This window comes from Phalangium opilio, unplaced genomic scaffold, assembly GCF_054372755.1.
Source record: "Phalangium opilio isolate 3A_F unplaced genomic scaffold, DU_Popi_V2 ptg000032l_1, whole genome shotgun sequence".
Lineage (NCBI taxonomy): Eukaryota > Metazoa > Arthropoda > Arachnida > Opiliones > Phalangiidae > Phalangium > Phalangium opilio.
Window position 1 is genome coordinate 685,336 of NW_028324159.1, and position 72,089 is coordinate 757,424.

The 72,089-nt window shown below is 39.1% G+C and overlaps 2 protein-coding genes and 4 long non-coding RNA genes across 7 annotated transcripts; 4 read left to right on the plus strand and 2 right to left on the minus strand.

Annotated features, from left to right (window-relative positions):
* The first annotated feature begins 16,659 nt into the window (after window positions 1–16,659).
* On the plus strand, window positions 16,660–17,448 carry LOC149684715 (uncharacterized). The gene is made up of 4 exons (XM_089870896.1): window positions 16,660–16,775; window positions 16,840–16,988; window positions 17,033–17,175; window positions 17,377–17,448. The coding sequence occupies exons 1-4, from the start codon at window positions 16,765–16,767 to the stop codon at window positions 17,446–17,448; spliced, it is 375 nt and encodes a 124-aa protein (XP_089727022.1). The 5' UTR covers window positions 16,660–16,764.
* Window positions 17,449–31,592: 14,144 nt separating this feature from the next.
* On the minus strand, window positions 31,593–34,557 carry LOC149684716 (uncharacterized). Its single transcript, XR_016384053.1, has 3 exons — window positions 34,335–34,557; window positions 32,531–32,628; window positions 31,593–31,688 (listed from the first exon to the last, which is right to left on the minus strand). It is a non-coding gene; the product is annotated as an uncharacterized LOC149684716 (long non-coding RNA).
* An 11,715-nt stretch (window positions 34,558–46,272) lies between these two features.
* On the minus strand, window positions 46,273–50,396 carry LOC149684717 (uncharacterized). 2 transcript variants are annotated; one of them, XR_016383977.1, is made up of 4 exons: window positions 50,191–50,396; window positions 48,388–48,463; window positions 47,227–47,340; window positions 46,273–46,907 (listed from the first exon to the last, which is right to left on the minus strand). It is a non-coding gene; the product is annotated as an uncharacterized LOC149684717 (long non-coding RNA). The 2 variants fall into 2 exon arrangements; XR_016383978.1 differs by having other exon boundaries at window positions 48,671–50,396.
* Window positions 50,397–50,563: 167 nt separating this feature from the next.
* On the plus strand, window positions 50,564–52,790 carry LOC149684718 (uncharacterized). Its single transcript, XR_016384054.1, has 3 exons — window positions 50,564–50,782; window positions 50,891–50,998; window positions 52,388–52,790. It is a non-coding gene; the product is annotated as an uncharacterized LOC149684718 (long non-coding RNA).
* Window positions 52,791–55,298: 2,508 nt separating this feature from the next.
* LOC149684719 (uncharacterized) lies at window positions 55,299–56,013 on the plus strand. Its single transcript, XR_016383970.1, has 3 exons — window positions 55,299–55,375; window positions 55,592–55,714; window positions 55,898–56,013. It is a non-coding gene; the product is annotated as an uncharacterized LOC149684719 (long non-coding RNA).
* Window positions 56,014–66,658: 10,645 nt separating this feature from the next.
* On the plus strand, window positions 66,659–68,955 carry LOC149684720 (uncharacterized). The gene is made up of 6 exons (XM_089870897.1): window positions 66,659–66,726; window positions 66,846–67,334; window positions 67,405–67,678; window positions 67,979–68,308; window positions 68,366–68,564; window positions 68,660–68,955. Exons 1-6 carry the CDS (start codon window positions 66,659–66,661, stop codon window positions 68,953–68,955), a joined length of 1,656 nt encoding a protein of 551 aa, XP_089727023.1.
* Window positions 68,956–72,089: the final 3,134 nt, after the last annotated feature.

Here is a 72,089-nt window from a genome sequence, read left to right on the forward strand (position 1 = left end):
TTCATAATAACCCCCCTTCGGGGGGGAAGTACGAAACCGGTTAAAAAGCCCGTAATCTCAAAGTTTCGCCGTAAAGCTCAGCGGATTTATACACCGCTTAACTCCCAAAGAAATAGTTACTCCAATGTTTAGCACCCACGCACATTAACTTCCACACTTCTACTTAAGCACTATTTTTCTCTTGTGATTTTGGGAGCGAAAAGGGCTCGCGTCTGTCGGCGTGGTGGAAATTAAGCATTGGCTAAGAAGCTGGCTTTTCGATGGGTTCTAGTTTTCCACAAAAATTAAACGATGATCTTTAATGTTTTGTTGTGAAATGTGTGAGTGAGAATTCCGTGGTTAAATTAAAATGGTTTGGACAAATTCATTCCCAGTATCTTTAGTATAAGAATTCCATCGTGTTTGTACGTCCACCATAGTCATAATTTTTCTTAACGACGGAGATCCCAGCCAACGGAAGTTGGGGAACGAAAACCAAGGAGCATAGATACCACTACAATCTACTGTAAAGTTGTGTGTCCATCATCAGGCTAGTCCTTTCTATGTGCAACGACAAAATCTTGTTGTTAGCGATTTTTACCATTAGCTCTATGGTTAGTTTCGTACTTTCCCCCAAAGGGGGTTATTATGAACTCCTGGTTACACTTAAAAGACTAGGGTATCGGATGCTAGAAATGTGTGACATCACATTCTCCTTTTATTGAACCGTGTTATATTTATATTTTAACATCGTTTAAATTATTAAAGCTATCGTAATATACGTCATTTATAATACAATGTTGTAAAAAGCAATTTATTTGCTAATGCCAATACATTAGGAGCAAGAAATAGTGGAATACGCTATGATCCTGTTAAGAGAAACTAAAAAATATTTGGCCATGATGTATAATACCAGGTTAGTTTTTTTGTAGTTTTAAGTTGTAGTATTAAGTGCAAGCAAAAATATCATATTCTAATTATAGATTTTTTGTACAGCATTCATCTTGAACCCGTTAACTACGAGTTTTTCCAGAACATGAACCCTAAAACTCCAAACTCACATGTAAGTTTATCTAGTATATTATAATAAGGGACAGAGAACTTTATTTCCTAAAGTTCTCAAGGAAGTATCTGTTTGCGTTCATTGCTTCTCCGAGTCCTAAAGCGTTGGCGATAATCAGGAATAATTTGTACGGGATTTACATGCGCAAGTCGAGAGAGTAGTAGTAAATACCTCTAAATGCTCTAAGATCAGTTCAATTCTGTTCCATCAAATATCGCAGTACAGGCCTAATAAAGTTCTTTAAACAACACAAAAGGTTGATCTTGCTTGTTTTCTAGTTTACTCTTTATCATATAGTAAAATACGACTGAAACTAAGCCGTAAAATTAAGTTTGAATATAAACGGCATTTCTAGAGTTAAACCAAGAAACAGTTAATATAATGTGTTAAAACATTATTATATCCGGTTTTAAATGTGTTTAGATCATGTGGTTTCTTCTATTAAAGACACTAGCTAAGCAACGAACCGGGAAGAGTTTCCGGTCTATGTAGACAGTATATTTTAAATAGTGTTTGCACCTATTGACGTTTTTTATATTTAGGAAGAAGTTTTTTTAAATTATGAAAATCTCTAAAACAATTTTTAATTTGAAGTTAATCATAAACCTAAAATTTTAAGGGTCTAGGATATGACGTTTTGGCAGGTTTAATGACTAGGGGTTTGCGGAGCCAACGTTGAGAATAATTCAACCAAACGGTCACTTAGTGTTACCATAGGTTTATAACGTATATTCCATAAGTATGACACTACCTGTACTTTTTTGAGTTAGAGACTTACTGAGAGCTAGTTCGAAAGCGGCGCGAGAACCGACTATACTTGGTTTTGCAGTCCATCTTCCTAACCGACATCACTTCATTACAAGCTCTCAGTTAGCAGTGACAAACTTATGGGACATATCTTATGATCTTATGGTGTAACTGTTATCATTCAAATTCAGTAACGACTTGTGAGTGTGCATAAAGAATAAACATAAAAGCGAACGTACAAACATCTATATATAAGATGTTGTTGCTATTCATCCATTACAAATTATCCCTCCTTTACATCAAAAGCGTTAGGATAAGTATGGAGAGTCTGCTCGCCGGGTAAAATTTCCACCTAGATAAAATTGCTTATTTTGATGTTTAGGTCTTGAATAAATCAGTTATAGAATACTATCTCTTACAATTTAAAAAAAATATTTGAATTTCAGAAAGTGGACTTTTTTATAACGCCGTTTGAATTGTCACTATTGCCAAAATTGTACCCTTGGTGTCCCAGTCACGTATATGGCAGTAGCGACACCTACTTCTTTTCCAGAACACCAGAGAAGATTGTGAAAACTACATCTGAAGTCATCACTTTTCAAGCATCGGTAAAACACTTTATGCAGCATCTACCTTTACATAAAGTCGTTCAAAACATTTATAACACTTCATATAAGGCAAACAGAAATACTAGAAAGTGAGTCTGTAAGGAAAGGGTGGGCTACGTATGGCTCTCGTTGTCCCTCAGCCAAAGGAAAAAATATTTCTGGCCCCTGTGGTATACTAGGTGAAAACTAGCGGATGAATACCGAGTAGACAGGCCAACCGAAATAACTTTCCAAGGTTGGGACTACAAAAACTATCAATACAAACAATCAGAAATATTCTATCAATCAATATGCCTGAAAATTCCATCAGTTTTCGTCGAAGAGAGGAAAATTATAACGTAATATCAAAGTAGTGATCTGTTTGGTCGACCAAAAAAGACTAGGAAGAAAGACCTGTAGTACCTCCTAAAGGGTGGGTATCTTCCCATTGCGCAGAATTCCATTAGACCGAATTCCCATTAGACCGTATCCCGCCAACGTTTTTAATAAATTTAGCCCAACGGCGGGTTTGGTATTTACAATTCAAACGACCCTATTTGTCGAATTAAGCGACCCCAAAAATGCTATGTAGTTTAATTTTTATTAATGTCGTTTTTTAATGAAACGTTGTAAATACATTTTTACTGCCTTGGAAACGCCAATATTTGGTCTATTATAGTTTATATATATTATTTGTTCGGTGTGCTTAGTTCCCAGTTTGTTAAAATGGATCGTATAGCAAATAAAGGTTTATTTGTTTACGTGTATAACGGAAATTTATTTCGGCTTTATAAAAGCCTAGGCCAGCCCCGATTTTTTGTATGTAGAACCGGTGGTTGTAAAGTTAGAATGATTACTTTGGGTGAAGGTATAACTCAGTCAGCTCCATCCAACTCACGCTCCGGATACTAAGGGTATGTTACGGCTAAGAGCTAAAGAATCGATGATGAGAGCCATGCAGCAAGATGATACTAGAAAACGACCTCGGGAGGTTTTCAACACCGTGTGTTCTGAAGCTAGAAAACAGGCGCTGGAGGATGCATTGAGTGTAATGGAGGTTCTACCTGAGTTTAAATCCGTACGGTCAGCCCTTTACAGGGAACAGAATAAGCGCTTACCAAATAATCCAGCCCACCGCCGAGATATAATACTTACTGAAGAATGGACGCGTCTTGCCGTTGGGGAACAGAGTGAGAACTTTTTACTTGTTGACGATGGAATAGATGACCGAATAAGCGTTTTGCCACTGATACGTTTATGAAAATCTTATGCCAGTCGTCATGTGTTTTTATGGACGGGACCCATTATGCCTGCCCAAGTCAGTTCGCCCAATTATATGTCCTTCACGGTTATTATAACGGTATAATGTTGCCACTTGTATATGCGTTACTTCCTGGACATTCGGCTGTGGTCTACAAGCGGTTTTTAAGCCTGGTCAAAGAAGCAGCTTCAGTTCGAGGATTTTCGTTTTCGCCCCCCAGTTTCCAAATTGATTTCGAGGCATCCATGATATCTTCTCTCAAGGTCGTTTTTCCGGATGCGATCATTCGAGGATGCCTATTCCATTATAGCCAGGCTATTTGGCGTGCCGCAAGTACAAAGGGGCTGTCGGTGGATTATAAACAGGACGATGTCGTTTGAAAAATGATTCGTCGATTGATGGCTTTGGCTTTAGTTCCCGTTGAAGAACACACTGCACTTTGGATTGGAATAGAAAAGGATTGTCGTCATGAAAACCCTAATGTTGTTTTGTTTTTAAACTACTTTGTTGAGACTTGGATGGACAACTGCTTACACCCACCAGAAATGTGGAACCACTTCGGTAATTTTCAAATGCGAACGAATAACCACCTGGAAGGTTTTCATATCAAGTTAAATTTGAAATTCAACGCAAAGCCAGCACTATTTCTTTTTATCGAAGAAGTCCGAAAAATGCAAATTGAGTACACGAACCGCAAATTAGATAAAGACGCGGGAAAAAATGTGCACGAAGTTAGTTTAGCGTATAAAAATATCAACAAAAGATACAGCAATGCGGTTAATAATTATCATGAGAATGTTAAAAACCCATTGAAAAATAAAATAGAAATAGCCGTAAGGTTACTTGATTGTGTAGCTGGAAATTTCCACACTAAATGCTTATGTAAAAAGTAACATAATTAACATATGTAATTGTGCCAAATAAAATTGAATATAATAGCATACAGAAAAAGTGAAAATTGGACTTGACTATTTGGGCATGGGTTAAACGTTAGGTTAGGTTAGTAATAGTTTATAAATCACTTAACAATGTTACGCCTCTTCCAAAATATTGATGTTTATCTTCATTGACTTCTCGAATAATATGCCTTTTCCAAAAAATTACGGTTAGGTTAGTAATATTTTATAAATCACTTAACAATGTTACGCCTTTTCCAAAATATTGATGTTTATCTTCATTGACTTTTCGAATAATATGCCTTTTCCAAGAAATTACGGTTAGGTTAGGTTAGGTTTGGTTAGGTTTGTTTAGGACGTCTCTTCCTCTTAGGAGCGGTTATGCACTTAGAGTACAGTAAAACGGCTGGCTTAAAGTATTTTCGTGATAAATATAACATATAATAATAAATCAATATTAGCAATTGGTTTTATTATGTCATATTTTGCTGATTTATTACTATTTTGTTCTTATAATCCTTAGTTTTAAAATAATAATTTAGAAAATTTGTAGATCTTGTGTTCATTTTACGTAGGCCTTAAATTGTTTTAATTTAATTTAAATTTTATCGGGAAAACCCGAAGTGCGGGTTTTACGGTGCAATGGGATTGTCCCATTGGACAGAATCGTAAATCCGCCAAAGTGCGGGTTTTTCGGTCGAATGGTATTAGTTTCGGTTGATTGGGATTCGGCGCAATGGTAGTGAAGCTTAAAGGGTGTACTATGTAACAGGAGTTCCCGAAATAACAACCGCGATTCTAAAAAAAGAGCGGTTTTATGCAAAAATGCTAAATTGGAAATAGCGGCTGATGTTTGGTGAAACAGTAGTTGAAAAATTACTAGTCTTATAGTTTACCTTCTCTATTTTGTATATAAAAAACCATAACCTATCAAGTACAACCCAGCCTAACCTTTACTGTCAAGTACAAACGAACCTAAGCTTACCTATCAAGCACAACTAAAACTGGCCTAATTAACCTTACCAGACTTAATATTCCTTTAGTTCAAATAACTCAAATTACACCATCATAAACGACTATTGCTTTTTAGCCACATCGTAGTATACGATAGGCTCTTAGTTTGACCCGAGCCGTAGTAGTTGTAGTAGTGGTCGGGGTTGTCGCTTTCGTTACCGTTAGATTTTAGCTTAAAAGAAATTCGATAGTACCCCACTCATAGGGGGAGCTGAGCTCGGTTAGAGATTTTATTTTAATTGAAATTCTTTTTGGTTGCAGCCGGGATTCGAACCCGGGTCGCTCACGCAGTAGTAACACACCACTGTACCACGATGGCTAGACAGAAGCGGCTAGTTTTCTTCCTCTAATTTATCTCTAAAGGGTCAGGAATGAGGGAGGGCTCTATTTATAAGTGGGGTCGGATACTTTTGAAATTGTGTGTTTTGGTCTTTATATTTCTTTTCTTTTCATTTATGTGCTTATTAAATAGATAAGGATGTGGCTACTATTAAGACCCAGCCCTTGGGCCATCTTGTTAAATCCCGGTTTGGGGAACCACGGTAATGAGAACCACTATTATGGGGTTCGCTCATATGATTATTCCCCATCTTAAGTATTATGCTGCCCACCAGGGAAAGCCTTCATTCCCCTTAGTTCCCCACTTTCTTTAATTCAATTTCTCTTTCGCAAACTACATTTTTAAAGTCAATAATTAGCGCATGTCGATAAGGTAATGGATTAAATAGCGCTATTTTTTCTGAACTTCTTAAGGTTTCAATAATGATTCCATCTGTTTTGATTGTAACATCGTTAATCTGGATGATACCGAGCTACATCTATGAACCGAAGATGACTCATACCAATAACAGGAAGACATTCAAATCCTTCTCATACTCGATTTGCGACACTAGTTGGAGATTTTTGTGCTTCTTTTTCTCCGAACGTTAGTATTAGTTTCATGAAAGCCATAATCGCTAATGCAAAGCATTTTTGGAGCTTAAAATTTTTTTTTGGTTTTGCGATAATTAAAACAGTTTCTGAGATAATATCCTATAAGCTATTTTAGGCGTAAAAGTTCTTGTTTTGTAAGTCGCCCACGGATACTATAAACTCTCTAGAAAAATTGGACTCATTGTCGATGTAAAGTCAACAGCACTAGCTAGGGCATATTGGGATAATACTTTAAAATAATTCGTTAATTTCAAATTGTTAATGAAACAATAAACGAAATGCGTTTTCATAACGAAAAAGCTGTTTTAAATTTTCAGAGAGTGGTTACGTGAAAAATAGAAACTGTTAACTTTATTTTAATGCTCGTCTTTCGTTGTTACTCCAACAAAATTATTTTATGAAAGAAGCAAATTTAAAATGGTGTTAATTAATTCATAAGTTTACCAGAATGTTTACCGACCCTTGTTCAATATTTTCAGCTATGCTTGGAAATCCGATTTTGACATCGAGGCGAATAATTCTCGGTTTCTGGTCTACCTTCATACTTTTCTTCGTTATTGTGCTGGGAAGTACCATGAAATCTGAATTTTCGTCAATCGAATACATTAAAGTGGATACTTTAGACGACTTGATCGAACAAAAGGATCTTCATGGGCTTTTCGTTGAGAACTCACAGGGGATTCGCTATTTGAAAACCCAGGTAATAATACATATCCGAGGTACCAAATCTTTCATTTCTTAACAAACTCAAGTTTTGAAATTTCGATCGTAGATCCTAACCAAAGAAGCGCGAGAAATATAAGCTCCAAAGATTTTACCCTAATCCTAACCATAAGTAAAATAAAGTACAATGAAAATGAAACTCGTTAAGAGAGGTTAATCCAAAGCCGATAGGTATAAACAGTAACATCCTTTTAGAGTGGTTCACCAATTGTAAATGCCATTTTCACGCCACTACCCTTGTTTACGAATTTTGCGCTGCGAAAATACTTATTATTTTTATGTCACTTATGACCGAATGAAAAAGAAAAAGATCAAATATTCTATTATATATTGTTATGGAGTTAATATTTTCAGACAAATGAATTGCCATTAAGCACGTTTCCGACGTGGTTTAAGAAAATAGCTCTGAGTATTTTTTAATTATTTTAAAACTATAATTCATATTGATTAATAGGAACCATTTGATTCCCGTATAACGGGTCTGATTGATCGAAGTGAAAAAAAGGGAGGCTTTATTGGTGTCCCTGATTTTCTCGGACAAGACCTTTACTTGAACACCATACTTGAAGAGAAAGGAGTCTTGGCTTCAATCTACCAGTTAATCATGCTTTCATTGGGATACATGGTCAAGGGTAAGGTTTGGAGAAATTCGAAAGTTAGAGGAATTTCCGTCTAATTTATTTTTTTGAAAGAAATATTGAATAATGAATATTTTAAATAAGAACCATATGTATGTTTAAAAATTTAAAAAGGATAATAGAAATTATTCTACGATGACAACGACAGATGATCATAAACTACTAGTACCACCGGAAGTAAGATAAGGGACTAAGAGTAAAGTGCTCTAGCATAGACTAAACTAGTAGCGGTTGAGAGAGGCGTAGACTGTGTATCCATCCCTTCATCTGGGCGTGCTATAAGAGGAGATACTGCACGCGTCCAGTAGGGGGGTGTCACTGAGCAAAGAGATAGAAGGGTATGACGTTAGCATACGAAGTACTGCCATTACTCAATTGGTAATAGATCCTGGCACTAGGAAACAAATTTGAGGATTTTATGCCACTTACATTGCGCCTACACTAGAGAGAAAAAAAATTGGTTGAGTTGCAAAAATATTTCCTACCCCCTTCCCCTGAACCTGAAGCCGCGGAACACGGACGCCGGTGCTTGAATCTAGTTCGGCCGTCTACTGCCGCGAGCGTCTCACGTTTTGGGGGCAAAATTCAGACACTGCTACCATAGGGCCAGCCTGTGGTGTGTTATCAAGAATATTCACTTTCGCCTAGTGAAGAGTTTGTTTACCTCGTTACTTCTAGTTTCTTATTCTACTTCTGGTACCACCTAACTGTTTATAGTTTTATGGTCCTATCTTGTAATTTTTTGGACACAGGTCTAACACGTACGGTATTATAAGAGAATTTAATTGTTCGTATATTCGTAAATATTACAGATGATAATTTGATTTCAAATTTGAAAAATAAATAAATCTTTTATCTTTTACATATAAATTTGAAAAAGGTACTTTAGCACTTTCTTTTAGTTAAGTAGTCATATTCGTGTGTCCAATAACGAAAAAGCTCTTCGATCCTCATTACCGACGTTAACTTAGTGAGTTTAAATTAACATGGAGTAAAATTATTTATAAAGATGGAGAGATAGATCAAAAGAATTTTGGGAAGATCTACATGAGTGAAACCGCTTTAAACACAAATTCGTATGTGTTTGTTATGACCTATCCCTTCGCTGACGATCACGACTACAAACTTGGTGAAACGTTTAACATTATGTGAGTTGCAATATTTTTGTGACCTACTGGAAACTAATAATAACTTGTTTTCTCACTTCATTACTAATTTTCAATATCAGAAGTCTGAAATCGTAACTCAATAGTCAAAACTCTTAGATAATGACAATATCATTAGCTCTAGAGTGATTCGGTATTTCAAGATAAAGGGCTACGTTCAACAACCCTCAACGGTAAAAAGCAGTTTCATTCATTTTGGCAACACTACGTCATGAACTTCTGCAATGCATTTTTGGTGCGTTCTTGAGTTTCGATTCAAATGGCGTCTGTTGCATCATTTTCAAACAGCTCGCAAAGAACCAATGATTAACGAATTTCTTTAAAATTAAATTCGCTTTCGAAAGAATTTGGCGAAATATTTTTGAGAGCCAATTAGATTGATTTCTTTAATAAAATCTCTTTCAAAATTTGGAAAATTTTGGAAATACTTCATGAATTATCCTCCACAAAATTTTAGTCTCCATTGCAAATGACGTCATAAAACAGATGTGAAACAAAATAATGTAATCACAAAACCGTTTATGGCGTTGACGATCCGATTAGCACAGTGACGTCAAATCGGAAATGTAAATTATTTTTCTATAAAAAATACTTACACCGTTACGCTGAGTGCTGCGTCCGTTGTGAGTTGTTGAACGCAATAAAATAGTAACCCGGTATATGGATTAAGAATATCGTTTTAAATTTTAGATTTGTTTATTTTATCAATATAATTTAGGAATAATGCATACCACTTGATAATAACACAACTTCGATCATACAACTTGATGTCAGAAGGCTAAAGGCATTGGGTCAAATCAGAGAGACTTTATAATAGGGAGTGGAAACTGAGGAGTATTATCTAGCTCAGAAATCACGTGATCAACAAAACTGGCCAGTATAATTGTTTGTGACCCCTCCCTCTAGGGCGGTTCTAGAATGATGCGGGAGGGTCTCTAGGGGAGATGGACACTACCTTTTTAGGGAAAGGGAAACATCTTATTTAAAATAACTTGAAATGGCGCCAGTCGCACTCGAAATCGCACACCCTTATTAGGAAATTGTCCACGTACAACCAACAGTGATTGAGTACAAACTTAAAAATTAAAGGAGCGCCACATGACCGGAAATTTACCTGGCCAGTTTTAGCGTCGCATCCTACTTGTTTGAGCAACATAGTATTTAGCACTGTTAAGGACAAGAGCTTCTACTCCCTATTATAAATTTTCTCTGGTCGAATGTTTCATCTCAAATGATAATAAAACATTAAAAGCCTAAGGCAAGGCCGAATTTATTCTCTGTAGAGTGAGCAGATTTGAACACCTCAAACCTCTAACTCTGGGCTACCCATATACAATTTCCCCCTATTTCTTACTTTTTATTTATTTTATGTTTCGGTTACACGAAGAAATTTTTGTAGTAATATATATTAGATATGACCTGATTCGTACATGTCTCTATTTGCTGCTCTCCTGGGCTGAGTTAATTACATTTATTCTTCACCAAGATTATTGATAAAGCTGCGTTCTGGCTTGGAATTTTTTCTATTTATAATCTGTTGCGGATCTTCGAGATCTTTACGTTGCAGCTTTTTGAATTAGAGTTAATGACAAAAAGGTCGTATCGTCCCTTGGAGTTGTATTATTACCCTTTGAAAATTCATAAAACGAAATCTCCTCCACGGAGTTGCAAGTGTTCCACCTTGTGAAAACACCAGTTATTATAGTTTAAATAAATGTTTAACGTTTTATTAGGAGCGCTCATAACTTTGAAACTGTCCCACTCGGCTCCATGGATTTCGAATTCAATTACAAACTGCGACAGTTTTTCTGGAAAATGCCACCAGACGAAGTGAAAGGATTTAGCCTGAAAACCTTGGAGGCTGTATTCAAGATTCTGGTTTACGGAAATGCTTTGGCGTTTCTCGTATTGGTAGCGGAACTTTCATTTCAAGTTGCCACAGCCTCAAAAAAACGGAAGCGACCATATCCACTATTTTAGAAAAGAGTACGCAACTTATGGCGTGTATCCTTTACTGGTCGCGATTTACTCTATTGAATAATCTAATCCACCAGCAATCGTTCACAGACTGCTCTTGATATATAATATGCATCATTTCCGGAGCTGCTTAAAAGTTTGTTCTTTTTCACCTAAGCGTCTTTACAGATTTAGCGAGCGATCTGTCGCTCTATACAGACCAGTTGTGAGCGAATCTCGGGCCGAATGGACAGAAACTCGTTAATAGCTCACAAAAGATCACGATTAACCTACAGATCTTTTCGAACACTAATAACTATATCTTAGTAAAGCGGCCTATTTAATTTTCCGCTTCGCAATATTTCCGATTTTAAAACGTAAACATTTTAACTAATCAAGCTCAATTTTTTAGATATCCGGTTATTTGAAACCCCTAATAACAAATGTTAGTTTAAAATAGTACCTAGTATCAAAAACGGATTTATGTACTGAGAACGTCGGATCATAGCTTTAGCCTCTGTTACCATCCTCGCATACTTTATTGAGAAACTTCGTCTGATTATATTTTGACTCCATCGACAAATTTTGTATATAGCGACTTCTCGTCATTCTTATCTCTATTTTCGTGGTAAGATATTTTTTTCCGAAAGTGCGCCAGTGGTAAAAAAGTTAAGTGGACAACAATGCGATATAACTCCCGATTTAGTGGAATTCAGTTTCAAAGTTAAGAATATATATAATTGATGTCTCTTTAAATATTTTCTTTAAGTACTGGTTTTTATTTCTTTGTACTATAATTATTATTCTAGGACAATTAAAAATTATTATTATTATTTACTTGCCTTATGCAGTATCTATATTTAAAGCCTAAAATATAAGAGGGTTATGCCGATAGATGGAGAGCGCGAGTTAAATTAAAAGCCACTCCCATCAAAACTTACAAAGTAGTCGAGGATGGGTAGGGAATTTGCTACGTTCAACGTTCTTCTTGCATAAATCCGTTTTTGCTAGTATAAAACTTGTACTCCATAAAAATTCTTGAAGACGCCATTCAGAGCAAAATAAATGTTCAAACAATGTTGAGAAAATTAAATTATGGTGAATTTTTTCAAATACTTCACGGTTTATAATCATGTCTTCAAGCGTGAAAATTTGATTATCTGTACTTGACTTGACTATCAACGCCCAGTCAAACTCACTTTGCTTTCTCGTAGTTTTCATATGCAAATAAGAAATATTTCAACTACTCGTTTAATTACCTTAACAGCGCCTGTAAATCCACTACCCTTTAAACCTGCATTACACCTACGAGGTAGGAGGTTTTTGGCTAAGCTTTCCACCCTGTATGTTATATTTCTCATAATAAACACACATGTAAATAATATTTTAAATTTACCTGTATCTTAAATTTCTTTGTTCGTCTACATCGTTAATAATTTTATTGGACGCGATACGTAATTTCTAATTAATAGATTAAATTACCATAAGTAAGGTAATAAATATAAATCTGATAATTCACGTTTTCATAAAGAATGTTTGTATCCATGTTTTAAGTATTGTTTTTTTCGAAACTGGATTTTACCTGGAGACGCATCAACCTTAACAAATTTAATTAAGTGTCATACTTATTGTTTTATGTTACTTATGACATTGATTATATTTCATTGTTTTGAAAGAATAATTTATATATATATTTTTTTTTGCAGTGACCGCGCTAAACATTTTAACGGAAATTGATAAATAAATGTAAAATATATGTATGTATTTTCAAGGTTTAGATAATTCATACTGAACCTCGCAGATCCGGTCACTTTTGAAAAATAAAAACTAAACGTACTTAAAATTAATTGTTCCCAATGAAAATGAGATAAGGACTAAATCTAAAGTTCAAATTTTATTAAAAACCGTTTTCAAAACTAAAAACTTTTTTTTTCAAATTCCACTATTTGGCATTTTTTACTTACTTTGGCCTTTATCTTTACAATGTTTGGTAGATGGCGCCTACTACTCAGATTGATAGAAATTCAAAGAATCTATATTTCAATCAAAATTGGACGCGAACCCTCGATAGTCAGGTAGCAGTTGTATTTTACTTGCGAAAATTTGCCAAGTTTGATTTTTCACGTGGAATAGCTTAAATTTGTTTTTAAAAAATATTAAGCCTGTTTTATAAAAAATCTGAGACCAAGGTCAATTAGATTTATTAATTTAATTGAAGGAAATATTTAAACAAATGTTGCCGACATTATGTGTACATTAGGCAGATTTTTAGCGACCAATAAATTAGTTCTAATAAACACTACCTTTTAGCAACATTTTTTCTATATAATTGACTTAAAGATTTCAATTAAATTATTTAAGTTTATTACTAGGAAATGCAATCTGTATGATTTTGAAGATATTTACCTGTTACAATAATTATTTTAATTATATTTAACTGTAATAGTAATTATTTTTTATTCAAATTCCTTCGAAAATGGAAGAAATTACATTGATTACATGATTGTTTAATATGCAAGCTGAAACGGTCGTTTTAACATTATTAGTTTTAATTGAAGAATGACAAAACAGTAAAGTTCCTCCATCTTCTATAAAATCTAGTTCTTTTCTATTAAAGGGATAGAACCAACATTTGCACATTCATTAATTTCTCCGAAATTTACCTTATTTTGATGGAATAAGAAATGAGGATTCTGAATATATATATATTACTATATCCTTGGTGAATTAATAATTTAAAAACACTAATGAAAGTTTCAATTTTCGAGCCTTATGTTTGAATTTTTGATCTTTCTGACACCTGCTGGAGTTATACGGAAGCTCAGATTTGCGTCAAAATGACGTTTCTTTTTAATACAATCCCACCCTCTCCCAGACGTCTTGGGGTTTTTGCTACTAATAGTAGATATTATACCAATCGTAGTCAACTCTAAAAAATGGCTTCCTTAAATGAGAAGTGACGCGTATTAAAAGTTTTTCCGAAAGATTTCTCTATCATTTTTGTGCTTGGATACGTTTTGAGGGTGGTAAACATAATTTAAGACTATTCTACTCTTGCATTGACCGTGTGTTAGGTTATAGTTTATTTTAATTATAGTTAATTTGCTAAAAAACATCAATGGCTACTAAGCCTTTGCATGAAGCAACTACATCAAAACGCGTAGTGCCTGGGTGTTTTAATGATGACAGAGATAATTCGTTAACGTTTCACGGTTTCCCAAGTGATCCGAGCCTGAATGAAAAGTGGATAATTCAAATAAAGCGACATGCGCCAAGCTTTGTTTTCAAAAAGTATATGAGTATTTGTTCTACTCATTTCACTAATCAGTGTTTTGAGAGAGTACCGGAAGTTATGGAAAAGTTGAAAGCCTCGTGTAGCTCACTCCCAGATATGAGGTCCAATTTGTTATTAAAATTTAAAAGGATCGGTTCCATCAATTTTTCAAGCTTCTGATTCTGAATGCCAACAAATACCGCCTATGCGACATTTAAATCTTTCTTCTTCTTCTTCTTCTATTAAAGACCCAAGTTTAAACCCGGAAAGAAAACGCCGAACAGTGGTAAGGTAAATGTCATTTTACCTCATAATATATGTTTAATTGTTAAAAATCCTCTTAGGAAAGTGTTAGTGCTCGAAGCGCTTTCATTCAAACTTTACCCGCAAAAGTAATGGGTTTCGCTGTAGATGGCCAAACTCAAACTCCAATTAAAAGAACTGTCACTCTTGGTATATTAACATTTAAATTAGCATTAATTTACATTAAAATGTGCATATGGAACAATTTCCTCTTTTTTTGCAATTTACATTTTGTTTAGAGTGTCAAACTGAACCGCAGAGTAATCCAGTAGTATTACAAGATCAATCATGTCAGAAACATTTTCCAAGGCCTGAAACTGAGGAATTTGAAATGAGTCTAGATGAAAAGCGCTTCTTAGGTAGCGAACCAAATGAAGGTGAAACCCTCAATCCCTTAGACCAAAGTTACACGCCTTCTGAATTGCCAGAAGATGATATAGAGGAGTAAGTTACAGGGGTACTGATTTAATTATTAAATCTAATTGCAATAGGTTCATTTTGTATTATTTTAAGGGTTTTGAGGTTCAATCTGGATTCCAATATGGTTATGAAAGAGAAAATATTTATAGTGTTTGAAAGCGCGATTCTCCAGCTTTTTCACTTTTGTTTCCGGTGCTTATTGCCGTGCAAAGTGACTACCAGCACATGGGGCTCTTTGTTGACCATACAAGCCGTTTGTGAGAAAGGGCACAAATTCGCGTGGAAAAGTCAACCCATGTTAGGTCAAAAGCCTATGGGGAAACATTCTCATTGCCGCATCAATCTTATTTTCTGGCCTAAACCCCACACCAGCCCTACGAATGTTCAAATTTGCTGTCATTGAGTGCATCAGTCGTACTACATTTTTCCGAATCCAGCGAAGTTACTTACTTCAAACAATTCGAGAAGTAAAAAATAATTCTCTTAAATAAGTCGAGGCCGCATAGATTTCAAGATTTTCAACCGTCCACAACTTGGGTTCCGTTATACGCATCGAAGCTTATCTAGATTTGTTTTAAAAAATTTAGAATGACTTTGTTAGGGCGTCATGGAGTACCAACTGTGACAGCTATTTTATTTAATTTTCCCAAAGGATGTTTTCACTCCTGGCTTCGTGTTTAAAAGTAAATAAATGAGCTATAACAGTTGGAACTCCATGATGCCCAAGCAAAGTCATTCTAAATTATTAAAAACAAAACCAGATGAAGCTGTGATGCGCATAACCCGAGTTATGGACATTTGAAAATCTTGAAGTCTATGAGGCTTCACCTTAAAGCTTTCGGTATTTTGCTTAACGTTTTTAACGAAACTAGGTTTGGCAGGAGGAGCAAGTTCGATTATTTAACTTGCTAAAAAAAAACCTAAAGCTCGGTGGAGACGTGAGATCTGATTCGCCAGGTTTCAGTGCCAAATACGGAACCTACGTTTTTTTTCGAAAGCCAAATAAGAAAAGTTATTCACTTGGTTCTAATTCAAGTACGGCTCATGGGTAGTAAAACATACTGGTAAACAGGAAGTTAATTTCTTTCATAACTTAGAGCACTGAAGTAAAAAAACAGCGTGGCAATGGAACTCGAGGGTTTGAAGCGTGGAATAACATATATAATTGAATGTGGCTTGAAAATCGCTTCCATAGTTACTGATAGGCATGTTCAAGTCAGATCATACCCCAAGAAATTCCATCCCAACATAAAGCATTTCTTTGACTGTTGGCACATGGTGAAAATGACGAAGGCTTGTCTAAAGTGTATTATTCCAACTTGAGTAGCTTTGAAGAAGAAGATTAATGCCGCCGCCAAAATTAAGGAATGTTCACTTCTAAAGGACTGGAACAAAAGCATCCAGAATCATATGTATTGGAGCGCGACCTCTAGTAGCGGGAAACCCAACATAATTAAAGCAAATTCATGTCAGTGCTTCGTCACATTGCCAACATTCATCAAGGTCACGGAAAACCGTTTCTCAAATGTAAACATGGCGACTTCGCCTTGGACGGGAAAGAGAGAGAATGGCTGACCCCTGGTAATTAAAGGTTTTCGCATTGTACTATCAATAATGGAAGCAAATCAATAAATTTTCTATGTATAGGAACTCCAGTCTTCGAGAAATTAAAAAAAAAAATATTAGTGGGTATGAAAGGGATGTTCTACAAATCTCTCCTGAAACTCAAACGTCCAGCGTTGAAGCATATAATTCAGTACTTATACATTTTGCTCCGAAAAATACTCACTACTCATACAATGGCATGGAAGCGAGGTTTATTACTAATTAAGAAATGCTATAATAACGAATAAACAAATAAAAATTATATTATCTGTAGGATGTTTTTGGCAGCGCTTCACTTCAATGAAAATTCGGAGAAGATTCAAGCTAAGACCAAAGATGGGAAATTAAGATGGAATGTTTATTTCCCAAAAGCTAAAAAAGGAGAGTACTCGGTTAAACCCATAATGCAAGCATCGACATATGGTATACATCTTGCATGAAGAAAAATTAAAAACCAATTGGTATAGAATATGTGGGAACATTAATGCAAAACCTGGTGGAAAAATGCAAAAAATCGTACAATAAAGCTCTTGCTGACAGTAATAGAAGTAGGTCTACGACACCCATGCTGTTATCCGCTCAGTCTGAACATCCTGATAAGCAAGAAGCGGTAGAAAAATATAAAATTAAGAGGAGATTTTCGCATTGAAACGTTTTTTTTTTAAATATGATTTTAATATGATTAAATAAAAAATAAATATTATAACAAAATGCATACGAATGAAAATACATTTTTAATTTTATCTTGGGCCTGGTTCCGAGAACCCTCTTTAATCATCTGAGGGATATTCCCTTCTTATACGCAAAACAGCACAACTCGGAATTGGTCTTCTTACTCGTCTTCCCAAAACTCGGTGTATCCAACGAGTATAGAGTCGATTAATTAAATATCTATACACTCTAGAAATGAAAATTATCATAAGAAATAACTATATTTCTTGTTTAAAGAAAACAAAACCCCTTTATTTAGCAGGCATATTTTGTCCACTAGCGGTTTGTTTTGGGAGTCATCCATTTAATTTCTTCAACTAAATTATTGAAAGTTTTATTTTTACTGATTAATTTCATCCTCAGCTGGAACAAAATTATTTTCCCGAAATTCATGAAACAAAATATCTAAAATATTTCGTCGCATAATGTCATGGAAAGTATCTGTCTCTATAACACAATTTAAAGGGCCAATTTCAGCAATTAATCTTTGATTCGGATGCTTTTCGTCTCTACAACAGAAACTTTCTTCGGCAGAAGGCATCACAAAACAATAACCGCAATTACACCTGTAAAATGACACCATAAACAGTTATTTCTGGCTTAAAACAGATTTTCACAATCTTGAGACGTACCAATTAGTGTTTTGCAATCGAGGGTGATCTTGTTCCATTGAAATATCTCCCAATGGGACATTAGCAACATTTTCTGCCACTAGTAGTAGAGGTTCAAACTGATAAGGCTGAAGGCCGAATTCTTCCCCTTCATCCGAGTTTGAATATTCATCTTCATTAGATTTATTTATCACAAAGGATTCTTCTGAATCTAAGCTATTCATTGACTCGTATTCACTGTCCGAGTCAGTGCTACTTTCATTTTCTGACTCAACATCACTTGCTTCTAAATCTGAAATAGCTAGTCTGAGACTCTAATTTGATTTCGCGAAATTCGCCGAATTTATTGTAGCAGACGACGTTTTCGGTTTTTCCTACTATACAGCCTACTACTACCCGAAACCTCCTGTTCCACTGGCAAACCAATCATATGAATTTACCGTACATACGTAGATACGGGTTAGATAATGGCGGATGCTTCAAATTGAGCCGTTAGAAATTCAAAATTTTAAACACGTTTATCTCTATTAAAAATTTTTTTTAACATTTTAAGTTACCCCCATAATTTTACGAATAATTTTCAACATAAAACCAAAGATAGATTATACTAAACCGAAAATGTTGGTTCTATCCCTTTAAGATATTCCACAAGATTGGTATTAATAGATTTTTAAATTTCAAAATAAAATATGATCGAAAAATTTAGGTAGTCTATAAAAAGTAACGTAGTTATTTATAAAAGCTTATAAGCAAAAGGTTGTTAAAATTTAAAAATAAACACTTAAGTATGCAATAAGAGATATTGAAGTGAACAAAAACAATTTAGATTATAACCACTCCAGGTATTACATGCTTCTTCTGGGGACTTGTGTCAGAATTTCTTATAGGGTAACCATCGGTTTGTTAATAAAGCTCGACACACAGATCAAACATCACGTTAGATCTTTGTTTCGGATGCCCCACGAATGATGTGCCGTTGGCGTACTTTCATGCGCCTGTCCGTCTGGGGGTTTGGGTATTCCGTCTTTTCGATGAAAGATCCCTTCTCTCACATTCGCACGCTTGTCATCGCTTCAAACATCTCACGATGCTGCGTTGCAAGGGATAACAAATTCTAGGTTCTTTCAAACCCATTTTCGTAGAATCTAGCGGATGACCCTGGATAAGGGGGTCCCTATTCAATCAAAAGCGGCTCTCGACAGTCGATGATCCGAGCTCTTATATCGGTCCGTTGATGGTTAAGGCCTCCACTACTGCCGAGAGGTGCCATCTTCTAATTCTTGTATCACCATTGGCGGGGTAACATGAGTGGGAACGAATAAATCCAGGTCTTAAAGCTTAGGATTAATTCTTTGCCTACCCGAGCGCGCACGACTAGAGGGCAATCTGGCCCTACCCATTGCCGCGCTTGCTTCCGCCTTCCAGGTGGTGTGTCGGCGAAGGAAACTTTACCCCATGTGCTGCAGTGCTGCCATCGGACGTATGGAGCCCGTCTGCGACTTCGCTAAGAGGCGACACCATAAGGTGTGGATGGAGGCCCACCATCGCCTCCCGGATGGCTCCATTCTTAAGCGAGACATCGTTATCGCTGCGAGAGATCGACCCAAAGCCATCTGCCTGGATGTCCAGGTAGTTGCCTATGCCGCCAACCATAATCGGGTTCACGAGCTAATGATGGATAAGTACCGCCGTTCGTCTCCTTTGCGCGACCAGATCTGCGCTCTAACCACAAAAACATCTGTTGATTTTCGGGAGGTAACGCTGACGTGGCAGGGCGCCTGGTGCAGCCAATCGGCGCGTTACCTGTCCGAACATGTTGGTTTATCGAACGCCCATTATCCATCGTTGGGCGCGATTCAAGGTGCCTTAAGGTGCTGGACTTGGTTTAATCGTCTGACGACGGTCACAGGACTTGCGATGAGCCAAGGTAGAGGACACTTTGATGCGGGTTAATGTATCATTATTAATTGGATTTCCGTTTATTTTACGCTATATCCAAATTGTAACTTTTTCTACTTTTTTTGTATTTTTTCCATTCGGTAATTTCCCAAAAAAGAGCATTCATTTGGTGAGCCCTACCATCTAGTGGCGAATTTACGTAGTTCCCTTCAAGGAGCGTGACCGTATGAAACTAGCCAAATGCCTCGTCATCTAATAAGTGACACGCATGAATGGACTAACGAGATTCCCACTGTCCCTATCTACTATCTAGCGAAACCACAGCCAAGGGAACGGGCTTGGAAAAAAAATGAAATAAAATGAAAAGAATGTTTATTGTACATGAAAAAAGTCATTTACAGACTCACGTGAACATGCACATTGTGTACAACGAAAGAACAACAATCAAGTTTAAGTATATACAAGACAAAGAGTATACTATGGATAAGCTGGTACTATGTTATTTTATACATGTGCTAAGGGTTAACGGATGTCAGTTAATTTAATTGCGAATATATCTAGATTAAAACGTAGGAAATTGCATGATCTTTGCATGCGATTAATAGGATTAAGGCTGGAGCCATTTACGTAAAATGTATTTGGATTATTTCGGAAAATACGAGGCACGTTTATATTTAAGTTTCCCAATAAAGCAGGAAGAGGGATTATATTGTTAAGGAGTTTAAAGACAAATTTAAAGTCAATAGTTTTACAAAAATGCTCAATGGTAGGTAACTTAAGTATTAATAACAAAGGTTCATAGTGGTACTCCTCGTCGCGCAAAAAACTGTATGAGCAGTATTGCACAAACTTACGTTGTACACCTTCAATCCTATCCCGAAGATATTGGGCACAGCCTCCCCACGCAACCCAGCCAAAAACAAGACGAGATCGAACTAGGCTTAAGTATAACAAGCGAAAATGTTTAATGGATTTAAATTTTCTCGTCAATATGAACGCTACCGCTAGGGTGCGCCGGCAGCGATTAACGCAGTCATGGATGTGATCCTGGAACAACAAACGGCTATCGAATGTGGTTCCAAGATCCTTCATGATTTTTTTCGCGTGATGACCATCGATTCTATGTGGTAAGCCGACCGGATAGCCCTGCCATAACGTCTTGTATAACTGACGTGTACAGATTTGGCGGGGTTGATGGGTAGATTATTAATTTCGCACCAATTTGCTAATGACTTAAGATCCTGCTGCAATAAAATAGTGTCACTAATGGTATTAATTACTTTACAGATCTTGTTATCGTCGGCAAATTGAAAAATATGAGAATGTCGGATTTTAAATTGCAGATCGTAAATATATATGTTAAAGACTAAGGGTCCCAGTGATGAGCCCTGGGGAACTTCGCATCTCATAGGATAGGTGACAGTAGTGAGTTTACCGTTACATTTAATGATATTCGATCGCGACAGTAAATAATCTTTAAGCCAGAGTAACATATCGCCGTTGATGCCTAGCAGCCGAAGTTTCAACGCCAAAACACTATGTGACACCCGATCGAACGCCTTCGCAAGATCGAGATAGACTACGTCCACCTGACCCTGGGACGCCACCTGTGGGGCAACTAAATCCATAAAGGAAGCGAGGTTGGTGTCAACACTCTTCCCTGGCATGAAGCCATGCTGGCATGCATTGGGAAAAGAGTTGAACCACCTTTGTAGGCGGTGATGCATAAGTATGTCAAAGATCTTAGCTAAAGCACATAATAGTGATATTGGGCGATAATTTTTATAATCCGTGGAAAAGCCCGATTTGAATATCGGAACCACTACAGCAGTTTTCCAGCCAGTAGGGAAGCAATGCGTGTTTAACGAGGGATCGAAGGTATGAACTAAAAGAGGCACAATGATATCCCGGCATCCTTTAAGTATGAAGGCAGGGATACCATCGATCCCCGTGGAAAACTTAGTTGGCATCCGTTTTAGAGCCTGGATGATTTCCGAGGGCAAAATATCCGCGTTGTCATAATGGATGGGCTCAAAAAGCGGGGAAAGAAGACCCTGGAGGACTTGACTCTAGTCTGACTCTGTGAAGAGAGATGAGAATTGTAGCATAAGTGGATAGTTGCTCGTGGCCGCCGGTGAAATACCACTACTTTCATCGTTGCTTTACTTACTCGGCGAAGCGGAGAGCTGACGCTAGGTGCAGGTTACAAAAGATAATTATGAACCCCGAGAAAAGGGTCCCTAAAATTATAGGTGGTGAAATACTCGCGACCTTCGAAGAACATTTCACCGTGTTTCAGCTGCAAACCCTAGATATCGCTAAATTAGAGAGTCAGGTAGCATTTTAACTGATTTTAGAGCCGCGTATACCTCCGAAGTCAGACCTGAAATAGTTAAAGAATATATTAATTTGTTTGATAGTCCAGGGACGGAGATGTAACGCGTTTTGCAAACACCAAACAACGCTGATTTTAAATTAGTTACTAGGAAAAAGCGAAACATATCAGGCGCAAAGTCAAACACCCCGAGCAATAATATAAATAGGAACACTAGCAAAGACTTTAACAGTAAAAACGGTAAAAAAGCTAAAAGATTAACAAAACAAGCGATAATAAAAATAAAGTAGATAGCAATGATAAAAAAGCAACAATAACAATAACAAAAACAAAAAAGATAAAAATAACACCGCAATAACAAGCAAAGGGAAAACTAATCAGCCTAAGTTCGTTCTAGAGGACTTTACCCTTATAGTTTATCCAAAGGAGCAACCCCTAGTTAATATAACGAATCCGAATGAAGATCCCGTCCGTACAAGGGACTAGTAGCAATGTGATTATCGCAAGCGAAAAACTGATAGAAGGGACTAGTATTGTGGTGACCACCTCTGAGGATATAATTAAGCTGCTGAAAGCTAATCATGATCCCGGTAATCAAGGCATCTCTGTAAAAAATATGAGGGCATGTAGGAAAAACGGGGTAGTTATCCACTTAGAGACTCTAGATAATTTAGAGACACCCAAGGCCGATATAGAATCCTCGGATGTCCTAGAGAATAAATTAATTGTTTATAGCTCCAGTAGGTATAATCCTAAAATAATAATTAGGGAGGTTAGTTCTGATATATTAGAAAAGGGGAATGGGGCATTTGTATTAGACGGCCTTAAGTTGCTCTTCAGTTATGCTTCTAAGAACCTATTATGAGTTTGTCTTTGAGGTAGTTCCGAATAAGTTTAAAGGTCTACTTGAACTGGGGAAGGTTAAGTTGGGGTGGGAAATTTGCCCTATAAAGGAGTACTTTAGAATTCAAAGGTGCTTTATGTGTTGTGGAATTGGCCACACCCAAAAAAATGTAAGACCACTGAACAGTTATGTACAGTCCCGGACAAAGGTTTCTGGACATTTTCATTTGGCTGCCATTTTGTTCCTATTTGAGCTTGAGTAACAAAATACGACTTTCTAAATAGGCTGACTTCTCAAAATTATTTTACAATTAAAAATGACACTGTGGCGCTAATAAGGCGTAAGCCATAGTAGAAATAGTAAAGCCCCCCGATAATGACGTTACGAAATAATGCTTCAAATGGATCAACAATGCTAACATTGCACGCGACTAGTCACGTAGAATTCAAACCTGTTTTCAAATTGTAAATCGGTTCAGAAACTCAAACGTTATGACAAAAAACGTGACCTTCAAAACAATAGCAAATAAGCTTAACGATTATTAATTTTATCTATATCAACTTAGCTCCGTATTAAATATTACGATCAGGAAAACAAGATGTTCCGAACCGAGAATTTTTAGTTCCACACTGACATATGAAAACTTATGAATTATACTCAGTCTTCAGAAATGGAGGGTTGTTGGTGGCGGTTTGTAAAGGTCTAAATATTTAGATAAAGATTTGGATATGTTTAATGATTTTTTTATAATTTTCTAGTTGCTAATACAGAGGGGATAATTCATTTTACGGATATTTTACGGTAGATGGTGTTATGTGTTGAATCGGTATTAAAAGTTGGACGAGCCGCGGTATTGAATGATGGACAGTGTTTCAAGAATATACTTTGAGAAAATTTAAGGAGCAAAATAAGTGGCATGACTAAAGTACAGGTGTAACAGAGATAGATTATGGAGCAAAATAGGTGGCATGACTAAAGTACAGGTGTAACAGAGATAGATTATGGAGCAAAATAGGTGGCATGACTAAAATACAGGTGTAACAGAGATAGATTATGGAGCAAAATAGGTGGCATGACTAAAATACAGGTGTAACAGAGATAGATTATGGAGCAAAATAGGTGGCATGACTAAAATACAGGTGTAACAGAACTTATTTGACGTTCGGTGATTAATGTTTGCACGCTTGAGAATTTGATGTTGAGAAATGCTCTGAAAATAATATTGTGGGAATAATATTTCGACGGCGAATTCATGAGGATGGTTGAGAAGGCATATTGTTCAATTCAAAGTGGATATTTATATCCGATGAGAATAGTTTGAATTAAAATAATATATATATAGAGGTTACATTATTCGCAATTTCTTATGACATGAAAATATTTTACGACGTGGATAATTTTAACATATTTCCCGCTTTCTCGGCTTTACTCTGCAAGTTTTCTTATTCCCAGCACATTTTAAACGTGATAACTATCCCTTTAAACCTTACCTAAGAATTTGGTTTTTTGAAAACTATGGCTGTTTTTGGAACATAGAGCAAAAAAGAGAGAGAGAGGCCCCTACAAACGATAAACAGCACAGCGTTTGCATTTGTGTCTTGTTTAAGCGTATAAAGGTTGGTCTATATATTTTTAAGCTTAGAGTAGACCAATTTCATCACCCACTTGCCTGCCATCGGATCGCCAGCACCCTCTGCGCCTGCCACCAGATATCCAGCACCCTCCCCGCCTGCCACCGGATATCCAGCACCCTATCGCCTGCCACCGGAAATACAGCACCCTATTCGCCGGCCACCGGATAGCCAGCACCCATTTCTCTGCCACCGAACCGCCAGCATCCATTTCTCTGCCACCGGATCGCCAGCACCTATTTCGCCTGCCACCGAACCGCCAGCATCCATTTCTCTGCCACCGGATCGCCAGCAACCATTTCGCCTGCCACCGGATCGCCAGCACCCTCTGCGCCTGCCACCGGATATCCAGCAACCTCTCCGCCTGCCACCGGATATCGAGCAAACTATCGCCTGCCACCGGAAATCCAGCACCCTATTCGCCGGCAACCGGATCGCCAGCAACCATTTCGCCTGCCTCCGGATAGCCAGCACCCACTTCGCCTGCCACCGGATCGCCAGCTCCCATTTCGCCTGCCACCGAACCGCCAGCATCCATTTCGCCTGCCACCGAACCGCCAGCATTCAATTCGCCTGCCACCGGATCGCCAGCACCCATTTTTCTGCCACCGAAGCGCCAGCATCCATTTCTCTGCCACCGGATCGCCAGCAACCATTTCGCCTGCCAGCGGATAGCCAGCATCCATTTCGCCTGCCACCGTATTGCCAGCAAACATTTCTCTGCCACCGAACCGCCAGCATCCATTTCTCTGCTACCGGATCGTCAGCAACCACTTCGACTGCCACCGGATCGCCAGCACCCACTGGGCCTGCCACCGGATATCCAGCACCCACTCCGCCTGCCACCGGAAATCCAGCACCCTATTCGCCGGCCACCGGATAGCCAGCACCCATTTCTCTGCCACCGAACCGCCAACAACCATTTCTCTTGCACCGGATCGCCAGCAACCATTACGCCTGCCATCGGATAGCCAGCACCCATTTCTCTGCCACCGAACCGCCAGCATCCATTTCTCTGCCACCGGATTGCCAGCAACCATTTCGCCTTCCACCGGATCGCCAGCACCCTCTGCGCCTGCCACCGGATATCCAGCACCCTCTCCGCCTGCCACCGGATATCGAGCAAACTATCGCCTGCCACCGGAAATCCAGCACCCTATTCGCCGGCAACCGGATCGCCAGCAACCATTTCGCCTGCCTCCGGATAGCCAGCACCCATTTCGCCTGCCACCGAACCGCCAGCATCCATTTCGCCTGCCACCAGATCGCAAGCAACCACTGCGCCTGCCACCGGATAGCCAGCACCCACTCCGCCTGCCACCAGATCGCCAGTACCTATTTCGCCTGCCACCGAACCGCCAGTTTCCAAATCGCCTGCCACCGGATCGCCAGCACCCATTTCTCTGCCACCGATCCGCCAGCATCCATTTCTCTGCCACCGATCCGCAAGCATACATTTCTCTGCCACCGGATAGCCAGCAATCACTTCGCCTTCCACCGGAAATCCAGCACCCACTTCGCCTGCCACCGGATCGCCAGCACCTATTTCGCCGGCCACCGAACCGCCAGCATCCATTTCGCCTGCCAACGGATCGCCAGCATCCAATTCGCCTGCCACCGGATATCCAGCACCCCCTCCGCCTGCCACCGGATATCCAGCACCCCCTCCGCCTGCCACCGGATATCCAGCACCCCCTATCGCCTGCCACCGGATATCCAGCACCCTATCGCCTGCCACCGGATATCCAGCACCCTATCGCCTGCCACCGGAAATCCAGCACCCTATTCGCCTGCCACGGATCGCCAGCACCCATTTCTCTGCCACCGAACCGCCAGCATCCATTTCTCTGCCACCGGATCGCCAGCAACCACTGCGCCTGCCACCGGATCGCCAGCACCTATTTCGCCTGCCACCAAACCGCCAGCATTCAATTCGCCTGCCACCGAAGCGCCAGCATCCATTTCTCTGCCAACGGATCGCCAGCAACCATTTCGCCTGCCACCGGATCGCCAGCACCCTCTGCGCCTGCCACCGGACATCCAGCACCCTCTCCGCCTGCCACCGGATATCGAGCAAACTATCGCCTGCCACCGGAAATCCAGCACCCTATTCGCCGGCAACCGGATCGTAAGCAACCATTCGCCTGCCTCCGGATAGCCAGCACCCACTTCGCCTGCCACCGGATCGCCAGCTCCCATTTCGCCTGCCACCGAACCGCCAGCATCCATTTCGCCTGCCACCAGATCGCAAGCAACCACTGTGCCTGCCACCGGATAGCCAGCACCCACTCCGCCTGCCACCAGATCGCCAGCACCTATTTCGCCTGCCACCGGATAGCCAGCACCCACTCCGCCTGCCACCAGATCGCCAGAACCTATTTCGCCTGCCACCGAACCGCCAGCATCCAAATCGCCTGCCACCGGATCGCCAGCACCCACTGGGCCTGCCACCGGATATCCAGCACCCACTCCGCCTGACACCGGAAATCCAGCACCCTATTCGCCGGCCACCGGATAGCCAGCACCCATTTCTCTTGCACCGGATCGCCAGCAACCATTACGCCTGCCATCGGATAGCCAGCACCCATTTCTCTGCCATCGAACCGCCAGCATCCATTTCTCTGCCACCGGATCGCCAGCAACCATTTCGCCTTCCACCGGATCGCCAGCACCCTCTGCGCCTGCCAACGGATATCCAGCACCCTCTCCGCCTGCCACCGGATATCGAGCAAACTATCGCCTGCCACCGGAAATCCAGCACCCTATTCGCCGGCAACCGGATCGTAAGCAACCATTCGCCTGCCACCGGATATCCAGCACCCTCTCCGGCTGCCACCGGATATCGAGCAAACTATCGCCTGCCACCGGAAATCCAGCACCCTATTCGCCGGCAACCGGATCGCCAGCAAACATTTCGCCTGCCTCCGGATAGCCAGCACCCATTTCGCCTGCCACCGAACCGCCAGCATCCATTTCGCCTGCCACCAGATCGCAAGCAACCACTGCGCCTGCCACCGGATAGCCAGCACCCACTCCGCCTGCCACCAGATCGCCAGCACCTATTTCGCCTGCCACCGAACCGCCAGCATCCAAATCGCCTGCCACCGGATCGCCAGCATCCAAATCGCCTGCCACCGGATCGCCAGCATCCAAATCGCCTGCCACCGGATCGCCAGCACCCATTTCTCTGCCACCGATCCGCCAGCATCCATTTCTCTGCCACCGATCCGCCAGCATCCATTTCTCTGCCACCGGATAGCCAGCAATCACTTCGCCTTCCACAGGAAATCCAGCACCCACTTCGCCTGCCACCGGATCGCCAGCACCTATTTCGCCGGCCACCGAACGCCAGCATCCATTTCGCCTGCCAACGGATCGCCAGCATCCAATTCGCCTGCCACCGGATCGCAAGCAAACATTTCTCTGCCACTCAACCGCCAGCATCCATTTCTCTGCAACCGGATCGCCAGCACCCACTTCGCCTGCCACCGGATCGCTAGCACCTATTTCGCCTTCCACCGGATCACCAGCACCTATTTCGCCTGCCACCGAACCGCCAGCATCCATTTCTCTGCCACCGGATCGCCTGCCACTGGATAGTCAGCACCCACTCGCCTGCCACCGGATATCCAGCACCCCCTCCGCCTGCCACCGGATATCCAGCACCCTATCGCCTACCACCGGAAATCCAGCACCCTATTCGCCTGCCACGGATCGCCAGCACCCATTTCTCTGCCACCGAACCGCCAGCATCCCTTTCTCTGCCACCGGATCGCCAGCAACCACTGCGCCTGCCACCGGATCGCCAGCACCTATTTCGCCTGCCACCGAACCGCCAGCATTCAGTTCGCCTGCCACCGGATCGCCAGCACCCATTTCTCTGCCACCGAAGCGCCAGCATCCATTTCTCTGCCACCGGATCGCCAGCAACCATTTCGCCTGCCAGCGGATAGCCAGCATCCATTTCGCCTGCCACCGTATTGCCAGCAAACATTTCTCTGCCACCGAACCGCCAGCATCCATTTCTCTGCTACCGGATCGTCAGCAACCACTTCGACTGCCACCGGATCGCCAGCACCCACTGGGCCTGCCAGCGGATATCCAGCACCCACTCCGCCTGCCACCGGAAATCCAGCACCCTATTCGCCGGCCACCGGATAGCCAGCACCCATTTCTCTGCGACCGAAGCGCCAGCACCCATTTCTCTTGCACCGGATCGCCAGCAACCATTACGCCTGCCATCGGATAGCCAGCACCCATTTCTCTGCCACCGGATCGCCAGCACCTATTTCGCCTGCCACCGAACCGCCAGCATCCATTTCTCTTGCACCGGATCGCCAGCAACCATTACGCCTGCCATCGGATAGCCAGCACCCATTTCTCTGCCACCGAACCGCCAGCATCCATTTCTCTGCCACCGGATCGACAGCACCTATTTCGCCTTCCACCGATCCGCCAGCATCCATTTCTCTGCCATCGGATCGCCAGCACCCTCTGCGCCTGCCACCAGATATCCATCACCCTCCCCGCCTGCCACTGGATATCCAGCACCCTATCGCCTGCCACCGGAAATACAGCACCCTATTCGCCGGCCACCGTATAGCCAGCACCCACTTCTCTGCCACCGTATAGCCAGCACCCATTTCTCTGCCACCGAACCGCCAGCATCCATTTCTCTGCCACCGGATCGCCAGCACCTATTTCGCCTGCCACCGAACCGCCAGCATCCATTTCTCTGCCACCGGATCGCCAGCAACCATTTCGCCTGCCACCGGATCGCCAGCACCCTCTGCGCCTGCCACCGGAAATCCAGCACCCTATTCGCCGGCAACCGGATCGTAAGCAACCATTCGCCTGCCTCCGGATAGCCAGCACCCACTTCGCCTGCCACCGGATCGCCAGCTCCCATTTCGCCTGCCACCGAACCGCCAGCATCCATTTCGCCTGCCACCAGATCGCAAGCAACCACTGTGCCTGCCACCGGATAGCCAGCACCCACTCCGCCTGCCACCAGATCGCCAGCACCTATTTCGCCTGCCACCGAACCGCCAGCATCCAAATCGCCTGCCACCGGATCGCCAGCACCCATTTCTCTGCCAGCGAACCGCCAGCATCCATTTCTCTGCCACCGGATCGCCAGCAACCATTTCGCCTGCCAGCGGATAGCCAGCACCCACTTCGCCTCCCACCGGATATCCAGCACCCACTCTGCCTGCCACCGGAAATCCAACACCCATTTCTCTGCCACCGATCCGCCAGCATCCATTTCTCTACCACCGATCCGCCAGCATCCATTTCTCTGCCACCGGATAGCCAGCAATCACTTCGCCTGCCACCGGATCGCCAGCACCTAATTCGCCGGCCACCGAACCGCCAGCATCCATTTCGCCTGCCAACGGATCGCCAGCATCCAATTCGCCTGCCACCGGATCGCAAGCAAACATTTCTCTGCCACTCAACCGCCAGCATCCATTTCTCTGCAACCGGATCGCCAGCACCCACTTAGCCTGCCACCGGATCGCTAGCACCTATTTCGCCTTCCACCGGATCACCAGCACCTATTTCCCCTGCCACCGAACCGCCAGCATCCATTTCGCTGCCACCGGATCGCCAGCACCCACTTCGCCTGCCACTGGATAGTCAGCACCCACTCGCCTGCCACCGGATATCCAGCACTCCCTCCGCCTGCCACCGGATATCCAGCACCCTATCGCCTGCCACCGGAAATCCAGCACCCTATTCGCCTGCCACGGATCGCCAGCACCCATTTCTCTGCCACCGAACCGCCAGCATCCATTTCTCTGCCACCGGATCGCCAGCAACCACTGCGCCTGCCACCGGATCGCCAGCACCTATTTCGCCTGCCACCGAACCGCCAGCATTCAATTCGCCTGCCACCGGATCGCCAGCACCCATTTCTCTGCCACCGAAGCGCCAGCATCCATTTCTCTGCCACCGAAGCGCCAGCATCCATTTCTCTGCCACCGGATCGCCAGCAACCATTTCGCCTGCCAGCGGATAGCCAGCATCCATTTCGCCTGCCACCGTATTGCCAGCAAACATTTCTCTGCCACCGAACCGCCAGCATCCATTTCTCTGCTACCGGATCGTCAGCAACCACTTCGACTGCCACCGGATCGCCAGCACCCACTGGGCCTGCCAGCGGATATCCAGCACCCACTCCGCCTGCCACCGGAAATCCAGCACCCTATTCGCCGGCCACCGGATAGCCAGCACCCATTTCTCTGCGACCGAACCGCCAGCACCCATTTCTCTTGCACCGGATCGCCAGCAACCATTACGCCTGCCATCGGATAGCCAGCACCCATTTCTCTGCCACCGGATCGCCAGCACCTATTTCGCCTGCCACCGAACCGCCAGCATCCATTTCTCTGCCACCGGATCGCCAGCAACCATTTCGCCTGCCACCGGATCGCCAGCACCCTCTGCGCCTGCCACCGGATATCCAGCACCCTCTCCGCCTGCCACCGGATATCGAGCAAACTATCGTCTGCCACCGGAAATCCAGCACCCTATTCGCCGGCAACCGGATCGCCAGCAACCATTTCGCCTGCCTCCGGATAGCCAGCACCCACTATGGCAAAAAAGAAATTTATTATAGATGCCTTTGTTAATTCTAAGACCTGCCTGCATAGAGGAATATTCATGAATTATTTCTCAATGATTTTGAAAATGAAATTTGTTTAAGATTTCATTAATAATTTTGGTTAGTTGAATAATCATGGAACACTCGGCTCTCCCCTGTAAAAGTGAAGGATTTTTGTTCTAAACGTCACATAGACCCAAAACGTATGCTACTTTATACCACAATGGAAAGGGAATCTATTTTTGACTTTAAATCATTGAGAAATAATACTGACGGTAAGGTATGTCATAGAATTGATGAAGGAATAAATCAATTTTGCTTTTACCCTCAATTTAAAGGAACACAATATTTGAGTGAGAATCCTTAATTTAGAAAATATGAAAAACACATTTGGAAAAAGTTTTATAATTTTTACTATCATAAATTTTTTTTATTATTATTAGTCCAATTTAATCTTTTGGTTTAATGTCTCCACCAATAATGTCCTGTGAAAAAGATATTAGAGCCATTAATCAAATAGTTCCCACGTGGTTAGAAATAAGACCGCTTCCCCTCCAGCTGTTTTTTCTTGAAATTTACTTCGCCTCTAATCGTCGCTAGGGGTGCTCAGTTCATGCTTTATTTGGAAAGTTTTCTCAGTGAGCTGACTTATGTAAGGGCTGTCCGAATTAAGGTAACAGGCACAACACGCTAAAGCTGCATGTGGTACATGTCATTGTTATCCTCTTAATGGTTTCACTCCATTCCCTAACCGGACTGTGTTATTTAGGAAAGGTTAACGGAATGTACAGTCATTTCAAAATAATTCAAGAACGATGGTGGGGGCTTTCCTAAAAATATTAAGGCAGTAGTTTTTTTCTATCACTTCGGTTCAATTTTGCTTTTATATAAAATGAGTGACCGTTTAAAAGGAGGATGACAAAAAGCACCATCAAGTGACCAAATAAATTGAACTGCGACCCTTTGAGATAAATTATTCCGCCACCCCAGCCAAGTTTGAAGCGGTCTTAATTTTAATCGCATAGGCCAAGTGTTAAGCATTTCCCACCATGGGTACATACAGCTAGCTTCTATCAAACCTATGCGCTGTAAAAGGTAGCTACATGGGCCCATAGTTGCAGATGTTTACCCTCATTATCAAGCAATTACATATTGGATAAAAGAAAAAACAACAATGATTTAGTTGGAAAGATTAGATTGATAGTATATATATGTATCTAACATGAGTGAATCCTTACTCAATTTTTGTCATTAAAATGTAAATGGCAATATTTACTTTAACCTATATCTGCCAAGTTAATATTGATAAAGTATAAAAATTCATTACCTGACAATTTGTTTCAATGAAAAAAGTACGGGCAGCAGTGTAAATTTTTTCTATTAATTTTATATTCCATTTTGTTTCATTTCCCTCTTGGTCTTCATCTAGAATATATACAACAATTATTTCTCATTAACTATACTGGATTGATTGGATTTGGAAAAATTTAAAGAATCATGGCAATCCTGTAAATAACTATTTTTTAAACCAAGTCTTTGCTCCTGTGTGCCCAAACATGCTGGTTAATCTTCTACACACAAATTTTGCCTTGCCTATGACAGGAAGAAATCAGAACTTGGCAAAGAGGGCGGAGCTAAAACTTGCCTTTGCTAAGCTTGGCGTGCCCAGTAACTCCAGCCCTCGACTATGGGAGCATCTTGTGGTATTATTTTAAACTACATCACAGCTGAGACTTGCTTTAAAAATTTGTGTTGCCAACGGACATAGCACTTTTTATGGATTTTTTTTTTCAAGTTTTTTTCAACTGTCCATAAGTGTCCATGGTTGTTTTTCCCTAGCGGCAATAGTTTGTGCAGTTCCCGTGGTCAAAGTTGTACTAAATGGACTATTTAGCATTAGATACTATTGTCTTACCTTTTTATGGATGAGATTTTAATAATAGTATTTTCGCTTAACTTATAGCGGAGTGGTTAATGCGTTAGCTTTTTGAATATTGGATATTTATTGAATTCCGAGCCATGCATTTTTTAACGTCTGATTATTATCTAATATTTCTTAATTTGTAATTGATAGTATGATTCTAGACTATATTTTTAACAAGTTTAGAAAGTTTTAAATTATGCCATATCTACCTCATTTATTGCAAAAAAAGTATGTTTAAGAACAATGTCACAAAGATGATAATAGTGTGAATAAGTGTTGCTTTTCATTTAGTTAAATAATATTTCAATTCTATAGTATCAAAAAAAAACCTTGTAGTGGTCGGTAATCGAACCAAGGTACAGAAATCAAAACTATAATGCTTTAGCTACTCGCCAACTATAATGCTATTAAAACCTTATAAATAGAAACAATAGAAAATCGTATGTAATCCAAAATACTACTAGGTTTCGTCGTAATTTCATCACGAATACTGGACAAACTATGATAGCTAGAGAAAAACGGTCAGGGACAATTTTGATCAGTTGACCAATTTAAAAAATCCAAATTGCCTTTCATAAAGAAACAACCGTCCACTATTGGTAAATATAGTAAAGTCGAGATACAATGTTACATGAAACCCTAATCCCTTACGTGAAAGAAGATGTGGGATTAGTGTTTTCTCATGGCATTAGTATGTTTACTTTGAATGGACGCCTTGCCTCGGCCTAAGGTCATGTTTCACTTGATATAATATTCAAATTAATCATTACATGATTTTTGGTAAATTTTCATTTTCATTTTGACATTCCGTTAATATATAATCAAAAATACTTCTCTGTTTAATTTTAGAAAAAAAGAATACTTTTCAAAATTAGTATAAATTAGTGAAATACTTCAAAGTTTGGTTTATAGTATCTTTGTGAAAATTATATGAAACAATTAAGCATTGTTAATATAGTATATTTCGCCCTAATTTTCACTTGATGCGGCAGACTTGGAACCAATATTAATGAATCGTATTCTTTTCATTATTAAAGGGAGTAGAAAGCTTGGATTCGGAGGTAGATTGTTACAGTTCATGTTTCTTTCATCCCTCCCTAAATGTTGGGTGCGATTTCGCCTACAAAAATCTAAATGACTTTGTACCACCTTTTATGTGGACTTGAACAGGAAGATTTATTTTTAAGCCTAAATATTTTATACTAACATTTATTATTTATAGATGCAAAAGGAACATCATGAGGCCACCATTCTGGTTTTTCCTCTTCACGAAAGAAACGTGATGATCCTAGTATAAAGATATATATTGAATTAGAATCCTGAAAAAAATCTAAAACCATGAAAGGTGGTATATTTCTGCAGTCTCAAGCCTATACACACTGGCATGGATATATCATGGATAAAGAATGCGCGTGAGGAGATTTGTTTTCACTCTACAGGATAGGCAACTCCCTATCTCGGGCGACAGAATATTCTGTATACACTGTTAAAACATCGGTTGTCAGCACGCGCAAAGCTAGGTCTCTATGTAATCGAGCCTTGCGCGTGCTGACAACAGACAAAAAACTTCAGGATATTTTAAACGATTTTTAAATCCTGAAGATCCTGAAGTTTTTTGTCTCTTGTCAGCACGCGCAACGCTAGATTACATAGAAACCTAGCTTTGCGCATGCTGACAACCGATGTTGTAACAGAGTATATACAGAACAAGCTGTCGTTCGAGATAGGGAGTTGCCGATCCTGTAGAATGAAAACAAATTTCCGCACGTGCATTCTTTATCCATGGATATATCGTTACCCAAACTTTGGACTTCCACCAATGAAATGTAGTATCCCTTTATTTTTAATGAAATCGGTTTGGAAAATAAATACTTTTCTTTTATGTTTCACTTCAAAGTGCATAAAAATATATAATACGAGGTGTGAAATAGTTTACAAAATTGCATGTTTGCCCAATGGCGCTAGCGGGTGAAACTATTTTACAACGACAATGTTTTGTTACGTTATTCAAGTTCTGTCCACTGGCATAAAATATATCCCTTTAGACCGAATCTGTGGTGTAAAAGCCTCTCCCGTTTGTCCTTATCCGGGAGGAGGGGGGATGAGTTTTAGTATTGTAATAGTACTCACGATGGGACTTCATAATTAATGTAATATAACAATTTGTTTCTACTTTTACTCTTAACTTCGGCTCATGGCTAGTCTAACTATCGTTATAAAGGTCATATACCCGGGCGGCTCACTTAACGTTCACTATTGGGGTTAGTGAGATAAATAATATAATTATGGTCAAAGTTGTCTAGGGGATTGTTTTTAAAATATAGGAGTAATAACTCATGGGAAACGTATTTGGAGTTTGCCAATAAAACATATTTAATTAACACTAAATAAAAAATAATAAATAATAGCATGCACACTAAATGAGACTGGTAAATAAAAAAAAATAGCATGCACAATAATAATAAAATACTTCTAAGGCCTGTTTCACTAAATACGATATCGTATTTCAACACGGAAGGTGTTTATAAGAATACTGCACCACATAAGGGTGTTAAGTAATAACTATTGAATTATTGTTCACCACATAAGGGTGTTAACATAATGAAAGCTCTTTAACTAGCTTTTTAACTTTTCAACCACAAAAGGGTTTAGGTTTCTAAACTAATGCACATAAGGACTTTTAATAAATGTTTTTGGTACGTTACTCGTTTAAGAGCGGGAACGTCTTCATCTCTACGGTGCGGTGATCCAGAGGTCGGTACGCGTGGCGCGTAGAAATTAGGGCTAGGGCCCAACCAACGAAATGTTCATGGCGACATAGTCTTTGTCTCGAGCGAGGCCGTACTTAACATTACCGCGAGCGTTGAAGTTTTTAAGTTTTGCGCGCACTTAAACGGTTTGGCGCGATTCACCAATAAAGGCGGTCAGGAACAGCAACGGACATTGGTTCGGTCGGCAGGTAGCTTCGTCTACGGCATGAGAGTCGTCTCTGGCATCAGCGTCCTCGATGGTGGAGAGTGAAAGAGTATAATGATCATGTCCATTGTTCACTCTGGGCTTATATAGGTTTTTGGTGGCCCAGGTTTCATCCATCGAGCCAATCATTGATGAGCTTTCTGCGGTAAACGTCCCTACTCGAGTTCCGTTTTAGTTTGATGACGCACTTGTTTCAGGTGTTCGAAACGCGAACGCGTCCTCTTATACCGTGACCCAAGAGGTCAGAGTTTTATTCATGGTCCGAGTAGAAACTAGTTTTCTCTCGTCCATGTTACAATGATATACTAAATACACTAAAAATATCCTACACTACACAATAATACATTTGAAAAACACGATTGGCAAACTCCAATCTTTAGGTAAAGGGTTAAAAATATATGTACAAGAAAAAGGGACTCTCACGAACCCCCAGAGAGAATTGTAAGCCGTTCAGGTGCGCCTATAGAAACCATGGCCATTGATATTCTATTTGCTAGGGAATTCCCATTGAACCGAGGTTCGCGACCAGCGCTGACCCCAACTCAAGGAGAATTTTTCAAAGTTTAAAGGGAAGATAACTAATTTTAAAAGGGAAGATAAATAATTTTAAAAGGGAAGATAACTAATTTTAAAAGGGAAGATAACTAATTTTAAAAGGGAAGATAACAAATTTTAAAGGGAAGAATACTTTTTCTTAATTTTATCAAATTTGGCGTTACAAATTCCCCCGGAACTAACGTCGACGTCCGCGGAGACTATATACAAAAACTAAGGGATAAATTAAAAAACTCAAAAAAAAATTCGAAGAAAAAAAAAACTTCTGCAGTTACTTTATGTACATATGCGCAATTAGGAAACTATTAACAACCATAAGTATGTTAACGTTACTTATGGCGTGATGCGCAATTAGGAAACTATTTACAACCATAAGTATGTTAACGTTACTTATGGCGTGATGGGACATTGAAAATAACAAACCATCCCAAAAACAAAATGGTGCACCAAATTTGGAAGAAAAAAAATCAGCCAAATATAAAACTAAAGGCACTATCTCTCAAAAGGAATGAGGCCTATACAAAATGAACACAATCACACTAGGATTGGTTTGACCCTTCCAGTATTGGGGTCTCGTGGTCGCAAAACGCGTCCGCTGGTATTGGTTACCTCGTCAGGTTCAGTAGTGTCACAAGTGTCTACTGGTGACGGGTTGCTAACATCGCTAGGTTGAAGAATCGCCTCGTCACGCGCAACACATGGTTTAAGCTGGGATATATGGTATTTACCATAGAGGGCCTTTTTGTCCATTGTTTCTAATTTATAGCTAAGTGGGCTTAATTTCTGCGCGATTCGATAGGGTCCATCAAATGAAAGCGAAAGCTTTGAAGCGAATTTATCTGCTGCATTGGACAGAAAATGGGACCGTTTTAAAACCAGGTTTCCTTCTGACAGCTCGAAATCTCGGTGACGTTTATCGTAATAAACTTTTTGTTTAATTTGAGATTTCTTCAAATTATTGTATGCCTTTTCTATAGAATGGGTAACTTTTGGCATGACCGTAAGACCATAGGCCTTTCCTTTTTCATTAGTCACGTCAACATCTGACGTCTGGGGATCAGTTAGAGAGCACGCTGTCCGTATTTCGCGTCCGAACATAAGTTCAGAAGGACTAAACCCAGTGGAATCATTGACCGCTGTTCTAATGGCCATAGCGTACTGTTGGAGTCCTTGATCCCAGTCCTGGTGGTTGTCATGGATATAGGAAGCTATCATAGTACCGATAATTTGGTTATGTCTCTCAGTGAAGTTTTCCTGAGGATGATATAACGACGTTAGTCGTTGCTTAATACCATATTGCTGGTACACATTTTTAAGTAGCTTAGAAACAAAAGCCTTTCTATTATCGCTAACAACCACCGAGGGAAGACCATAACGTGTAAAAACATCGTCAATTAAATGTCTAATTATGGGTTTTGAAGTACCGTTGCGAAGGGGAAAAATTTCCACCCATTTGGTTAAATAGTCCGATACTACTAGGATAAATTTAAATCCACGTTTACTTCTTGGGTACGGGCCTTTTAGGTCCACTGAAATTACATCAAAGGGTTCGGTTACGTCGCTGCTTTGCATAAGGCCAGCAGGTAATTGTCTGGGGATTTTATGCTTCTGGCGCACCGAACACGTTTTACAGTATTTAATAACATCCATTGTCAGTCCTTGCCAAGTGAATTGACTGTGGACTCGCCTAAGCGTTTTTTTAGTACCGAAATGTCCGGCAGAAGGAATGTCATGGCTAAGAAATATTATTCTAGCTTTCAATGATTGGGGTAAATATATTTTACAAGGGTCCCGCCCAAAATGGCAAACTTTTCCCACGTCCCTATATAAGACGTTATTCCTAATCTCGCAAAGAGGTGCTGTCTTTTCTATCCATACACGCAGCTTAGGGTCCTCTGGTAAACCACCATCATTCAAATAAAGAATGAGAGGGCCTAATTTAGGGTCGGTAGTTTGAGCATTAATTAACTCTTCGCGATCATAGAGAATAGGTCTATTGTCTGGATTGGCGGTAGATATAGCCGAAATCTGACCATCTAATAGGGTGTCGCTTTCTGGGATACGCGATAATGCGTCGGCAACGGAATTGTCTTTTCCGGGGACATGATGTATATTAAAATTAAATGCTTGCAACCGAGAATTCCAACGCGCGAATTTACCGGTTGGGTCAGGAGCTCGGTGCAGCCATCGAAGGGCGCTGTGATCTGTATAGACATCGAACTGGGTCCCTTCAACTTAAGGTCTAACTTTTTCTACGGCCCACACGATTCCCAAACATTCCCTTTCAGTTGTGGAATACTTTTGTTCCGCCGAGCTCAGCGCCCTACTGGCGTACTGAACAACGTATTTCTTACCATCAATATTTTGAGACAGAACGGCACCCAAGCCCACATTAGAGGCGTCGGTGTGAATTATGAATGGGTATGCACAGTCAGGGGATGTTAAAATGGGTGCTGTAGCTAATTTAGTTTTTAAAATGTTAAATGCGGACTCCTGGGCTTCCGTCCATTTCCACGGAGTGTCATTGTGGAGTAGTGAGTTTAGGGGCTGCGCGATCTTAGCAAAATTTTGTACGAAACGCCTATAATACGAGGTCATACCCAAAAACCTGCGGAGTTGTCTAATATTACGCGGGGTTGGAAAGTTTTCCATGTTACCAGTTTTATCGGGGTCAACCATGACACCAATATGGGACACAATATGAACCAAGATTTTTGCTTCCTTACGACAAAATTGCGTTTTAGTAGCTTTAATAGTTAAGCCCGCGTTTAGTAATCTTTTAAAGACTTCCTCTAGTGTTTGGATATGTTGTTCGAAAGTGGCAGACGCTATTATAAGATCGTCTAAATAGGCACACACCCCTGAGTCTTTAAGATCCATAAACAAGTTGTTCACCATCCTTTGGAATGTTTCGGGGGCATTGGTCAAACCGAACATCAGCACCTTTGGTCTAAAAAGACCGCGATGCGTCACAAAAGCGGCCATGTCTCTGTGTGCCTCGTGTAGGGGCACTTGCATGTGTAGCCACTTCGCATGTCTAACGTGGTGATATAATTTGGCTTGCTAATTGACTCGAGGATGTCATCTATTCTGGGGAGAGGGTATTTATCCTTAACCGTTACGCTATTTAGCTTCCGATAGTCGGCACATAAACGGGAATTAGGCTTTTTCTCTACCTCCCCCTCTAAAACTGACTTTTCACCTATATCGGTTTTCTTTCCCACTAAAACAATAGGGCTTGCCCAAGGACCACACGAAGGTTCTATCAGGTCCTGCTCTAAAATCTCGTCAATTATGCCGTCAATAATTTGTCTTTTGGCGGGGGAATAACGATAGGGGGCACTAGCAATTGGGAGCGCCTCTCCTACATTAATATAATGTTCGATACAAGTAGTTCGACCAGGTAGTTTAGAAAATATGGGTTTGTATTTGAGCACTAAAGATTGTAATAAGGAACTCTGTTGATCATCTAAGGGTGCTTCAATTACTGCTGCATTCAGACCTTCAATATCTATCATTTCATCCTCGAGAGATAAATTAAACAGGGAAAAATTATTTCCACTTTCTAAGGGGAGTTTACAAGAAACATTATCAGGATAACAAAAGTTATTCTGTCCAAAATCTATAACCATACCAACATGGCCTAAAATATCTCTCCCGAGAATGCATTGATAAGGGATATCTGATACGTAGACAGCTTCAAAAGTGACTTGTTTACGTGGAAAACTAAAAGGAACCGTGACGGTTCCTGCCGTGATCAACGGAGTTTGATCGGGTTGTTTTAGGGTGATGTTTTCATTTCGAGTTACGTAACCCTGCTTTTCTAATAATGGTTTTAAATTACTGTGTAGGACTGTATTACTGGAACCACTGTCCACTAAAGCTACGCACGGGGTCGTTCCTACAGAAATATTGATAAAATTTTGAGTCCCCGCTGATAAAGTTTTAGGGTTCTCTAAAAAACAATTCCCCGTGCTAACTGTTGTTTCTATTGACGCGAGGGAGTGGGCGGGGCTCCTGGTGGATTGGTGGCGCCCGCTACCCCGTTTCCCGAGTGTCTATTTTTCTTTCTATCTTTACAATAGGGACGTATGTGTCCTACCTTTCCACAACCATCGCACGTTACGTTTGCATTGTAATAGGAACTCGTGCCTCTGCTACCCTGAATATTAGTTCCCACCTGGGGTGTACTTGGCGGGGGGTTTGGAGCTTGAGAATTATTAAATGGTTTCTTGGCTTTAATAAAATTGCCATTTGAAGAACTAGGTACATTCTTTGAACTTGAATTATGGGCGCTATCTTCACGACGCTCCTTTAAAACCATTTGTTCTACTCCAAACGCGTCGTCAAGTAGTTCCCTTACACTAGTGTACTTTTTGGTCATTAGGTACTTCTTAATGTCGCTACGGAGGTTTCGCTTAATTGCGGCAGCTTGTTTTCTATCAGATAATGGGCTATTCAGTTGACTAAAAAGTTTTTGCAAATTATCCGCGTATTCACCAACGGTTTCATGGTAGCGTTGGGTTCTCTCATTAATTTTGTCCTGAATAAATTCATCATTGGATTCTCTCTCAAATCTGTCTCTAAGAGCTACTTCGAAATCATCGAAACTATTAAACGGGTCTTGTTCCGCGAACCAATCAGCTACGGGGCCATGCAATAAAGAGGGTACCCAATCCCGAATAAAAACATCTTCTTCTAACCCATGGGTAACACGCATCTGTTTAGCCCTACGTAAAAATTCTTTTGGACCGGAGTCCGTGGGCCTCCCTGTATAGGTGGGCGGGGGAAAGGATTAGAGTAAACAAATTGTGCTCGAGCTACAGGAGGGTTGTTTACTACGGGTTGAAACTGACCCTGAATACCACCTGCAGTGTTTGAGAGATGGGTTATTGTACTAGAATTACTACTAGCTGGAATTTGCGGTGCCGTTATAGGCATGGGCTGAGGCAAACCCGAATTTGACCCTACAAGCGAGCTTTGCTGAGAAGCTCCTGTAATAAGAGGTGGATTAACCTGTGAGGGTGTTAAGGATGCTAACAAAGAAGGCGATTGCAAGGGGGCTGTATTTTGAGCCATAGTAGCCTGTAACTGATTCAAAGAAGCCTGAAAATGTGCTTGTTGGGCGGCCATTTGAGATAATTGTGTCATAAGAGCGGTTAAAACGTCCGCTGGTACCGTGACGGTAGCGCCTGGTGCGTTTGCCGTACCACTATTTTGAGATAAAGCCTGAGCGGCGGCTATACTGCTATTTACATTAGAATTAGCATTAACTTGGCTAGTGGAGGGACCGACATTAGGGCCTACATTAACTAAATTTGGGTTTAATGGGGGTACCTGTTGGTTAGGTTGCCCCATTGGAGTAGGTGAAGTACTACGCGAAGGGGAATTGCTGTGAACTAAAGGCATGGTTTTAGCGACTTCGCGATTCTTGTAAAGCTCAGAGCGTGATTGCTTACAATGAGCTATTGTTAATTCGTCAAATCGACTGTATATATTATTCATAAACAAATATGAATTTAAGGTCAAATAAAGACAAAAAAAATTACGTCCTGGAAAAGTCAAATCCTAAATCCTCAAAAGGGGAAAAACCAAGCACACAAAAGGCGACTAAGGTAATTTAAAAAATTAGGTGGCAACAAAAGCGCCAAAGACTACCAGGATGTTTTTGAGATGGTTTAATTTACATTAACTGGATAATTAATTTGGTCATAAAGTAACATTAGAAGATCCTGGCTGACGGACCCCCAATTTATAACGATTTGTTTCTACTTTTACTCTTAACTTCGGCTCATGGCTAGTCTAACTATCGTTATAAAGGTCATATACCCGGGCGGCTCACTTAACGTTCACTATTGGGGTTAGTGAGATAAATAATATAATTATGGTCAAAGTTGTCTAGGGGATTGTTTTTAAAATATAGGAGTAATAACTCATGGGAAACGTATTTGGAGTTTGCCAATAAAACATATTTAATTAACACTGAATAAAAAATAATAAATAATAGCATGCACACTAAATGAGACTGGTAAATAAAAAAAAATAGCATGCACAATAATAATAAAATACTTCTAAGGCCTGTTTCACTAAATACGATATCGTATTTCAACACGGAAGGTGTTTATAAGAATACTGCACCACACAAGGGTGTTAAGTAATAACTATTGAAATATTGTTCACCACATAAGGGTGTTAACATAATGAAAGCTCTTTAACTAGCTTTTTAACTTTTCAACCACAAAAGGGTTTAGGTTTCTAAACTAATGCCCATAAGGACTTTTAATAAATGTTTTTGGTACGTTACTCGTTTAAGAGCGGGAACGTCTTCATCTCTACGGTGCGGTGATCCAGAGGTCGGTACGCGTGGCGCGTAGAAATTAGGGCTAGGGCCCAACCAACGAAATGTTCATGGCGACATAGTCTTTGTCTCGAGCGAGGCCGTACTTAACATTACCGCGAGCGTTGAAGTTTTTAAGTTTTGGGCGCACTTAAATGCGCGATTCACCAATAAAGGCGGTCAGGAACAGCAACGGACATTGGTTCGGTCGGCAGGTAGCTTCGTCTACGGCATGAGAGTCGTCTCTGGCATCAGCGTCCTCGATGGTGGAGAGTGAAAGAGTATAATGATCATGTCCATTGTTCACTCTGGGCTTATATAGGTTTTTGGTGGCCCAGGTTTCATCCATCGAGCCAATCATTGATGAGCTTTCTGCGGTAAACGTCCCTACTCGAGTTCCGTTTTAGTTTGATGACGCACTTGTTGCAGGTGTTCGAAACGCGAACGCGTCCTCTTATACCGTGACCCAAGAGGTCAGAGTTTTATTCATGGTCCGAGTAGAAACTAGTTTTCTCTCGTCCATGTTACAATGATATACTAAATACACTAAAAATATCCTACACTACACAATAATACATTTGAAAAACACGATTGGCAAACTCCATTCTTTAGGTAAAGGGTTAGAAATATATGTACAAGAAAAAGGGACTCTCACGAACCCCCAGAGAGAATTGTAAGCCGTTCAGGTGCGCCTATAGAAACCATGGCCATTGATATTCTATTTGCTAGGGAATTCCCATTGAACCGAGGTTCGCGACCAGCGCTGACCCCAACTCAAGGAGAATTTTTCAAAGTTTAAAGGGAAGATAACTAATTTAAAAGGGAAGATAACTAATTTTAAAAGGGAAGATAACAAATTTTAAAGGGAAGAATACTTTTTCTTAATTTTATCAAATTTGGCGTTACTAATTTTAAAAGGGAAGATAACAAATTTTAAAGGGAAGAATACTTTTTCTTAATTTTATCAAATTTGGCGTTACAGTAACAAATTCCCTCATTTGGTTCGAAATGAGGGAGTCACTCGGTGGTATCTCGCACAACTTTATGGCCTCCATTTGCACTGCAATATTGAAAATATAAAAAATTACCAAACTATGAAGTCACGTCCGATATGGCTTTCGTTTTCCACCTTAATCGCTATAGTCTTGTTTAGTGAAACTTGAGTACTACTACTTTTTCTACGAGGGTTAACATTCTGTACTCATACGACTTTCGATTTTCGTACCACATCAAGTCCGCCTGAACAAGACTATTCTACTATCACACAGATCTCTTGTACACATTATAGTGCCTCTTTGCGAATGTTAAAATGAAATGTCATTCATCAGTTTTATGTTTTTATGAAATAATTTATTCATTTCAATATGTTTTATTAAAATGAATAAAATACAATATGCAATTTACAAGACTAACTCATAATTTTTAGTATTGTACAATTTTCAAACAGAAGTATGTTTTGCAAATTTAGGTCCTATACAAGCGTGCAAGATATACGTCAGATATGAAAACATTTAAAAGTGACATCTTATCTTAATGAAAGTTTCAAATTTGCGTTTTTAAACTATTAAAGTAACACGAGCATTTTTACTTATGAAAATCCCTTTTTAATTAGAGCTTCCTATTAAAAGTGCATTTATTTCTTTAGCAGCGTAAACTTCATGTTTATCCTAAAGGGGCTTGCTCACAGCCAACATATCCTATCCGAAAAATTACACCTCAAGAGGTCTTGAAGAATACCTAAAGCATTCTTCAGGACCTCTTCAGGTTAAGTTTTTCGCCAAGAGTACCCTCTACACTGTAGAATTTCATTTGATAATTTGAAAATCCACCAGCGCTTTAGTAGTGGCTCCGGGCTTCGCCTTGGTAATCAACTTAATATACTTTTCCCAAGAAGCTCGCAGGCTTAACCATAACTTAAAGCAAAGCGCGGGTCCAGCGGATCCCCTAAAAGTTGACTTTCCTTACGAACTCCAGTTTTGGCTTGGCGAAGGCAGGAGACATTTGTGGGCGGGATTTATAAGTACACTTATAAATCGCGCCTTTGCCAAGCCAAAACTGGAGTACAGGGGGAAAGTCGCCTTGTAGGGGACCCGCTCGACCCGCGCTTTACTTTAAAGCTATTAGTGAAATCTATGTTAATTTAACAATGGGAGAAAAGTTATGGGACTCTTTGTAATACATTTTGTTAAGTTTCAAGTTATCTCTTCCTTGGGAACGTTATTTGTAAATTTCTTGAACCTCCACAGACTTCAGAACTATAAGCTTGAATGAACACTTTGCTGATAATAGCAACAAGTAGAAAATAATTTTTGTGAAATAATTAAAGATAATATAAAAAGCAATAGCTGTACAATAAGTACGTATGCACTGAGATGTTGAAAAATTATTAAATATATGAGCCACTTTGGTTTCCTGGCACATCTATGATCTTTGACGATATCGTTGTACGCCAAAAGCCGCACTGGCTTCCTTACTTTTCCATAACCAAATAAATGAAATAAATATCTTTAAACAGAAAATAGATTTCACGGACATTTGAGCTGCTAATTTCCCCACTGTATGAGACATATTAAACTTTAAATCATTCATAAAAACGTATGTCGGACGTGAAAGTCTGAGACGATCTCTGACACTCCGGTTAAAAATTCGTTAAAGGGTTCAAAAAGCCACTTCCGAACCCCTCGCATACCCTCCCAGCTAGCCAATCTGCCTTCTAGTTTTGAACTGCGGTAGGGTTGAAGCAAATGAACCATCGAGCACAAACGTCTATAGACGCAAACCATATGTGAGATGCCAAGTGGTACGTCAAGGCCACACCCGAACGGTTCCTACAACGTTTGTACTATTACCCCTCTCCCAGCCGTAAGGTTTTTGGACGTGCTTAAAACTCGCACGGTCGGGTAAAATTGAGCAATAAGGTGTGAACATTCGGGTTCACGTCCGACGTACGGTTTCCATTGGTGGTTTGTCATTCAAAAATGAAATAACTCATGCATGGACAGATACAGCATAAAATTCTTAAGCCCCTGCGTTATGAAATGAATTCTGCTAGATGTCGCTAGCCATTTGTATAACATTACCATAAATGTTTTATCGCAGGTAAGTTGCCTTCAAGACAGACACGTATGCAGTTAAGTTCCTGCGATCTTAATGAACTGCTGGAGAAACAACATTTTTAATTTAAATTTGAAAATAGGAGCAGATAACTGAACTTGAAAAGATAATTTAATGTTTGGCAATTGACGAATTTTGAAGGAAAAAAATCCCCATAGACCTCCTGAGTTTTAGGATCTGAACCACCCTGTATAGAGCTACAAAGTCCCAGGCACAAAAGCAATTACACCTTCAATCTTCAATAAACAACCCCTACCATGATTTTGTGACCTGTTCTATATTTTAAGGTTTTAAGAGACATCTAGGTACACATCCGCAATGGCATGCGCGAAACAGAAGGGGAAAAAATTAGCTATAGGAAAATTGTCAAAACTATAAGAAATTATTCAAATACTTGTTTATCTCCAATTGGAATTAAAAAAATACTATTAGAGTATTCGCACAGCCCTAACCTACCAATCTCTCTATATGGGCGGCTTGCTATCGCTTAGGGGACATCAGCTTACCTATGAAACAGCGCAATCGTCTTGAAATAAAAAAAAAATACTTAGCATATGACCATAGCCCCTCCCCTTTTCAATCGAAAAAAGTGTTGAATGTTGTCAAGAAACACACTCGGAACACAATTAATTCCAATAATAACGCTGAAATGAAGTTCAACGAGTGTTGAAGAGGGCTAATCCTTGACCTTAGAAACGAATGAGCCGCGCAATTTTTAGCGTCCTCTGATTGACAGAAAATTCCCTTTTCCGAAGATATTTCCATCATCAAAATTTGATTCATCAACATTTGATTTATCTAAAATCACAAGAACTTTCAAAATTTACAATAAATTAAGGAGAAAGTTCTGGTGAATTATTCTAATCTTTTTATGCACATTTTAACACCATTAATCAAGTAAAAATAACTTGTTTTTCTACTTCGTTATCCATTTAAGCTATAGTTTTAAGAAAAATAACATTGAAATAGACTGATAAATTGAAAAAAAGTGACAAATAGTAACTAATTCTCACAGAATTTAATTAAAAAAGTGACTTAATATCAACCCTGACGTTAGCTACCTATTATAAAATGGTTCTCACTCTACATATTTTTTAAACATGTATTAAAATCATACCTGGGAAATCTCTCATTTTTACGTCTTCTGGCGTGAATTCAGAAGCAACAGCTCCTTTCAAAAGTTCTTTGGAAAATTCCTCTAAAATTTCAGGTTTTATTGTGGAACCTGTAACTATATATGAAGAAATGAATTTTAATTGTTCATCAGGCTCTTTGAACAACTTGCATTGCTCCTGCAGTTCAATCCACCTTATTACCGATCCATTTTCCAAGGCTTAGCGAGCAACTTTAAGTTCGATATCGGTTGCATAGGCTCTAATCGTCTGGTAGGTCAGTTAAAATCAATGTTCAAGTCAAAATCAACTAAGCCTTGACACACGCATAGGGAATAAAGTGGATTAACCTTATTAATGATCAGCTCCACCATCCCATTAGCAGGCTAGCAGCACTGAGAACTACTGTAATCGACGAGGCACCCATGTGTCGCTAAAAATTGCTCAGACTCATTAGTTTTTCTGGTCAAGGATTACACCGTTTCAACACTGTTAGCTCAATTTCAGCGTAATTACTTTACTACATTTAATTTATGAAATGCAACTAGATCGCGTTTCTAAAGGATATCCAACATTTTTCTACAAGTAAAACCAAATTTTCGGCGTTTATAGAGCTTCTAGAGTACTTCTACTAGGTTTAGTGAGTAACGGTACTTCAGCTTTAGATGCTCTAAAGAAATCTTAAAAGTTGTTTTCAGCTTTACAAAAGTGTTGGATATCCTTTAGAAACACGTTTGGAGCAAAAAACTAGTTTGATTTCATAAATTTAATCAAGTAATTACGCTGAAATTAATTTTAAAGAGTGTTGAAGCGGACTAATCCTTGACAACCGTGGGAAATAAGGAGGTGTCACAGGGCAAATGACCAGTTTAAAAATTTATTTGGAGGGTGTCTGTTGTCCACAGGGCCACTAAGAAAATTCAAGGGTAATCCGAGTCAAGACCTTAACTCAATTATATTAAGTTCTTTAGTTTAGCAGGCGAGGTGCCCTGGTCAATGGTCATGGGCCAGTGGGGTCGCTGTCCCAATATCCATGATAAAAAATCCTTATTTCCGACCCTGTCCTTGACCACAGAAAATAACGTATCTATATAGCGACAAATGGTTGGCTAGTTCTCAAAGTCGCCGCTACGAACAGGTCATCAGGAAAAAGGCTAATTACTTACTGTGACTTTTCACTTTCCCATTTTCATAATATAGGTATAATCTGGGGGAATTTGATCTTCGGTATGCAGCATCCATCTAAAAGGAAAAAAATATTTTTTGTTAAGCAGGCGCACTTCAACAAATTCGAATGGAATCTTTTGGTATGGTTGATTTGATTTCAGGGTTACCACTGGAAATTTTAAATACTTTAAAGGAAAAAACTTGAAAACATTGGAAAAAATATAAATCAAGGAACAGAGGACCCTGTAACACAGTGTTTTGGGGTTAAGACGGCTTGCTCACCCAGGTTACGTCAGGAATTTAGCACAAATAGAAGAAGGCTCAGAGAAACCAAATTTTAATTCATCTCCCTTTCAAAACCAAGCCGGCTCGGTCGTAGAGTTTCGCACATGCGCAACCAACGCAAAAGAGAGAAGAAAAAAAACCAAAAGAAAAATTTCAAATACGTTTTACCTTTTACTTTATCTAAGTAACCCAACCAACAATGGATTCTGATTAATTAGACCACAGTGAGTTCGGAAAACATAGTGAAAAAATTCTAAACCCGCCGCAAGTTGGTCAAATGTTCTTTGGAAAATTGCATGTACTTACCAACATTAAGACCGTTGCGCGCCTAAACGCGTTCTGCGCTCAATCTTGAAAAATTGCAAGGAGGGTAAACATTATAACAAGGACTCGCGACGGAAACATAGCTATGAAATTCTAAACACCCGCTGAAACATTTACAATTCTCATACCAGGATAGAAAAACATTTGAAGAAGGCTCCAATTTCAAAAATAAACAACGATATTTTTCTAAAATGCCTAAATTATTTCGGAAGTAAATGGGGATAAACAACAATATTTTGGAAAAGGCGTAACATTATTTGGGACACTTACTAAATGTAAACATAAATAATTTTGAAAAGGCGTAATATTATTTCGGAAACTAACTCGATGTAAACATCAATATTTTAGAAAAAATATAATATTATTTGGGAAGTAAATGAAGAAAAAGATCAAAATTCTGGAAAAGGCATAACATAATTTGGGAAGTAAATGTTGTTAAACAACAAAAGGCGTAATATTATTTCGGAAGGTACGTGAAGATAAAAAACAAAATTTTGGATAAGACGTAATATTATTTGGAAAGTAAATGAAGATAAACAAAACACTTTTGGAAAAGGCGTAGTTTTATTTGTAAAAGTATTTTAAGAAATGCTTCATTTACTTTCCAAACAATATTATGCCTTTTCCAAAAAATGTCTATATACATTTATTTAGTTTTCCAAATAATATATCACACCTTTTCCCTAATATTATTGTATGCTTATATTTAGTTAGTTTCCCAAATGATATTACGCCTTTTCCAAAATATATTTATCTTCATGTACGTTCCGAAATAATATAACGCCTTTCCAAAATCTCATTGTTTACCTTAATTTCGTTCCTAAATAATTTACGCATTTAAGCAAAGTTTCGTTTATTTTTAAAATTGAAGGTTTCATCAATTATTTTTCTATCCTAATATGAGAATTTTTAATGTTTCAGCGGGTGTTAAAATTTCATAGCTATATTTCCGTCGCGAGTCCTTGCTGTTATGTTTACCCCCTTAGTAATTTTTCAAAATTGATTTCAGAACGAGTTTATGGCGGGCAACAGTCTTAATGGTGGTAAATACATACAATTTTCAAATTAAAAAAAAAATTTTTACAACTTACGGCGAGTTTAGAATTTTTTTCACTATTTTTTTAGAACTCCCCGTAGTCTAATTAGTCAGAAACCAGTGTTGGTTGGGTTAGATAGGTAAAGTAAAATCCTACCCAATTTACGGACATTCAGGAAGCCGGTGTGCCCTTCCAACTCTAACCCTTTTGGATTTCCTCCTTAACGGATCATGTGACGTCTGGCTCCTCTGCTGTGCGTCGAGGTAGGTGCACGCGAGATGCATACCGGACTGTCTTGTTTAAGTAACTATCCCCTTTCCTCTTTGACTCTTCTTTTCTCTACATCCTCCCCGCGTAAGGGCTGCCAAAAATGGAGCTTTTTCGAAAATTTAAAAAAGCACGCGGTTTTAACCTTTTTAAATAGAGATGGCAGATTGTATCTGTAGATGCTGTGCCACTGTTGGTGGTGTTAATGCACACATCAATTTTTATGTCACTGTTCACTTCATAAGGAAAGAATAATATTTACTCATTTCTAATTTGGAACTCTCAGAAGAATGTAATAATTGATTGGGTTTTTTTGAATTCAAAGATTTTGTATACTTTTAGGTAAATCAAACATTCTTCATCAGGATGATTCCCAAAATTTTCACTGACTGTTCAAAGATATTATACACATGTTCGTGTAAAGCAGATGAACTTGATTTGGTAACCCTAACGTCTCAAAAAACAATCAATACGTATGAAGGTATTTTAGCAAAATCTGTAATATTTGCATCATGAATTTATAATCGTAAAACTTTTATGAATTCCTCGTATAAATTACAAGGGTACGTGCTTAGATTTTTTTTTTCAGAATTTTCGTCTCAAGTTCAGTACTTCCTTCATGTGGAAGCTGCTCACCCACTAATTTCCAAATTTTTGGATGACCGGGGAGTTTCGATTGAGAAATTGGTCGAAGAAGGTAATTTTTATGTGTGGCTGTAATATTTTGGTGGGCAATTAAAGGGAGGGTGGAGTAGAAAATCAAGTGATATTTTATTGATTCTTCTGCAAATTATAAGACCAGTCTGCATAGTGAAACATTCAGGAAATAACACCTAATGATTGTAAAATTCAAATAGGTACAGATTTTAAAGATAATTTTAAACAAGCACATCCGACCAATCACGTAACGCCCTGCCTTTTTAAAAACAAAATTCTCGTTTCACACTCCATGTCTCGCGCCACGATTGTCACGTCGCCCGCCTAATTTGATCAAGTCCCGCACAGAAACTCCCAAGACCCGCTACAAACTTCAAATTCATGTTTGTCCAACTTATTACCCAATTACCAAAAAAAAAATTCTAAATAATCCGGTTTTCTGCTTAAAAGAGATTATATCTCGTTAGTTGGGGTGGCGTAGCGGTTAGCGCTTTCGCCTCGCAGCAAGAGGATCCCGGGTTCGATCCCGGACTGTGGCACCGGGTGAATATCTGGGAACAAATCCTTCCGCGTAGAGTTTGCAAGTTCTCTCCCCGCTTGTTAAAAGAGTTTTCCTCCGCGGTCTAACCCGGTTTCTCCTTTCCAACAAAACTTGCAGAGGTTAACGGTAAAAGTTAGTATAGGGCGCTGTAGGTTAGCTGTGGCATAGGGGCTAGCCACCACCCCTTTATGCACCTGTAAATAAGCCACAGTCTTAGTGTGGAAATCCCTTCATAGACAAAGCTTATTATTATTCCATTTTAAGCAATTGAGGAGTATTTTAATAGTGTATTGCAGTGTAGCAGCATTGGCTATGAAACACAAATTCATTTTACCAACATAGTTTTGCGAAACAACGCTAGAATAACTTCGAAAACAAAAAATACTTTTTAGACTGAATTTTTATAAGACACTTTCTATTCTTAAATTTGTTTAATTAATTAAGAATCAATCAACCGGAGTATGAGCTATGGGCAGACGACGCTCGCCCAAAAAAAATCGCGCAAATAAATTACTCCCATCTAGCGATGGTTCAGTTCTGATAAAATTTTCCCTTTTACCAAAACATATTTGTTTTAACCCTTCCATTTTCTGAACTTCTCTATTACACACGTCACTTTTAACTACAAAGGGGGAGTAGTTTCATTACTAGAGTAGCTATAAAAAAATTACAATTTCGGCCTATACCGAAGCAGGATTTTTTAAGACTTCAATTTATTGACGGTTTTTTAAATTTGTGCTTTAAAGGGTAATCAAAGGAGCCCAAAGTGCTCTACTTTTTACAGTCGCACTTACACAAATTGACGTAGTATGAGATTTCAATTATAAATTCATTATTCTCCTTTATCCATTGTAACCAGCTACCATTTTTGTTTTATTTTTTCAATAGAACTTGAATTGGATTCAAACCATGTTCTTGAGGTACCATTTTGTCACGGGTTTGCATTGTAGCCGACAAGGACAGTTTTGGTACTGTTGTTCTGAAGAATGGAAAGTTAACGTGCTTGAACTGTCGTTTTGGGCCAACAACGTGCAAACATACAACTACGTTGCGGTGCATGGCAGAATCTAATGAAATTTGCACGACTATGGTGGATCAAGAGGCGTATTCTGTACTACAACCAGCAATGGCATATTCTCGTAAACCAGTCAGCACCTTGAAAATTCCATATGAGATGTAGGATCAACACAAATCCCTTTGCAAGGAAGGGTTCAAGTTAATTGAAGACAACTTCGTTCCAACTGCTCCAGCACATTGCTGTATAAACGCTAGTAAGTTTCAACGTAGTATTGTTTTATTGGTAGGGACAATTTCTTAGACATTTAGTTTGGGAAGTTCTATGAAATATATTGCGCTCCCACAAATTTCAGGGCGGAAGGCGCAGATGCCTGAAAGCCCGTCGAGACAAGCACATTTTTTACTTTCCTTTCTCGCAGTGCTGAGCTAGATAGATTTTCCAACGTTGCTAGACTATCAAAAACACACGGCAAAACTTTTAGCCTTTTAACCATTAAAAACAACTTGGAAAAATGAGAAAAATAATTTAGAACAACTTTTTTCTCTATTTACTTGGCACAGCAGGGAACAGGCGTTAATAGGCACAAAAAAGAATATTTCCGAGTTCATTGCAAAAAATTAACAATTGCCGTGCTGCATTCCCGAAATACATGACGTCCACAAATTGGCCAATCTCATTCCCAATAGGCTGCCTAGTAAAGATGGTAAGGGGTAGGATAATTTCATACAAAAGTTAGACGGTGTCTACAGCAAAAGCTAGGGAAGGCCACACCTTAAACCGTTCTTATATTTATCTGTTTGCTTCTGCTACTTGTCAAGGGCGGGTAGTGTAAAATTTACTAACCTACCTAAGCCATACAAAAATCGTGCCTTTTATTACCTAATTTTTTTCAGCCACAACATGCATTAGGAAAGATTTGCCTTTTTTTTGCGGACTAAAATCGCGACAATTTCAGGTAAAGTAAAAAAGATAATCATTCTTCCTAACGCTATTTATAATAACAGAATTTAAATTTTGTTAGTTCCTTTGGTAACGTGCGGGTGTGGAAGAGAAGATTCCATCTTAAATATGGGTGCATATTGTGTCAGTCATTTTTGTCTATTGCCGTTTTCTCAGAGAATTTCATTTTGGACGGTACTTTCAATTGTTGTAATTAGTTTAAAATTGTGTCAGAAATTTGAGAAGTATATTTTTCCACCAGAAACTCACTTTACAGTTCGTATATGATCTACACAGCCTTATTAGAAGATAGTGGATATACTGATGCGAAAAAAGAATTATCCTACCAAAAATATAGATCTGGATGGGATCATTTTCTATCTTTGTTGGATATAGATTTTGATGCTGGGTTTTCATGCGACTACTGTCTTTCAAATCCAGAAATTATTCTTTGCGATGGAACGACAGTGTCATTTCGACGCAAATTCTTGGATTGGGAGGTTTTTCTACAGGAAGAAGTGAAAACGAAACCAAAGCCAGTTCGTGGAAGATAAGTATCTAAAAGAAATATGTATGAAGTTATTAACATTGAATTTTGTTCTTATGAGAATGAAATTGCAAGAAAATCTTTGTTTCATCGATTTAGATTGATAAAATAATTCAAAAGTAATTAACAAATTCAAACGTTTTCCATTTGTTTTATTCAAAATTTCAAAGTTTTGAAAGTCTATGTATGTACATCTTTATGCACCTAAAACCATTTACTAACCTCAACAGCATGTGTCTCAGCACGCGCTTTCAAGAGTCACATGCTGTAATTGGCTGTAGATGCCAATAGAAAATATACACACCTCATTCATCAAAAGTGGTTTACCATGTCAACTTCGGAAAATTTGGATGTAAAATAAATGGGAAACGTTTGGAAAGTTTTGATAATTACTTTTTAACATATAAAGTGATAAAACAATGGTTGTCTGGCCATTTCACTCTCCCTTGAATAAAGTCCCATTTATTTTTTGATTAGGACATCATTATTAGTATACAAATGTTAATTGTTCTTGATTTTTCAAAAAATGCAAATGGTTTTTCCTATTTATACTAAGTTCCAAGAGAGAGTCTTCCTTTCAAATGGAAAAGTAAGAAAATGGATGGATTTGTTCGGAAATTCGACAAAAACGGCAACAATGCCAGTAGCTCAGTATCTTGAGTTGAAATGTGGCATCTACAGTAAACCTGAGCTGCTACTATTTATTACGGCAGTGACCGTTTTCGAAGGTGCTGACGTTTATTGTAACGCCCTCTATAAGAATCTTATCGGAGTAATGGCAAAAGACTCTCCAATTTCCGCCAGTATTTTTCCTTCTGATGATTGCATTGCAACACTAAAATCTGCAATTAATGGCCTTGAAATTAAAAAAAACATCAGTCACATGAAAATTTTAACAGAGGACGCTCCAGTACTAGCCGAATTTTTGAAGGAATGTTCTGAAGAGAATTTTCCACTCCTCATGCGGCCACTTCTTAGAATCCTTATTGATTATAGCCTAAAGCCATTTGAGTCAGTGTACGTTTCTCAGCGCCTACAGCAAACACTCTCCAATTTCGATGTAAATTTAGAAAAGGTGACGCATTTTCCTGCGTTAAAAATGTTATGTGGAAGGCAAAATTACGATGCTGACAAAAATACAAGGAAAAACAGCAGTTCGTACAATTAAACTTTCAGTGAACATCCTATACTTCATCCAGGGATTTTTACGCTGTATTGCAAACATGGTAATGACTGTTGCATATAAAGATTTCGAACTATGAACTTTATCCGAATGTATTTTTATAAGGTATATGCTATGGTTTTAAAGTCATGCCTAGTTGTGAGTCAGTGGATGTTCCATTCACTATACTAACCACTCGATTCCGAAAAAGTAAGTAATATATAATTGAATACGCGAAACTTTCATAAAAAGGGGGAAATTTAACTATAATTAATTTCAAAAATATTGTAATTAGAAACAATGTAACAAGTAACACTTGACCCAAATGTACAGTACCAGACCGCAATCGCAATTGTTTATCAAGTGGTTTCCCTTCCCATATTAACAGAGAACAATTTCGCATAATGTACTATGAATTTTTTTTAGTGCCCAGTGCAGTAATTTATGATCACGCATGCGCCTTACACGCATACTGCCTGAATAGAGAGCCTCAGTTATTCAAGAACACCAAATTCCGCATAGATAGGTTGCATTGGAAAAATCATACTGGTAAGTAAATTTAATGATTTTTTGGCCAAGAACTATAGTCCAATTCACCCGACATCATAAATGCCAGTTTAATTTGTATGAGGCTAAGTATATATTCTGACGCCTCAACTTCAACGATTTTATGAGGTGCTGGTGAATTATAGTATATCGAGTCTATTGTTCTAAGGGACTTTTATATTTCAGGCTGTGCTATAGGGTACTGTTTAGATAAGTACATTAATTATGAAAATATAAACTCTCAAATCAATGAACAAAACAATGCCAGTCTACAAAAAATAAAAAACTCTTTGCCTATATGAATAAAAAAAATTATACTTTGAAACAAGGCATAACGCGAGACAATCTGGTGAGCTTAAGTATTGTTATGATAACCAATTTTTTAACCAATGTATGAATGAAAGGTCAAACATTCATTCATGAAGTCTATATTATTAATTTATATTAATTAGTATAAACCTTAAAAAAACTGATTTTTGTTACATTTTATTATACACATTGTGATGTAAAGAAATTTTTCTTGCCAAAAGGTTTAGCGCGTGCACACGCCCTAAAACTTCATTATTAATTTATTATCGATAATTTTTCTTCATCTGTTACATTTTAAGTATAGAAAAGGTAATATAAAATACTTAAGAACGATTATTAATTTTGAATGGAGTTTAAAAATGATTCCAAAATACTATCAGCCAAGTTATATTCCTTCCTTTAATAATAATGACTTAGTAAGGTTGTTAAAAATAGCATATCACCTTTTAAAATACTGAAAAAAAATAAGAACATTGGCCAAACCTTTTATAGTTCATATGACTGAACCTGGTCCAATTTTCAACTTTCTTTAGTAAAATTAATTTAAATACTCAGATAAAATTTGTTACAATTCTATTCTTACATGGGTATTATTTTTATAAATCAAGTACTACCTTATTCAACAAGAAACACATTAGTAGTCTGACTAAAACCAAAATTTAATTTTATATGTGATATAAAATAGTAAAACTAAAGCGCGTCTCTAGTGGCCCTAAAGAAGAAAACTTTCTGGGTTTAGCTTTTAAATGCCAACTGCCACTTGTGGCTGAGAAATCTATCGTTTTAGCCATGCAAACTATTTGTATTCACTTATTGTAATATGAAGCAAGAATTTATACATATAGAACTGTTGTTATCACTGTTCAAAAAAAGGTCGGATTTCAAAGCCGATACTAATAAATTCATGATATAAGCTATTACCAAAGTCTTAAATATTTGTGCCAATTTTTATAAAAATTAATTCTTGGCCAGGTTAAGCATACACATTGATTTCTGGGTGATATTTTTCCTCTTTTAATTAGTTGGTTTTAATACAGTTTGTTTAATTTAATCATAAATAAAAAATGGTTCAAAATTTTATTTGAACCCACTCAGTATCTATATATGTAAAGAATATGAAAATCATTTGAATGAAAGATTCTTTGAGACAAGGTAAGTTGAAATTAACTAATTAACGAAAATTTCAAGCCAACTATGTTCATTAACATAGATTTAGACTAATTTATTATAAATATAATTAAATTAAGCACTTCTAAGCATGAGAAAGGTTGGTGTTGCTTAATATTTTATTAACAACATGGTGCACAGTTTACAAATCAATTGTTAATTATTTCTATGTAATTTTTAATAACGATTTCTCAATTAAGAGATCCAAATCTAAGCACTGGCTGTCTATAGAGTAATCTTTGACCTACATGGCAACGTCATACCCTCTATCTTAGTGATATTCCCCCCTTCTGAGGGCAAATAGTATTCTCTCTTACATAGTTGCCTTCAACGTTGGGGATTCACAATTCCATAGAGCACAGTTCAATCCCCCTCTCTACTGAAATTACTCTATTAGTCTTCGAAAACGAAATTAGACCCTTCGAATATTTGAAATATTTCAATAAATGAGTTAAAATTAATTTTAAATTGAGTTTTAGTTTCTTTTCATTAACCCCAGTCATAGCCTTAAGCCTATTTAAACAACCTTTATAAAATATAGACGTAAAATAAACCTTAAAACTGTTAATAATCAACGAATTGTAAAAAGAATTCACTTTAGAAATCTGAAATATTTATTTTATTTTAACTTTAGATACTTAATTAAAAATATTAAACGTTTTTCGGGAAACACTTTCCTAGCAGACGACGATTCAGACATTGCGTTACTCGCGTAATTTTAAAAATCAAAGTTAAGAGGGCTGTAAATAAATCAAAATGATTTTCAACAGGAAAATGATTTTATTGAAATTCGAGGTAATATAAAAAATAAACCTTAAAGACGTAAGCAATTAACAAGCGCGAGTGTAATTAGTTTAATTCGCAAATCCAGTTTAATTTAAAATAGATAAATAAGTAAACTAAAGTGTTTTTCACGAATCTCCGCTAGCGGACGACGTTGCAGACAACAATTACGGATTGTAATTAAGGCGGGCTCTAAATAAGTTTATCATCGCTGCTAGCTCAGCTGTTCTTGTCGTGTCGTCTGCTTACTGTACTGCTTCATGATCCAATTATGGCTGTTTTAACTCTTTTAAAACTTGAAATCTACCTTGATTTAGTGCAGAAATGGTTTTTTAGCCTCTCATATTGGCTATTTTGATAGATATAACCAACGAGACGTCCATGTCCCCCATGAAAAAGTCTCCTATTCACAGACTCGTTTTCCGTTGCCTAATTCCCCCAAAGTAGCTAATGTTGATTTCTTATTAATAATTGAAGCATGCCGGGAGTGTGGCGCACTCCTGTAAGCCAAGCTACTGGGCGGCAAAGTTTGAGGGAATACGACACATGTCGGCGATCCTCCCCTATAGGTGCCGACTGCCCCGTGTCCGCCGGAGGTGACTTGACCCCCACACCCCTTCCGTCACCTCCCAAGTAAACCTCATTTCCTTCCCTGATTAGTCACATACTGAAACCTGACTAATCGCATCCTTGTCGCGGACCCTTAAGGGACCCAATTTACATTGAAACCTAAAAAAAAACAAAAAAAAAATAATTGAAGCAAATCCCTCAATTACCTAGAAATTAAAAAAATTTATTACCTCGAAACAATTACAGCGTTCTCTTTCCACTCTAAATATTTTATTGAAAACTGAGATTCATTATTTTGCAAGAAAACGGAAAATTTCTACTATTTTAAAATTTCTTTAAAATTAATCTAATAATAAATTCATTTAATCAGGCTCATATTATGGGGGTTGAAACAAACACAATTAAAATAACGATTAATGTTCCATAAATTTTATCAATCTCAAGATTGGTGGGTAAAACTGGATATCCCATATTTTCTGGTTGGGATCGTGTTGCGGTGAAACCCTTTGTAAAAGGAAACCTGAAATAATTTAAGATTATTCAAATTAACGGTTAAGCTATTATGTACACTTTAAAAATAATAAAAACCTCACCGTAGTTGTATTAAATGGTCTGAAAAGAAGGCATCAGCGAGATGAAAATAATGATAAGGAGGACGTGACCAAAGAAAGTCTTGGTTCAAAGAAGCTTCGTTAGTTTAATTTCGAAAAACTAATACTTCGGAGAATCGGCGTTGCAATCTCGGGAATAACAAGGACTATGTTGTCCATCTCACTCCTTGGGTAGTCTTTGTATCTTGGAGTCACGTGGTGCCTGTGACATATTTCAAATAATTCTTATTCACCGGAGAAGCCTTCTTTGCAAAAGAAACTGCGTGAAATAAAATATGATTTGCTTTTTTTTCATTTCGATTAATTTCCAACATTAGAACATTAATTCTTAACTTGAAATTCCGCTATAATTACAAACAACTAAAAATAATAACTCTTAAAATATTTGTCACCGCTATTTCGTGTCCCTTTAAATACCAACCTTTTCGACCGCTTTACATCCTTTCAAAGAGTTCTAAGCTTCGTCTAGAGTGTTCCTTCAACTACGCTCGGCTCTCTTTTGCAATATACCAATGATGAGAAACGCAATAAGTTGGCCACTTTTCTGAAAATTTTAGGTTGCAATTTTAGTCTATAGAGCAAGAATTGGAATTAAATGAGTATAATGATTTCGCAAAAGTCTGTGACGTTATTCTAATTGACTGTGTCATTCTCAAATTTCGTGTCACTCTAAGAGGGAAATAGGGAATTTTTAAACAATAATCGGTAACAACGCTTCATCGTTTCCAATTAAAGTGGCTGGCAATCTAGGGGCGTGGTCTAGTACTAACTACAGAAGCTATGGGCGGGGCTTCATCGTGTAACAGAAAACAAGAACCTCCCATGCGTCCTTGAACTAGATAAAGCCCACCATAGTACTAATTGCGCTTCATCATTTCCAATTAAAGAGGGTTGAAGTCTTGGGGGCGTGGTGCATTTAAAACTACAAAAGGTAAGGCATGGGCGGGGCTTGTTCTATTTACAACTACAAAAGGTAAGGTATGGGCGGGGCTTGGTCTATTTACAACTACAAAAGGTAAGGTATGGGCGGGGCTTTGTCTATCATCAAATAGGAACCTACCATGTCTCCTTGCGCTAAATAGGCAGCCTACACCATTGAGAGACGTTTTTGAGGCGAAATGCTTGCGCCCCACCCCCTATCATCAAGTCATAATGACAATGGTGGCTATCAATCATGTTACATATTGCCGCTACCGAAATGCTTCAATAATAATAGCAATTATTTACAATATTTCAGTGGAAACGGAACGGGATGAAGATCTTTTAGCCTAAAAAAACAAGCAAGGTTAGTAGGTTCTGACGGGAGTTTCAGGTAAAATGAGATTAGTTTCAATTACTATGACGTTTATTTACCGTTATTTGAGTTAATTGGACTTGATTAAGGGGGAGGTGTAATGACTAACTCGTAATCTTCTTGATGTTCGTTGAAACTGCAATAAGCAACGGCTTTCAGTGCTCCGTAGTTAAGAAAAATCTGAAATTATGTAGTTTTTTTCAATTTTAATTTAATTAACAATGGAACTATGCATTTAAGAATGATTCCCCTTAATTAAAAATGTAAAATATGTATTTAATAACGCGAAACAGTAAGGAAAACAATCCTAAGCCTTGGTCGATTATCATGAAAAAAAATTGTTATTCAAAATACTTACGTTTGTCTCGCTTCGGTGATGTTAAAACAAATAAATTAAACTATAATAGGTTGAAACATAGTTCTGAAAAACAGTCGCATAGAATTAAATATAAAATCTTCAAACTACATTGAAATTAATTCTACGAGCTCCTTCGATTCGAAGGTAGCCATCTTTTTTATTTATTTAAACAGGAAGTTGGGGAGTATAACCGCCTAAAGAACAGCCAGCCTTTGGCAGTGCATTAGGAAAATGATCATTGTGGTCGATATTTGACTCTTGGAATACCTCTTGTTAGAGTACAGACTATAGCAATACCGAAAACGTACCATAACATCATCTAGTTCACCAGACGTGTTTGATGCGGTGCTGTTCTCAAGACTAGAGTAACCCGATGTAGCGTCGTAGGGATCCGCTGTTTCTCCAGAAATACTTACAGTGCAATCATCCAAGTGTTTATTTTCAGTGCCCTGATAAAAGTTACCGTTTTTGCTCCGATTGTTTGATAGAAATAATTTGCCGCGATATATACCGAAATTGGAATATTTTCGAGTTCCGAGTGCGATAAATTAGCCTGTTCGCCGCCTGGTAAGGTCTGATCTAATTCGCGACAGACGCGAGTCATTTCCTGAACCGATTGTGAGCTCGAGTTAATACTAATGTTACGTTCTATTTCAAACTCTTTGAGAAATGATCTTTCAAACATCAGCGGGTTTATTCTCATTCCTAACGGGATTATCAACATCAAGTGACGTATCTTTTTTACCATAACATTTCTATAATAAATATTTTTAAGTTTATGTGCTACTAGAGATCTTCTTCCTCTTTGAACCATCGAGTCTCTACTACGGAACCGTATTTCACTAGATTAACTTGGGTAATTAATCAAGAATATGTTTAATTAAAACCGCTAAAACCAGAGAAATTCTGCTCGAGTGCAATGAATACGCAATGCTTAAACCAACGCGTGATGCTCCATGGTCAAAATTCAAAGTAAGACTGTGGCCCTGTATTTCTTTTTCAATTTTGTGCAAGTTCTTAGAGACAAATAAAATAATTATTATAAAACTCTAAAGTGTTTCTACTTTTTTTTAATAATGAACCTTCGATGGAAACGCGTTTTAATTAAGGCACCGTTTGCCATTTTGTAGTTTAATTTCACTGTCTAAAAAATGCTGACTACAAACATAATCCCTCTAAGAAGCGACCCGATTTTCACGGTTTATGGTTTTTATCCACTTTTGAAGTAAATCAGGCCTAGAAAACGGAAACCTACACTTTCAGGAATGATATTGCAAATTTTTACACCATATTTAAGTAAGGGAGAAAATCAATCATACCTATGAAACGATAGTACGTTTGAGGTACCTGAAATGTTTCGACAATGTTTGAAAGTGCAGTTTTTAACAATTTTAGATTCAAAACAAGAAATCAATAGGGAAATACTTTTATAACATTTATTCAATTGAAAGTTAACCCAAAAAAAAGTTTCTTTAGAAAAACATTTATTCGAAGTAAACGATACACCTTCCAAGTTTGAAAAAATTTTAAGCCTAATTTAGATTTCGCGCCATTTCCCACGTGATTTATTTACCACCACTTAAGTTTGTCTCCGATAGATGGCGTTTTATACGACTACCCCCAGAAAATAGCGCCTTTCTGCTAGCTGTCCCTTCAGCGTTTTTATCGTTAAGCCTAAGCCAGCGAAGTGGATCTAGACCCTTCATAGTTTTACTATATCTATGGGCTCGTCTGAAGTAATTTTTCCTTTAAAACCAAACAAGACGATCTCTTAAACTTTTCTTGGGCAAAGTTGTATTAAACAATGTCAACTTGCTGTGGAGGTGAAAGCATTTATGTCGAATTTGTTTAGGGAAATTAGAGAGAAAACAGGCTTTCGAATTTCGGGATAACATAAAAATAGCTACAATGCTGCCCCACTGCGATCTCATAGCTACATTTAGTTCGCTTACTGTACTTGCCAATAACATGCAACGTTGAAATCTAATTTTGTTAGCTTTTTAAAAATTACAGAATCAGTTAACATTAATTCTTAATGCATTTGTTTACGCATAGAGTAGGCTCTAAAGAATGAAAGAAACCAATTGTATTTCGCTTTTGGTTAGCCATGGGCTAGGGCATATTGATATAAAATTGAATTACTTAGTGTTAGGAATGTTTCTAGACCAGTGTTTTAATGCTTCTTTTCCCGTATCTTGCAGTTTAAATAACTATGACCTAACCTTTTCATAAAGAATTTGGATTTGAATTAATTTTTAATTGAATTTTTAAAGAGTAAATAGCTCCTCGATGCATTACCCTACAATAATGAGTAAATAGTCCTTCTATGCCTCACCCTACCTTAATGAGTAAATATCCCCTCAATGCCTTACCCTATAGCATTTAGTAAATAACCCCTCTATATCCTACTCTTTGAGTGAATAGCCCCTCTATATCCTACTCTTTGACTGAATAGCCCCTCTATACCAAACCCCAATGAGTGAGTAGCCACTATATACCCTAGACCAATGAGTGAGTAGCCCCTCTTTACCTTACCCCAGGAGTGAGTAGCTCCTCTATACCTTACCCCAATGAGTGAGTAGCTCCTCTATACCCTACTCTAATGACTGAATAGCCCCACTATACTCTACACTAATGAGCGAGTAGCTCCTCTATACCCTACCCTAATGTCTGAATAGCCCCACTATACTCTACACTAATGAGCCATAAAATTATTACCCGTATAAATTTATTTTGCTCTAATTTTAATATCTCGGGGAATAGAAGACCAGATTGTTTTACCGATTATCCCCTCAATGAGTTTACAACATAGACTTATGCCGATGCACACTTATCATATCTTATAAATTTCTAACATGGACTTATGCCCTTGAAAGATAAAGTTTAGTTTTAGTGATTTCCAATTTTAGTGATTATCCCCTCGATACTAAAACGATCAAACACATAACGCTCATTTAACTTTACAAAATAAACTTATGCCAACGCATACTTATCACATCTTATCAATTTGATAGTTTTAGTGATTAACCCCTCGATGAGTTTACAACACTGACTTATGCCGACGCATTCATATCACATCTTATAAATTTATAACATGAACTTATGCCCAGAAGCGTTTGAAAGAGAAAGAATTCGGCAAAACCCCGAACTTTTTATTGCATAGAAAGTAGGGATTCTTATAAAAGTTATATTAAAAGTATGAGAAACTTTAAAAATAATGCAATTTCTCGTTTTAGGTAAGGCAATATGACAAATTTGTGTGTTCATAAAAGACTACAGATATTACTGTTTGTTCATTATTATTTTCACAGTGCATCCGCATTGTACTGTTAGAGATAGATTATAAGCCTTTCCGCTTTAAAAGTGCGTTCATTAACATGTGCGTTGTACTTTCGTATTGCACTGTTATAGACAAATCATTGTCCCCACCCTTTGAAAATCAAAAATCCCTTTTTCACTCTCCCTTTAAAAAGACGAACGATAAATCTTCTTCTTCTTCAGACCAAGTGAAACTAATACCCCCTTCGTTAGATGTACATCAAACAATGTGGCTAAAAAACTAAATAGCCCCTGAAACAATTACGTTAATTTAAGGTGAAACTATTCTCTTTAATGAAGTTTATATAATTGGCCCTAAATATCAAGGACAATTTATGGAAAACCCCCGTCGCAACGGTAATAAAAGAGCCACCTAGTACACATATTGGGTGAAAATATTTTCTTTATGAAATTGAATACTTCCCCACATAAAAAATCGGCCCGCACGGGCCTACATCATCTCGGAGGCTCCGCACAGAATTACTAGCGAAATGAATAAGCGGCGTTCAATCAATTTCAAAGGATTTTCTTGCTATGAAGAGATGTAACATTCCCGGTTTAGCACAAAATTACCGGTTAAAATTATGGAAAAACATAAATTTCCGTTTTATGGATAAAACAACCATAGATATCAGAAGCTTGTAGCTATGATGAATCCTAACTTTATATGGCTACGAACGCCTCACGTTATTCGAAATTTTTGAGTCAGTGTCCTTCAAAAAAGACAGAAAAAATAATAATGAAAAAATTACATTAGCTGAAAGGGACGTCGGTTTTTATCATCAGACGTAGTAGGAAACAAGAAGGATTAACCCATAATTAATCCTATGGTTTACGTATTCTTGCTATCCCTACTTCAATAAATTTACTTCTTGTAAAGTTACACATAAACGTTTAATAGAGTTTGAACTTTTTTTTGCGGAATGGAAAATATTTCCTTAAATGCTACAAACGAAACGAAGCACATTCTAAAATATGCCAATTTATACGTCAGCCGCAAGTTCATTCAATTTGAAATATTTCTAATTTTCGGTTTGATTTGAATTGGTAAATGTTCACATATTCGTGTTCAATTAACATGACTTTACTTTACATCTCAGACCACCTAACCGACGGACAGGCAAAGCCATCTTAAACCCGCGTTAAGAAATGGTAATGCGTAGAAAGCGCCCTCACGCCTCTAACGACCGCAATTTATCGCCAAATGTCCCGTAATGAAAAATTCATCCCTAATGGTTCGGGATATTTTTTAGCCAAGGCTTAATGTTAAACAGACTTTATAAACAATACCAGAGTGATTTTTACAAAAACTAACTTGATAGATCGTTTAAGAAGAGGCTAAAATAAATAAGTAATTAAATTAAACTCACTTTTATAATTTAGTCCGATTTTTTCCCCATATCGGCGACTCCTCAAAAAAAATGGCACGAATTTTACTAGGGTTTGGTGAAAACTTCCAACATCCGCCGCCACAGCGGTAGTTTCAGGCATTGCTCTAAGCAAACTTAGCTTTCTTTTCAGTTGCCAGTCCATAGGTTAGGTAGTCTGAGTTTGCATTTACTATTTCGAGTTTTGGCAAATGTCTCAAAGATTCACTCCTGAATCGTTACAAGTGTTAAAATAGCATTGGTTGATACGTACGACAAATGACTACGTATTAAGGGGTACACATGTTAACTTTGAACGTGTTCACGTATATTTCGAAGAATAGAGTGATGAAGGAAGCTGAAGAGCCCAGGATACAGACATGGAAAATGGCCTTAAAAGCTTTCAGATTGATTATGACGAAAGCATTCGGTGTTACGACACTCTGACAAGGATGCGATGTCACTTTGAGAGATGGGTTCAGGTCCTCGTAGCAACCACCTTCAGTGAGCTGGCTCAATCTGACAAATGATAAATTTAACTGTACCATAATTAACGTAAAAATTTAAAGTAGAAACTATACTTTTGTTAACTGTTTCAACCAGGGTTTGCGAACTGTTTTTACTGAAATGTATCGCCATGTAGGCTGTCATTAAAGGTTTTTGCTTAATTTCATTTTACTAATTCGTGTCTTCGCGTATATGGCTTTAATTACATTCCACAGTTAAGTCCCAGTATGGATCACGAAATTCTCTCGATTTTCAATTCCCGCATGAATATTGCCGTTTTTTACAGTAACAGGTAACAAACATGTGGGTTATTGTTAACAACGCCGAAGATAGTTTTTTTTTATAAGAAAAAACTTTTTTATAAGAAAAAAACCTTCACACTTATGTTTTTTAATGTCTGTATAAATAGCTTTTACTGTCTAAAAACTTGTTCCGTCCGTTAATTATGTCATAATATAAATTCAATAAATTTCGTTAGTTGTTTTTCTACGCGAGTGTCTTCTTTTCTTGCTACACACCCATAACCCCAACAGGTTATGGGCCTAGCACGCTTCCACTGCGCAACGTGTAGTTAGATAAGCCGTGTTGTCAAGTACGTGTCAACGGTATCCTCAATTCGTGGTCTCTCCGTATATCCTGCTCTACATTCTTCTGTTATGATGGATGGTCTTCTACGCCATGAAGTTGAGAAGCGATCTGGTCCCGAGAATTGACGAAGCTGGAAGAGAAAAGTGACTGATATATTTACAATACGAGATGTATATGGAATAGTCACAGGGGACTGGGTAGAACCTATAACGACAACAGAAACTGACGCTGTGACATTAAAGAAGTTCCAAGTGGCATTCAGTACTGCCCGTACCGTTATCTGGTCAGCTCTAAAGGTCCAGAACATGATTTCCGATTGCAAGAAGCCCAAAGAGATGTGGGATAAGATGCTAGAGATCTTCGAACAAAAATCATCAAATCGGCTCCGAAAACTGCTAGCACAAATAATGCGAACAACAAAAGCACCTGATGTCGACATGGCGACCCATCTCGTGCAAATGCGATCTTTGTGGTCGGACATCTTGATGACAGCAAAGAAAGAAAAGGACGTATCTTTTGATGATTGCATACTCGTCGCTTGCATCTTTGAATCTCTGCTCCACGACGAGTACCGGGAATTTGGAATGCTTTGGGATACTTTGCCAGAAGGAAAAGAAACAGTAGCTGAATTGGAACAACTTCTGATCGGACGAGCCACTCGAGACGGACACACCTTCGAACAATCTTCAGGAATGGTAGCTCACCGGGATAGTAAAGGGAGCCCGAGAACTACCCCGAATGTTGCAAAACCGTTACGACCGAGAAACCGGAAATATCGGCCACGGTGTTACAATTGCAACAAGCATGGTCATTTCTCAAAGGACTGTCCAGACCCTGACCGAAAGAAAGATAAAAAAGGAAGGACGAAACTATGGCGGAGGTCTCTTTGCTGCAAACAGTCTGATTGCTCGCTCTACTGCAGGACCTGTTTGGTATTTCGATTCAGGAGCCGCCCATCACGTAACGAATGACGGAACCAAGTTTATCACGTTCAGGAAGTTCGAAAATCCAGCTACCTTACAAGTTGGAAATAAAGAACGGATGACAGCAGACGGTGAGGGAGATATCCGCATAAGCTTTATGATGGAAAACACTGTACGATATGAGGTCATCCACAACATTTGGCATATCAGTGGTTTTGCTTGTAATATCTTCTCTCTGAAAAGTGCCATGAACCGAAATGGAAATTTGGAATTTCAAGCTACGGCGACGTCATGATGCCTGTATGAGAACGTGAAGGGAAAGAGACGTCTCCGTCTTCCGGGCAAAGTCGAGTCCTTGTTCCGGTTGGATATCACAGTAGAGCAGCCCCTAAGTTCTGTACACCATACCGCTAATCCAGGAAGTGAAAGGAAAACGGATTTATAAGTATGTCTTGAACGTTTTGCTCATCAGGATAAGCGAAATGAAGCGGCTACTCTGAAGAAGCTCGGTTACGAGGTCATCGAAAAAGCAGCTGGCAAGTTGTGTGAAGGCTGCATATATGGGAAGATGACCCGTCATAGTTTTGGCACTCGTTTGAATAAGGCTAAAACACCAGGAGAAAGAATTCACTCTGATCTTTGGGGGCCCTCGCCAACGCCGTCAATGAAGGGAAAACTCTACTATCTTCTATTCAAAGACGAATACTCCGGTATCCGTATCACGCATTTCTTGGAAAAGAAGTCTGAAGTTATTGAACGCCTAAAGGATTTTCTTGCGTTCTGCAAGAATTACGATCATACCGTACGAGAACTCGTATTTGACAATGGTACCTAATATGTAAATGAGGCATTCCGACAGATAGCGACGCAGGAAATCGGCACGTCAATGCCTTACACTCCTCAGCAAAATCGAGTTGCAGAACGAGAGAACCGGACAATTATGGAGCCAGTTCGTGCCATGCTCCACTCAAAACCGGATATACCTCCCAAGCTATGGGCCAAGGCTGTCAACACGGCGACGTACATCCTCAATCGCACCGCTCCTACTCGTGTGGTTGGTAAAACACCGTATGAGTTATGGACTGGCAAACCAAATCCGTCACTAAAGCACTTGCGAGTTTATGGGACTGATTGCTATGTCCATATCCCGAAGGAGAAGAGGAAGAAGCTATCCAAGAAAGCCTCAAGGGTATCCTTGTCGGTTATGAAGACAATGCAGATGGTTATCGAGTATACTTTCCGGAGCTAAACGATGTTCTACGATCCAGAGACGTCAAATTCAGTTCCGAGAAGTGCATCTTGGATACATGGGTCTCGTTGCAGGAAGTCTCCAACAAGGGCGACACAGTATCAGAGCTATCGGATGACGAAGATGAGACCGCTAAAACCGAGGAAATCGCTGACGATCCTGTTATATCTCCAGTCGAAGTTACCGGTCCAGTCCTTTGAAATCGTGCCAAGTTGAAGACACGTAAAAACACTTGTTGCACCAGCCTGCCGGATAACGATGTGGCTCTGATCTGCGATGCTGTTCCAAGTACTGTCGAACAGGCTCGTTCCAGCACTGACTCCTTGAAATGGGAAGAGACAATGTCGGAAGAACTATCATCTATGGAGAAACACCAAGTCTATTCACTGGTATATCCCCCTAAAGGCTGCAAAATCATCGGAAACAGATGGAGTTTCCGCATAAAGACTGGTGAGGATGGCACGATTCTTAAATACAAAGCGAGAGTCGTAGCAAAAGGCTATGTGCAGCAGGAAGGGATCGACTATGAAGACACTTTTGCTCCTGTTGCTCGTTTCGAGACTTTGAGAATATTTCTCAGCATCGTTGTCCAGAAGAAATTGCATTTAAAGCAGTTTGATGTAAAGACAGCTTTCCTACATGGCGATTTATCCGAAGAAATATATATCCGTCAGCCAGACGGATTTGATGATCACAGCGGGAAAGTTTGGAGGCTTTGGAAAAGCTTGTATGGACTTAAACAATCGCCACGTTGCTGGAATGAGCGAGTTGATATTGTCATACGGAAGTACGGTTTTAAACGTGCAGATGGAGACCATTGCCTTTACGCTTAATCTTCTGGAGAGGTCTTTCTTGTCATCATTCTCTATGTCGACGACGGTCTCATTGCTGGATCTACTGATTCCGATGTAGAAGAATTTCTACGCCAATTTACCATGGAGTTCGAGATTACTACGGGTGCCGCTTCAATATATCTCGGCCTGAAAGTCGACTTCACGAAAAACGGTTCCATCTTCCTTCACCAGAATGCCTATCTCGAGAAAGTCCTGGAAAGATTTAACATGCGGGATTGTAAAGCAGTAAATACACCGGCTACGTTTCAAGATATAAACGACGATGGTCAAAAGAAGGTCGAGACTCCAACTGTTTATGTGTCCGCCATTGGAAGTCTCCGGTATGCTGCGCTAGGCACTCGACCCGACATAGAGTTTGCTCTAAATAGAGCCTCTCAAGCGATGGCAAACCCGACTGTTGCAGATTAAAATTCGGTGAAACGAATTTTCCGCTTTCTCCGAGGAAATACAACTTTGGGCCTTTTATTTAAATCCAGTGACACTACACAACTCTTCCCTTTCTGTGACGCTGACTATGCTGGCTGCGAGAAAACTAGACGCTCAATTTCAGGAGTTGTCTGTTTGATGGGTTCAACGCCAGTCACATGGGCCAGTCGAAAGCAACAATCTGTTGCTTTGTCTACCACTGAGGCAGAACTGATCGCCGCTACAGAAGCAGCTAAAGATAACGTCTGGATTTGAAACATCAATTCCTTCCTGGGTATCAGCAAGAACGAGGTCCCAATCTTGCGCATTGACAACGCCGGAGCCATTAAATTGATTCTGAATCCTGAGTTCCACCCGCGAACGAAGCACATAAACGTTCGGCAATTTTTCGTCAGAGAGCCGGTTCAAGATGGTCGAATTGAAGTCAAGTACATATCAAGCAAAGACCAACTAGCGGACATATTCACGAAGCCATTATCACCTGAAGTCTTCACGCGATTACGTCAGAAATTAAGCCTGCATGCATACCATGATATCTTCGTCGAGGGCGAGTGTTGAAAATAGTTAAAAAATAACAACGCTGAAGATAGGTTTTTTCATAAAAACAAAAACCTTCACACTCATGTTTTTTAATGTCTGTATAAATAGCTTTTGCTGTGTAAAAACTGGTTCAGTCCGTTATCTCTTTTCGATTAGCTATGTCATAATTTAAATTCAATAAATTTCGTTAGTTTGTTTTCTACGCGACAGTGTCTTTTTTTCTTGCTACACAACCATAACCCCAACAAAAAGGAGTCAATTTATTTCAACAATATTTTGGAAAAGGCGTCAATTTATTTCAACAATATTTTGGAAAAGGCGTCAATTTAAATCATTAATATTTTGGAAAAGGTGTCAATTTATTTCAAAAATATTTTGGAAAAGGCGTCAATTTAATTCAACAATATTTTGGAAAAGGCGTCAATTTATTTCAAAAATATTTTGGAAAAGGCGTCAATTTAATTCAACAATATTTTGGAAAAGGCGTCAATTTATTTCAACAATATTTTGGAAAAGGCAACAAATTATTGGGCAATTAGCAAATGTCAACATCAATATTTTAGAAAAGGCGTCTAGTTATTCAGCAGTATTTTGGAAAGACCGACAAACTATTCGTCAATTAACAAACGTCAACATCAACATTTTGGAAGTCATTGCAACAATATTTTGGAAAGAGTGCTTATTTTTCGGCAATTTGATAAATGTAAACACCTTTTCCAAAATATCGTCCTTTACATTTACCAAATTCAAGAATAATTTGACGCCTTTTTCAAAATTTTGTCCTTCACATTTATCAAATCCAGGGATAATTTGACGCCTTTTCTGAAATATCCTCCTTCACATTTATCAAATCCAGGAATAATTTGACACTTTCCAAAATATCGTCCTTTACATTTATAAAATTCATTATTTTTAGGATTAGCTATATCGGCAGGTGAATATTCACCGGCGATTTTGCTATCCCGCTGAGAGTCTCCCGTCTAAGGTGGAGTGTACCGTTTCAGGTTTAAAACGTGAGGGATACCAACGAATTTTTGCGTAGTTTCGTCCTCCAAGCTGTACGACAACGGAGTAGTTCTTTCCTGTACGACGAATGGGCCGTCTTTTTTTCGCGAGTGAAGAAGTGAAACTACGACTCGCATCGGAAAGTGCGTACGGCGCAAAACAAGGTCGTCGAAAATGCACGTGTCACCGACGCTTGTTGTAGTGCAGTTTCTGCTTCAGCTTTGAGTCCTGCATATTAAGCTTTGCATGATCGATGACGTCATGCAGCCTAACTTTCAGTCTTTCGGCATACAGATCTGGGCTTTGGTTCTGGTAAATATTTACCGGTTCGAAATGCCAATCTATCGAAGCGCAGAGCTCCCTACTGAAATTCATCGCCGCGGGCGTCAACCCAGTCAAGCTGTTTTCAGCCGACCTTAAGGCGAATCCCAACTAAGGAATACGGGCATCCCAATCTTTGTGTTTCTCAATATAAGAAACAGTCATAGGCTTAATATTCCTATTCATAC

Coding starts and splice junctions, on each gene's coding strand:
- LOC149684715 (XM_089870896.1), top strand. Junction 16,989..17,032: donor AATGCAAGCATCGACATATG/GTATACATCTTG, acceptor CAATTGGTATAG/AATATGTGGGAACATTAATG. Junction 17,176..17,376: donor ATCCTGATAAGCAAGAAGCG/GTAGAAAAATAT, acceptor TACGCAAAACAG/CACAACTCGGAATTGGTCTT.
- LOC149684720 (XM_089870897.1), top strand. CDS start 66,659: ATGGTCTTCTACGCCATGAAGTTGAGAAGCGATCTGGTCCCGAGAATT. Junction 67,679..67,978: donor GCTTTATGATGGAAAACACT/GTACGATATGAG, acceptor TTTGCTCATCAG/GATAAGCGAAATGAAGCGGC. Junction 68,309..68,365: donor GCAAGAATTACGATCATACC/GTACGAGAACTC, acceptor GCATTCCGACAG/ATAGCGACGCAGGAAATCGG.